At 36.7% G+C, this 61,924-nt stretch overlaps 3 protein-coding genes across 4 annotated transcripts in view; 1 reads left to right on the top strand and 2 right to left on the bottom strand.

Annotated features, from left to right (window-relative positions):
• Window positions 1–3,644: 3,644 nt before the first annotated feature.
• Window positions 3,645–38,806, bottom strand: LOC6043928 (nose resistant to fluoxetine protein 6). The gene is made up of 10 exons (XM_001861476.2): window positions 37,463–38,806; window positions 19,038–19,276; window positions 18,753–18,946; window positions 18,309–18,680; window positions 17,769–18,044; window positions 14,171–14,416; window positions 5,100–5,325; window positions 4,865–5,039; window positions 4,352–4,494; window positions 3,645–4,253 (listed from the first exon to the last, which is right to left on the bottom strand). Exons 1-10 carry the CDS (start codon window positions 37,833–37,835, stop codon window positions 4,065–4,067), a joined length of 2,433 nt encoding a protein of 810 aa, XP_001861511.1. The 5' UTR covers window positions 37,836–38,806; the 3' UTR covers window positions 3,645–4,064.
• Window positions 38,807–50,633: 11,827 nt separating this feature from the next.
• On the bottom strand, window positions 50,634–54,134 carry LOC6043927 (DCN1-like protein 3). 2 transcript variants are annotated; one of them, XM_001861475.2, is made up of 4 exons: window positions 53,982–54,134; window positions 53,209–53,624; window positions 53,015–53,149; window positions 50,634–52,064 (listed from the first exon to the last, which is right to left on the bottom strand). In XM_001861475.2, exons 2-4 carry the CDS (start codon window positions 53,330–53,332, stop codon window positions 51,352–51,354), a joined length of 972 nt encoding a protein of 323 aa, XP_001861510.2. In that variant the 5' UTR covers window positions 53,333–53,624; window positions 53,982–54,134; the 3' UTR covers window positions 50,634–51,351. The 2 variants fall into 2 exon arrangements, with proteins under 2 accessions (XP_001861510.2, XP_038120193.1); XM_038264265.1 differs by lacking the exon at window positions 53,982–54,134 and adding an exon at window positions 53,711–53,731.
• A 7,337-nt stretch (window positions 54,135–61,471) lies between these two features.
• The window catches only part of LOC6043925 (chitotriosidase-1), a 1,444-nt gene continuing 991 nt past the window's right edge, over window positions 61,472–61,924 (top strand). Inside the window, exons 1-3 of the mRNA XM_038265981.1 lie at window positions 61,472–61,606; window positions 61,666–61,845; window positions 61,908–61,924. The exon at window positions 61,908–61,924 is cut by the window's right edge and continues 84 nt beyond it. Of these exons, the coding sequence (XP_038121909.1) occupies window positions 61,528–61,606; window positions 61,666–61,845; window positions 61,908–61,924 (276 nt within the window). The 5' untranslated portion in view covers window positions 61,472–61,527. The remainder of the gene's footprint in view (window positions 61,607–61,665; window positions 61,846–61,907) is intronic.

The raw sequence follows: 61,924 nt of genomic DNA on the forward strand, positions 1-61,924 counted from the left end.
CAATATTTTAATTAAATAAGGATGGTACAAATTTTATTCGAAGTTTTATCCCTCGGCTTTGGTAAAGGTCAAAGGGGGAGGGGAGGCGCCTGAAAGGGTTAAGTTGTTTGTCGTCTTCCAAGTTGTGGTTTAAAAATTCAAAATTAAAAAAAAATCAAAAGTGCTCAACTTGATTTAAAAAACAAAATAAACGCTGCACAATGTATTTAAAAAGTTACAATCTAGTTTACAATCGATTGTAAAAGTTTTTTTAATGAAAATTGTAAATGCAGTGTTGGTATTTTCACGCTCTCGCGAGAAAAAATCCTCTCTCTCGAGTTCTCGCCACGAGCCTCGAGCTGCTGAGAGAAACTCACCGATTGCCCGTGCTCTCCTCCGCTCGCGAACGGGCTTTCTCGCGAGCCAGAATTGCCCGTTCGCGAGAAGTTGAACGTATTAGAAACGAACAAAAAACAGCACAGCGATTGAAGTTACACCTGTATACCATCACCTGGTTCGCATTATAAGCCTGATAAACAAATTGCAACAGCTTGGGACGAACGGCTAGCACGAAGCGCTCGCGAGCGCTCGCGGCGAGAGCGAGAATGCAATCGAAAATGCGAGCGCGAACGAGAAGAGAAAAGTACTACAAGTTCTCTCCCTCCCTCGCGAGCGAGAAATGCTTTCCTTCTTCTCGCTCGAATTCCAACACTGTGTAAATGTATGAAAATTGTATGATTTTTGGAAAATTGTTGAAAGGAAAGGGGAATATAACTTGAAATTAAATTTGCAATGGCCTTATTTTTTGCGTTGAGTATTGAGAAGAGCGTTTAATACCCTCCCAGGACTCTACGGTTTTCCCATGAAAATAAATCTTGTTGCAATTTATTATTTTATTCATCAAACTTTATGTGTTATCTGCGTTTTTTTTTTTTCCTTTTTGGATCATTCTAATCGTGTAAGAAAAAGTATTTACCGTAAACCGGGGTGACTTTGATAGGATTTCAATTTGTTTTTGGAATATTTTTGAACAGGTAAGGTTTTTCTCAAGATTATTATTTTTAAAACATGTACTGGGGTAGGCCACACAAAGTTCATGCACTATTTCAGAAAAAAAAGTTTTTTCAATAATGTTTAGAAAAGTAGTTACGTTAAAAAATTTTAGTTTTAATTCCGGGGTGACTTTGACAGTCATAGTTTTTCTTGTTAAAATCATATTTAAGATGTTCAAACTTTATTTGTACGCTAAATGTACCATCACTAAAGTAGCTGATATAGTTTTAAGAAAAAAAAATCAATGTTTATATTTAGTTAACTAAGTGTATAAGCTTTTTAGCAAAATACATATAAATTTAAGGTAAAATTGTTAAAAAGCCGGAATTTTGCCTGAAATTTGTTAAAACTTGTTTTGTTTATAAAATTATCGATTTATATTGCATTATATACTGAATTTCAAGCACGAATCACAGATTTTCACATTTTACATGAAATTTGTTCAACTGAAGTTGCCTATAAAGTTGGTGATTTTTTTAAATTGTGTTTCAAAAACAAAATATTATATATTATTTACAATTTTTTTTTAACCTTCTCCTAGTGGAAAATTGTCCAAAGAATCCGAAAATGCATTCCGTTTTCCGATTGAAAATCATGTTCATTGAGAAAATCATGACACTTTGAGAAGTTTAAAATAACGACTTTCATCAACATTTTCTTAACTATACTTAACTAACTTTTTAAACTTGTCAAAATTTTATGAAAAGTTCTAGTTGAGGTACTTCGAACACTTCTCTACCACGGTCAGTATGTTTCTAAACCATTCCTTACGTATTTTAACTGTACTCTTCATTTTGCGTAAAAATCGCAAACCTATCAAAGTCACCCCGGCTATCAAAGTCACCCCGTTTTACGGTATGTACAAATAATGCTTAAAACTTAATTCTTCTTTCACGACTGCTTTAATAGGGCGCTCTAATATCAAATTCCTAAAAGTAAGGGTTTCAAAAAAATATGCAAAATTGGGTTATTTTTGGATTTTTTTTTTAAATTTTGAAAACACAATTTGCGCAAAAAGATAAGGGACCATCCATAAACCATGTGGACACTTTAAAGGGGAGGGGGGTGGTATGGCGATTATCCACGATTTATACAAAAATGTTTTTTTTTTTGTATGGACAGGGGGGGGTTTGATATTTCCAAAAAAGTGGTCCCTAAGAAAACATTCAAAACTACTAGTTTTTTTACTTTCCCAGTTTCCAAAATTTCGTCGACTAAAACATCAGAGAATTTTCATAAGTTCCATTCTTCAGCAAAAAGCTTTAATCAACATTGCTTATAGACAAAAATAGAAAAAATCAAACTCGTGAAAAATCGACATTATCTAAAAAATAAAATAAAATTAGACCATTTTTTTGTAATTGAATACTGAAAATAGCGAAGAGTAAACAAATACTTATTATTTCAATATTCAAAATAGATCATATATTTCAATTATGCATATGAAAATTATATTTCTTTTTTTTTTCTTTCCTAAAACCTTTTTTTTTCTCAATAAATCATAAATTGGCACAAAAAATCATTTTATCTGTCTCATACTAGCGCGAATGATGACATTGGTATGCACCAAAACATAATTTGAAAAGCTCACGGTGCTTGAATATTTATTTTGTTTTACAAAATGTTGAATTTACTTTAGAACTTTTTCGCAGGTACCAAATCTATTCCTTTTCATGATAAAGATTTTGGAATATTTTTACAGCACTTTTGTAATGACAGCCTCATTTATGATCGAATATTTAATAAAAAAATGGGGTTTTTATGAACTTGGAATAAATTGGTATATTTTTCTAAAAATTCGAAAAGACCCCTTTTTAAAGCATGGGTAACTACGCAGGTAAGTGATAAGATAGTGTGAAGTGAGAAGATAGAAGATATAAGATTGAAGATAGAAGAAAGCGATTTTTCGATAAGAGGATTATATTATTGTACAACAGGTAAAAAAGACTCAATATTGCGTAGAATAGATGATTCCAAGAATGAAAATACTTGGTGGGACAATTATGCGTTGAAGTACAGCAATGGGACAAACAGACTTGGTGTTGTTTTTAATAAGTTTCCGAACAAAGTATTAGATTTTATGTGTTTTTTCTAAAAGTATATGTAAAAACAAACTAAAAAATGACAAATAGACAAAATCGACCAAAAATGACATGGGACAATTATGCGTAGAACGGCGGGAAAGCATGCAATAGTAATGATTTTTAAGTAATGTTTTTAAGAAATCAGATCCCTTCAATGTGACTTAATCATAACTCCACATCTCAGCGGTACAAACCTTCCGTAACTGGGCCGCACCAAAACAATCGAACTCATCACGAAGTTTTATTACATAAAAATCTGTACACAACATCCATGCTCACGCGCAAATCCCTTGTCGTCTTCACCCTACCTTCTTTACTTGTTTCCTTCTCCGAACTGCAGTCACTCACCTTGCGCCACTTGTCCGAATCAACCCCAACACAACAGCTGACTCTTCGTTGTTCGCCGCCATCCGTCATCAAATTAGCAGCACCAATTGAGCCATCAAAATTTGGCACGTCGTTTTGTGCGAATTTATGGGCACGTGGAGACGCATGGTATTTCTTGGTGGAATCAGTGAAAATTCGTGCTTTTGCTTTGTTTCTCCAGACGAATTTCGACTTTTATTTCGATTTTCTTAACACACCATTGTTTGTAGGTGTTTTAATTTTCCGCGTGTGCTTCATACCCAGTGCTGGTTTTAATTTTTGATTCTTCTTTTTACAATTTCCAGGAACATTCGCACGTCTTCCACTAAACTAGTTAAATTAGCCTTAACAGCTAATCTGGTGCTACTCGGTATAATAAATAATACTACAAAGTTCTTAAGCGATAGTTTACAAGTTAAAATCTTTGCCAAGTTATGTTGCTGTTCCTTCCCTCCGCTAAAACCCCTTCTTTCTAAAACAGAAATATGTACCTAGAGAATAGTCGTTTATCACATTATCAAAAAGGGACACGTTTTCCTTCCCGAGCAGGAAACCCCGAAAGTGCGATTCGCCGGGCCTTCTTCAGTCAACCTTCTTGGCCGGGGTCTCACCGGAAGACACTGCCGTGGTCATCGTCGTCGTCGTCGTTGGGAGCTTCTTCTTCAGCTTTAGAATTTCGCTCGAAATCCGGCAGTACGGAATCTCGAACAGCACCGTAAAGGTGACCGCGGCCACGTACGACAGCACCGTCACCCCGAGGGCCATCACCATCTAATCGAGGTGAGAAAGAAGAAAGTTCGGTAACTGTTTGAGGAACCCAATTCGGGTGATTAGCAGCGGGTCGCTAAGTGATGGCCGCCGTAACTTACCGCCAGGACGGGATCCGCCGAGATGCTGCCATCGGAGCCGCCGAAAATGGCCGTGATGATCAGCGGGTTTAGCAGGTAGATGCCGTACGTCAGCTTGTTGATGTGGATGAAGAACCGGGACGAGAGGAACCGGATTATGTTGTCTGATGAAATAATATAATACAATTAAGTTTGATTTTCAAAAAAATTCAAGATAGAAGCATATCAAAATTGCAAGAGGTATTCAACCAGGTCGTGGGAAAATTTTAATAATGTTTAAACTGATTTAAAAGTGCATTAAAAACACATAAGAAGTCTTCCCATTACATTTAAATATGAGGAGTTGAACCAGCCGTCAAATAAAAAAAAATTAAATAAGAAACACAAATCCTGATTGTTGACATTTTTTCGGCTCAAAATGTGATAACAGATATCACATTTCTCGTAATATTTGCATTATTGGTTTCAAGTCCGCTAATCATTTTGCAATTCGATGTGCAAAAAGTTGTCTTCAATATAAAATTATTAACTCACTCGTGTAGCCAGTGGCAGTGGCAACAATGGTCCAGCACGTTGCCCAAGCCACAAACAACCGGACCAACACCATCACGATGGAAGCCAGCGGGAACGGGAAGTTCCGCTTGATGGTACAGTGCATGCTAACCGTCATCGCCACGCAGGCCAGCACCCAGTACTTGCGGTATTGTTCCTGGAAAAGTTGAAAATTTGTTTAAAATACGAATAATCAATAAAAATCTCGATAGAATACCTTTGTGACGTCCAGTTTGCCCCGGGTGGCCGCCAGGAGCCAGCCAAAGTACACTCCCACTATGTACGGGGACATCCGGGCCCACGGGGCAATGTACAGATGGCTGGCGGTGTTGTACAGCACGTCGTACGATGGCACAAAGTGGTGCATCAGCGTGATGGTCAGGTTGAATACGAGCGTCGCCACAGCGGCCGCCTGGTAGACCCACTTGCCCAGTTTGGCGTTCCTGAATAAAAAAAAAATGAAAAAGATTTGTTAACACATTCTTTGACGCAGTCCACCACAGATTTAGGTAATATTTTATCTACAACGGATTATTGACTTTTTCTCTTCGATCAAATCTTCAGGTGAACCAAGCATTCAAATTAACGCTGAAAATTAGTTTTCAGTACTATATTTTTGGCATTGCCATTATAGTGAAGGCAAAAAACCCAAAAATGTCTAACGGCAAATCGTGTAACAGCATGTTTGAACTCCTTTGAAGACAACACGAAAAATTTTTTTTTTCGCAAAAAAAATCCGTCGATACATATTTTTATATTTTGAAAACTAATGATTGGAAAGCAACTCAACGCGTGTAAAACGCATTTCAAAACTCTTTTTTATCCAAATCTTGAAATGTAGGCTTGTTATTTAATTTTTATAAATTGTTTTGCCCCCCTCCTCTTCCCTCGACTTAGGTCAGATCCGGGGGACATATACTTCAAAAAATATTTGCAACGGCCTTATTGTGAACTTATTGGGTACTCAAATAATCGGGACGATTTATTTTTCAAGTTATTTGTAAGGACATGTAGATTGCCTCCGTGAAATTTTATGCGATTTTTGTCCAAATTTTATGAGGGGGAGATGGGCATTGGAATGTTAAGTAGCCAAAAATCAGCCCTGGTTAAATGTTGTTAATCAAAATTTCATTTTTTTTTTTAGATACAAAATAACATTTGCAAGCGAAAATGTCTCAACTATTTTGTGATGATGTATTTTCATGTTATGGAATTTGTAGGTGATTGTTTACTATTTTTGGCCATTTAAAAATACTTTAATCAATTTAAGTACCACTACACATATACAGTTGAAAAGCTGAGAAAATTTTCTACATTTTATAATTATTTAACATCGCTGATTGAATTGCTTAAATGAAACCTTCTGAAGTTTTTTTATAATAGTTTTCTCAGTTTTTTTCAACTTGCGTTATATTGAAAACTCGTTTTTCATTGTGAAAAAAATCAAAAAGATGTGAAATTTTCCGTAAAAAATTATATGGAACATTAGTAACTTTTTGAAAAGGCCAACCGCACATTTTTGACAAAATTTAAAATTTTGAAAAAAATTGCAATAAAAACAAAACAAAAATTTCACATAATTTTCATTTTATTTTCATTGAAAGACAAAAGTTTCCGAGATATGGAAAGTTGATAACCTAGAGGAAAATAAATTAAACTGAGAATAACTAATTTTTCACAAAATTGTAGCTTTAATAGGTTATATCTCAGTATCCAGCAGTTTTTCATGAATAAAGTTAACAACTTTAGCTGAGCAAAAAACCGTACACTTCGTCGATATGACCTCATAGTATAACAAAAGGTGTTAAGGAATTATTCAGATCAATAGGAATTTGGGACTAAAAACCTAATAAAATTAAGTCATATTTAAAGCTAGCAAATTTCATTTCGTTATCAGAGTTCTTAAAACTTGCACTTTTAATAACATTCACAAAAGAAACCGTGAATTGCAGAAATCAAATCTTTATATTTTTTTTTTTTTTTTTGTTAAGCGTTCGAAAATTCACGAAATGTCAAGTATGTTTTTACGAATAATATCGTTCGTGAAAACAGAAATGTATGGAATTTCAAATTTCCACAGGGTTTCAAAACGTTTAGAAAACATTGGATCTTTTAGTAGTAAAATATGTTTTGTAAGTAATTCGAAAAGAACAATTCTAGATACCAAATAAACTTTGAACTAAGGCAAATTCGGAAACTATAAAAAAGTCCTTTTGAAATCAAACTTACAGTTAAATTAAAATTTCCAAGACGCAAAAGCTTTGACTGATTAAAAAACAATTTATATTGTTTTTGTCATCATTAAAATTCTGTACAAATCCATATTACATGAAAAAACCGTACAAAAATCCGGCCTGTTAAAAATCCACGAAGAGGAACGCTAATCAGTATTGTAAGGAAAAATCCGTATAGCTGGAAGCCTAATTCATGGGCTTGAAAAAAATCGATTGCAACACTTTTGATTGCAAATTTGTTGTTGACTGCGCATGCAACAAAAGTTGAAAAAAAATAATATTTTAGAACTGCCCAGTTTTTTTTCTATTCAAAAAATTATATCTGTGATTTCAAAAATTGCACCATTATAAACTTTATTGCAAAAGATGACTTTTATAGTTCCTTACAACATACAAAAAATCGAAAATTTAATAAATACGTACAACACATTCACATGCCCATTTTGTATGACCAGCTCGGAAAATATTCCGGAATCTTGTATAGAAACGTTTCTTAATCCACCATTAGGTGGTTGGTGCCTTCCTCACATTAACAATTTAATTCAATTCCGAAGTTTGCATAGTTTCCAAATCTAGTTCCAGCTCCGAACAAGACTTGATGAAAATAAGTTTATGAGTAAAAAAAAATCTTATTCAGACTTTACCAGAAAACATGCAGACTATCATTTGAAGCAATGTGGCAACCGGGCGTTTCACATCTGGCGGGACTCTCGCACGTAAACAAAAAAACCCGGCCTTTTGAGGTTATGCAAAAATCACCCTTTTTGTATCTACAAAAAAAAACTTTTTCATGGCATAACTTTAAAAATACTTCACTAAACAGAATAAAATTTAAAAGGGTCTTAGGGGACCCCAAAACGAACAGAATAAGGCGGATCATGCCAAAATCGGTTCAGCCAGTTCTGAGAAAATCGTGTGCAAAAAAAATCATGTCTACACACATCCCCACAGACATTTGTTTTGAATTTGATTCGGAGTCGATAGGTATACGTGAAGGTATATCTAGGAGGTGTATTTAAGAAGTTCATTTTTCGAGTGATTTTATAGCAATGATTCAAAATGGCTTCTTTTGACAAGGAATAAGTTTCTTCTGAACAATAAATATTAAATTAAAAACTAAAAAATAACGTTTAAATTTTAGAGAATTACACTCATATTTCAACTAAAATGAAAAATCTAGAGTTTTTTTTTTCAAAAAAGGTTCCATAAGCCATTGTTTGTCATATCTTATTCAAAAAAAAACTCTAGAAATGTAAACAAAATCTCCAATCCTTTTCTTATATTACTTTTCATAAGATTCCACCCTAATGGGTTTAATCATCTACCTATGATAGTGTGTACAATACAGTTAAACCTCGCATATGCACCTCATATGGGGGTTTCTTATGCGAAGCACGCATATGCGAGGTACAGGGCTTATGGGATTTTGGCTATATGGGAGACATGGGCTATATTTTTATAAAAAATCAACTAAACTATACAAATTTATAGTGTTTTGGAATCGTTATGAAGTCAGCTTTACAGCTACACCAAATCAACATGGTTTACGATGTTCTAGGTCATCCGAAACTTCGTCAAGTTAAGGCCTATGTGTTCAACGCCGTACAAGTATGAAGTAGGCGATTTGACTGTGGTTTTCGACCACAGGTCATATCCGGATAACCTCAGGGAGGTTCAGGGACTAGTCTACCGATATGTGGTGATGTTCTGGGTCTTCTGTGGAGTCCCTGAAGGTACGTCCGATGGGTCTACCGCCGTAACACGGCAGAGGTCGGTGGTTTTTGACCTCAGATCATATCCAGATAGCCTCAGGGAGGTTCAGGGACTAGTCTACCGATATTTGGAAATGTTCTGGGTCTTCTGTGGAGTCCCGGGAGCTACGCCTGAAAGGTCTACCGTCGTAACAAGGCAGAGGTCGATGGTTTTTGACCTCAGATCATATCCGGATAGCCTCAGGGAGGTTCAGGGACTAGTCTACCGATATGTGGTGATGTTCTGGGTCTTCTGTAGAGTCCCGGGAGCTGCGTCCGATGGGTCTACTTACGTAACACGGCAGAGGTCGGTGGTTTTTGACCTCAGATCATATCCGGATAGCCTCAGGGAGGTTCAGGGACTAGTCTACCGATATGTGGTGATGTTCTGGGTCTTCTGTAGAGTCCCGGGAGCTGCGTCCGATGGGTCTACTTACGTAACACGGCAGAGGTCGGTGGTTTTTGACCTCAGATCATATCCGGATAGCCTCAGGGAGGTTCAGGGACTAGTCTACCGATATGTGGTGATGTTCTGGGTCTTCTGTAGAGTCCCGGGAGCTGCGTCCGATGGGTCTACTTACGTAACACGGCAGAGGTCGGTGGTTTTTGACCTCAGATCATATCCGGATAGCCTCAGGGAGGTTCAGGGACTAGTCTACCGATATGTGGTGATGTTCTAGGTTTTCTGTAGAGTCCCGGGAGTAACGGCCGTGAGGCTATTCGGATATGATCTGAGATCAAAAACCACAGACCTATATCTTGTTACGGCGGTAGACCCATCGGCCGTAACTCCCGGAGCTTACAAAAGACCTATCACATCGGTAGACTAGCCTCTGAACCTCCCTGAGGCTATCCGGATATGATCTGAGGTCAAAAACCTCCGACCTCTATCTTGTTACGGTGGTAGACCCGTCTGTCGTAACTCCCGGGACTCTATAGAAGACCCAGAACATCACCACATATCGGTAGACTAGTCCCTGAACCTCCCTGAGGCTATCTGAATATGATCTGAGGTCGAAAACCTCCGACCTCTATCTTGTTACGGTGGTAAACCCATCGGCCGTAACTCCCGGGACTCCACAGGAGACCCAAAACATCAAAACATATCGGTAGACTAGTCCCTGAACTTCCCTGAGGCTATCTGGATATTATCAAAGGTCAAAAACCATCGACCTCTGCTTTGTTACGGCGGTAGACCCGTCGGCCGTAACTCCCGGGACTCTATAGAAGACCCAGAACATCACCACATATCGGTAGACTAGTCCCTGAACCTCCCTGAGGCTATCTGAATATGATCTGAGGTCGAAAACCTCCGACCTCTATCTTGTTACGGTGGTAGACCCATCGGCCGTAACTCCCGGGACTCTATAGAAGACCCAGAACATCACCACATATCGGTAGACTAGTCCCTGAACCTCCCTGAGTCTATCTGGATATAATCTAAGGCCAAAATCCATCGACCTCTGCCTTCTTACGGCGGTAGACCCGTCGGCCGTAACTCCCGGGACTCTATAGAAGACCCAGAACATCACCACATATCGGTAGACTAGTCCTTGAACCTCCCTGAGTCTATCTTGATATAATCTAAGGCCAAAAACCATCGACCTCTGCCTTCTAACGGCGGTAGACCCTTCAGACGTAACTCTCGGGACTCCACAGAAGACCCAGAACATTTCCACATATCGGTATACTAGTCCCAGAACATCCCTAAGGCTATCTGGATATGATCTGAGGTCAAAAAACACCGACCTCTGCCGTGTTACGGCGGTAGACCCATCGGACGTACCTCCCGGGACTCTACACAAGACCCAGAACATCACCACATACCGGTAAGCTAGTCCCTGAACCTCCCTGAGGCTATCCGGATATGATCTGAGGTCTAAAACTACCGACCTCTGCCGTGTTACGGCGGTAGACCCATCGGACGTACCTCCCGGGACTCTACAGAAGACCCAGAACATCACCACATATCGGTAGACTAGTCCCTGAACCTTCCTGAGGCTATCCGGATATGATCTGTAGTCAAAAACCACAGTCAAATCGCCTAACTCATACTTGTACGGCGTTGAACACATAGGCTTTAACTTGACGAAGTTTCGGATGATCTAGAACATCGTAAACCATGTTAATTTGGTGTAGCTGTATAGCTGACTTCATAACGATTCCAAAATACTATAAATTTGTATAGTTTAGTTGATTTTTTATAAAAATATAGTCCATGTCTCCCATATAGCCAAAATCCCATAAGCCCTGTACCTCGCATATGCAACTCTTGCGACAAAACCGAATCAGGTGGAATGACTCGTATATGGGTCATTCCATCTCAACTGTGCACGAAAAAGTGCAAATTTGAAAATTACCCTCTCCGATCCTGCTCAAATTTGGCAGAGCTGTTGATACTATCAAAACATGTAAGAATCCCGAATTTCATCCAAATCGGACCACCCCCTCCATTTTTGTACCTCCCCAAAAAATCGACTTTTTGGCGATTTTTGACCAAACCTCCTAGTTTCAAACGGCGATAGCTCAGGAACCCCAAATCTTAGAGGGTCGGTCTTAGACTCAATTTTGAAGGAAATTGGGCGTAGAATCCATTTCAGTGATCAAAATGTTGATTAATTTATTGTTTCTACCTGTATTGCGCAATTGAAAACTTTAAACGGCCGTATCTCAAAACACCCCAACTTATTTTTTTTATTTGACCTCACCATCGTATTCCCCGGCCAATTTTACATAAGAATCACTTATCGACAGAAATGAATATGTTTTGTTCCAGAGATATCGAATTTTTATGTTTTGTGTTTTCGAGATTACCTACATTAGCTTCATTCGCCGCATCTGCTAGAAGCACACAGGCGGGCTGATCAATAACTGCTACCTGGTGTTCTGGGAGATAGTAAATTTAATTTATCTTTTTTATAATTTTACGCAAATATTTATTCAAATGGCTAATAGGGGAAATTCACGTATGTTTGGCAGGTTAAGTCAAAAAGCCGTAATTGCCAATGGTAAACAAAGCCTATTTTGCATCGGTATCCGACCTACTTACGAAAAAACAAATTTCAAAAATGCTTAAGATTGTCAACTCGTCTCTCAAGTGCCCCAAACTGAAAAAAATGAAATTTTGTTACAATTGGGAGAAAAACAAATATTAGTGTCGGAGGTCACGGTGGCTCTTACGGCTTTTTGAAAACTCACCCGAGATTTTCACTATTTAAACAACAAATTTTGCAAAACTTTTGATAGAAACTTGCTTGTTCACTTCTTTCTTATTGAGCTATTTATCACTCGATTTCAGTTGAAAACGCTTTTAATCAGCTGTAATTGAATGCCAAAGCGCTGATATGGCAACATTAGAAGAACGCTGGAATTAGATACTGTTCCCCTACCTTGATCAATCTATTTTTGTGAAAAAAATATTTATTGGGTTATTTTGAATGCACCGTTTATTTACGTGTTGCTAACCGTTTTAGAGAACCTCCGAGGCCATGACTAGGGCCTTTATCATGGGCGGTAGCAAAATAGTACCATTCAGCAAAAACCCCAAAACCTGCTTTATTATTATTATTATTATAGTTTATTATTGACACTTTACCATAATTTGGCAAATCTCATTTATGGGTTAAAAGATTGATCATATTAAATCAATTTTTATATTGTGAGCCAGCTCCATTTGATTAAAAGATGATTTTTTGATTTTGATTTTGATCAAGGTACATTTTATTTTAAAAAAAATCCTTTATACGTGAGGACAGCAGCCGTATTGTGTTCCAAGAATCCAAGAATGACAGAAAAAAAACACTGTTGTTCGGACGATGTCGAAATCATCGCAACAAAATTTGGGGAATTAGCCGCTTTGCAGCAGATCAAACTTTGTGATTTTCTTACATTTTTCAGTTTTATACTTTACAGAAATCCTTTTCCTACTCCTTGTGATCGTCCTTCACTAGAGTACAACAAATCAACAAATTTTATTCATTTTAATTCATATTTTTAACTCAATAATGTATCGTGCACTTATTGTTCAGTGTTACTAACAAGATTAATTGCATTTTGCATCGGAATCCAATTCTGCCCTTTACTGTGTGTCGTTATTGCTCTGTCCTGTGGGTTAGCACAGAAATTCACTTCATTCATTGTTTTTAACAGATAAACATTCGCGATTAAACTCCAGTTTCCTACAGTGTTATACAGTTAATTTTTGCCCAATTTGATAAAGATTATTTATGATGAAATATTATTTCAATATGACCAGGTAGCAGTTATTGATCAGCCCGCCTGTGTGCTTCTAGCAGATGCGGCGAATGAAGCTAATGTAGGTAATCTCGAAAACACAAAACTTTAAATTTCGATATCTCTGGAACAAAACATATTCATTTCTGTCGATAAGTGATTCTTATGTAAAATTGGCCAGGGAACACGATGGTGAGGTCAAATAAAAAAAATAAGTTGAGGTGTTTTGAGATACGGCCGTTTAAAGTTTTCAATTGCGCAATACAGGTAGAAAAAATAAATTAATTTAAATTTTGATCACGGAAATGGATTCTACGTCCAATTTCCTTCAAAATTGAGTCTAAGACCGACCCTCTAAGATTTGTGGTTCCTGAGTTATCGTCGTTTGAAACTAGGAGGTTTGGTCAAAAATTGTCAAAAAGTCGATTTTTTGGGGAGGTACAAAAATGGAGGGGGTGGTCCGATTTGGATGAAATTCGGGATTCTTGCATGTTTTGATAGTATCAACAGCCCTGCCAAATTTGAGCAGGATCGGAGAGGGTAATTTTCAAATGCTGTTCCGCTTCAGATGGAATGACCCATATGCAAAGTTGCATATGCGAGGCGCTCTTATACGAGGTTTAACTGTAGTCCTTTTGTTAAGGATAATTAATTCAAACCCCCAAATATAGAAATGGAAACTTAAAATACTTTAAAAGTACATAACGATCTTATTCAGACCGTAAAGTGGAACTATTCAAGCAAAACATATGGTGTCTAGCTGAAATAGCAAAGAAACAGAAGGCAAGAAAGAAAAGATAGACAAAAAAAACAAAAAAAAAACGCCGAAACCAAAAGCAATGTCATGATTACGACCTTAGCACAGAAAGAAAGAGAGAAAGAAAGATGACGAAACACCGGCCCCAAACCAAGGCAGGAGGAGGACGTGGGGTTGGTGGTGGATGCTGTTTTAAGGGGGGGCGCTCGAATGAATGAAGGAGGTCTCTCCAACTGGTGGTGGTGTTAAAGTGGGTAACGAGAGTGAAATTTTGAAGGAAAGATGGCCCGAACCGGAACGGAACAAAACATACTTTGCGTAGACGAAGAGCAGCGCGGTCGAGATGATGTAATACTGCATCTCGCAGGCCAATGACCAGGTCCAGTTGAGGCAGAGCTCGTCGACGTTGTAGAGATTTTGGATGTAGAGCACGTTGCGCCACCAGTACCGTTGGCAGGTGAGGTCACTGCGCTCGTGCACGAAGAACTTGGACGTGTCGACGATGTAGCTGGTCATCAGTTCGCCGATCGTCGAGATCAGCAGGTACAGCGGGGACAGCCTGGAAAACAAGAGAGAGACAAGAGAGTGAGAGTAGATTGTAGTTTGCTTGTTTTTTTTTTTTTTTTTTTTGGACGCGCGACCTTCACGACCGGTTGGACGCGATGGTGGAGTGGCGGGTCAACGACATGGTTGGGTGACCAACAAGGTTAAGCCGATGCAGGGCGGTTAGGGGATTCTTCACGCATCTCGGCGTTTAGATAAGAGCTTATCTTGATTGAGTAACAATTTTTTTTGGCACTCGCAAATATGGTAAATCAATTTATTGTGCGTGACGGAATGGTTAAGAGTAGCGGTTGCAAAAATTATTCAATTTTCTGTTCATAAATTTTGGTTATTATAGGATTTGTTGTCAGTGATATGCATTGTTGATTTTAATTGCTTTATATTAAACACAAGTACAAAGAACTCCACTCTGTGTGCAATTGAAAACAGGAAAAAATAAACTTTAAATTACAGTCATATTAATCAGATTTATTGCCAAAATATTCAACCTTCAAGTATAGCCTTTTATTATTGTCATGTAAATCCAAAATCAAATGTAAATGTAAATAAAATAATATGTTAATTTTTGTGTTAAAGATATTCTAACTAAATGCAATTGTTAACCAATGTTAAATAAAATTTAGAAAAATGACAGCGATAATGCATGTTTTATTTGATTGAAACTGGAAAGCCATTTTGTAACTGAACAATTCTCTACAAAATCGGTCTTTTTTCTTAAATTTTAATTTTTGTATTTTTTAATCCGACTGAAACTTTTTTGGTGCCATCGGTATGCCCAAAGACGCCATTTTGCATCATTAGTTTGTCCATATAATTTTCCATACAAATTCGGCAGCTGTTCATACAAAAATGATGTATGAAAATTCAAAAATCTGTATCTTTTGAAGGAATTTTTTGATCGATTTGGTGTCTTCAGCAAAGTTGTAGGTATGGATACGGACTACACTGGAAAAAATGATACACAGTAAAAAAAATTGCTGATTTTTTATTAAACCTCTTATCACTAAAACTTGATTTGCAAAAAAACACTATTTTTATTTTTTTTTATTTTTTGATATGTTTTAGAAAACATAAAATGCCAACTTTTCAGAAATTTCCAGGTTGTGCAAAAAATCTTTGAGCGAGTAATGATTTTTTTAATCAATACTGATTTTTTCAAAAAATCGAAATATTGGTCGCAACAATTTTCAACTTCATTTTTCGATGTAAAATCAAATTTGCAATCAAAAAGTACTTGAGTGAAATTTTGATAAAGTGCATCGTTTTCAAGTTAAATCCATATTTAGGTTACTTTTTAAAAAAAAAGTCGCAGTTTTTCATTTTTTTAAATTAGTGCACATCTTTGCATACTTTGAAAAAAAAATTTTTTTTTGAAAAGCTAAAAAAATTCTCTATATTTTACTTTTTCGGACTTTGTTGATATGACCTTTAATTGCTGAGATATTGCAATGCAAAAGTTTTAAAAACAGGAAAATTGATGTTTTCTAAGTCTCACCCAAACAACCCACCATTTTTCAATTTCGATATCTCAACAACTAATGGTCCGATTTTCAATGTTAAAATATGAAACAATTTCGAAATTTTCCGATCTTTTCGAAAACAATATATTCAAAATTTTAAAATCAAGACTAACATTTTAAAAGGGCGTAATATTGAATGTTTGGCCCTTTTGAAATATTAGTCTTGATTTGAAAATTTTGAAAATATTGTTTTCGAAAAGATCGGAAAATTTCACAAATGTTTCATATTTTAAAATTGAAAATCGGACCATTACTTGCTGAGATATCGAAATTGAAAAATGGTAGGTTGTTTGGGTGAGACTTAGAAAACATCTATTTTCCTGTTTTTAAACCTTTGCATTGCAATATCTCAGCAACTAAAGGTCGTATTTACAAAGTCCCAAGAAGCAAAATATAGAGAATTATCTCAGCTCTTCAAAGATATTTTTTCCAAAAGTGTGCAAACATGTGCACTTATTTAAAAAAATGAAAAACTGCGACTTTTTTCAAAAAAGTCACCTAAATATGGATTTAACTTGAAAACGGTGCACTTCATCAAAATTTCACTTAAGTTCATTTTGATTGCAAATTTGATTTTACATCGAAAAAGGAAGTTGAAAAATTTTTGCGACCTATATTTCGATTTTTTGAAAAAATCAGTATTGATTCAAAAATTCATAACTCGGTCAAAGATTTTTTGCACAACCTGGAAATTTCTGAAAGGTTGGCATTTTATGTCCTCTAAAACATCAAAAATTAAAAAAAGTGTTTTTTTTGCAAATCAAGTTTTAGTGATAAAAAGTTAAATAAAAAATCACCAAATTTTTTTTACTGTGTATCATTTAATTTCCAGTGTAGTCCGTATCCATACCTACAACTTTGCCGAAGACACCAAATCGACCAAAAAATTCCTTCAAAAGAAAGAAATTTTTGAATTTTCATACATCATTTTTGTATGGACAGCTGCCGAATTTGTATGGAAAATTATATGGACAAACTAATGATGCAAAATGGCTTCTTTGGGCATACCGAAGGCACCAAAAAAGTTTCAGTCGGATTAAAAAATACAAAAAAAATCGAATGACCGAAATCCTAGAGGACTGATCACTTTTTAATCTTTGTTTGGCTATATATCATTGGTCTAAGAAAATTAAAGAGATAATATTGAATTAAAAACCCTTTTCCAAGACCCAAGACATACGGGTGAGAGGGAAGAAGAAGAAAATTTTAAAAATTAAAATGACTTGTTGTGCTTCGAATTCCGGACACTGATAAAAGATTATTCGAAATCCGGGCATTCGATTTTGCTTTTAATTTGCACAAATTTGGACTAACATTTGAATGGCCTTCTTTAAGCCTCAAACAATCTGTTAACATCAAAACAATCGATATTTGTATAACAATTTGCTAAGATTTAAGAGAATCAAAACCATACAATTCTTAGTTGTACTGTTAATTTCAACCTAAAAAGCTCATGGGCTTTCGACTTGTCTTAAGGTCAATTCTATGTATTAAAAAAAGTGAAAACATTTAAGTTTGTGAAAGTTATTGGGAAAAGTCACTTTTGGACCATTTTGGTCTAATATTTGAAGTTTACAAAATAAGATTTACAAAATTTCAGGTTTACGAAAACTATGAAGCAATTTTACTAGTGTTTTGCCAAGCCTTGCTAATTCTTAAAGATTTTTTGAAATGCCTCTTCTTCTTATTTTTTATCATGATTTTTCCTAAAAAGAAAGTTTCGGGGCAAAGGTGCGCACTTTAACTTTTATTTCTGATGACCAAAAGCACAAATAGCAACTAGATCTTAAAAGTTGGGAAAATATGTAAAAAACAAATGCAACTTACCTCAAATACCGATGCAGCAGCATCTTTCCGTACAGCTTCGCGTTCTGCCAGCCTCCGTTCGCCTTAATCTCCTGCACCTTGTCCCGATTCCGGACAAAGTTGTACGCCACCAGAAAGCCACTGATGGCGAAGAACACGTCCACCAGCAGCGGCGCATTGCTGACCAGCTGGTAGCGGATCTGCTCGGCGTAGTGGAACATCACGCCCGAGTTGTGGATCGAGAAGAACGTGTACCACTGCATGTGGAAGCACAGTATCAAAAAGCAGGAAATGGACCTAGAGAAACACAAACAATTTGGGTTGCCACCCCGGGGGTTAAGTTACATCACTTGTGTTGTGGTTTTTGAGGGGCTAACATTTGAAAAGGGCGATCGTATGTTCATTAATCAAGAAGCAATCCCTTTTAACTGTTGCCTCCCCTTCACCGTTCAAGAGTCGCCATTAATGGCCACTAGCAGGTAATAGTAGTTAAACCACTGACTGCGGCCAGGAGTCCAAGGGCAAGGGCACGCCGCCGCTACCACTCTTACTACTACTCACTTAATTCCGCAGATCACGGGCAGCGCCTGTGGGCCAATGTCGGTGCGGAACACGCTGGCCAGGTTTTTGCGCACGTTGAAGCTGTCGATGACCTTGTCCGTGAACGAGGACAATTTCACGGCCACAGCTGCCGGCGCCACCACGGTCGCCGGTCTCTTCAAGGTCTCCTTCATCTGGTCGTCGTCGGCGTTGTTGTTGTTGTGAGCGAGGCCGCCGGTGCCATTGGAGGACCTTTCTTCGCCGTTGTTTGGCAATGGGCTGTAGCTGGTGTAGAGTTGCGGCTGTTGCTGCTGCTGCTTGTCTTTGGTTTCAGCTTTTTGTTCACGCGATTGCGCCAAAAACACCATCAGTGCCGTGATGGCGAGGGAAAGCCTGGATGGGTTTTGCAGTTATTGAAACAATTTTCTTTCGTATAATTTAATGTTTTCAACGTGTACGACTCACCCAATGATAAACACACTCGGCTTAAACCAAAAGTTATCCCCCAGCTGCAGATCCTTCACCTGCAGCACATTCGGCTGAAACTCGAAGATATCCTGCGCCTGTACGATCCCCTCGTCAAAGTACCGCTCGGTCAAATTGAACAGCTCCCCATTCGAGCAGGACCGTGGCACGCAAACTCCAATGTGCAGGACGTTCTGTACCGATGGGACACCCATGACACTAACTCAGAATGTCCTCAAGAGACCGGGCCAAAAACAAAATCGAAAAAGGAAACAGCTCACTTACCTCACTCTGGAACTTCATCTCGATCTGCCACGCGGACTGGTGCCGGGCGTAGACCATCCGGTAGCCGACGTCGAACGGGGCCATCGCGGCCACCAGGTTCGGCTTCATGACACGCCGGTACCGGTCCGATACGGTGATGGACAGCGGTTCCCGGGCCGCCTCGCAGCCCTTTTCCGAGCCTATCCAGTGGTTGTGGCCCCAGATGAAGCCGGGCTCTTGGACGCCGGAAGCGTCCAGCACTGGAAAGGGGTGAAAGAAAACGGATTAAAACTACGTAACAAACTTACTCAAGAGCAATTCCAGCTCAATACATGAATTTTTCAGATACTTTTTACTCGACCCTCTCTGATTTCAATGAAACTTTGTATACATGTTATCCTAGGCTTATATAAGCACAAGAGAATGACATTTGAAAAGGGCGTTAGTTATTTAAATTGTTTTGTATTTCGTTATTTAAATATTGCTGTATTTCGAAGCCGTAGCATCGTATCAAAAAATAGTAGAAAATTGGACGGACTTTCCGAACAAAAGCACTGAAAGAACGTCATTTTTTTATTCAAAATGTTTTTCTTTTTTCAAAGTGATCAAATTCAAAAAAATCAAACTGCGAAGATAGATTTTCCAGACAGTTTAACATAAAAGTCTCCATATTGACCATTGTCGTAAGTCCAGTCCTTTTGAAGATAAAGCCCGTTCTATATGACAGACTTGATTTTTCAGTGTCGTAAATTTTTTTACCGGAAAATTTGTCCATAAGTTTATCTCATATTCTCTTCCTACATCCTGTTTAAAAAAAAAAAAAAAAAAACTACCACTACAACTTGACTACAACTACTATTTTCGACTATCTTTATCGACTATTGCTTTTCTTAAAAGAAAAAAAAGTATTGGATCAGGACCATCCAGAAATCACGTAGACCCCTATTTTTTGGAAATCTCATCCACTCAATTTTCCAAACAAAAAATAAATCAAATCACCTCAAATGTGTCCACTAGAGTGACAAAAAAATTCAAAGTTTTGGAAAATCTTAAGATTTTTAAAAGTAAAAATAAGTAACTGTGCCAATGTTGCCCCGATCGATTAAAAAATGCATGAGAAAATTTTAAAAAATGTATCAAGATTAAAAAAATATAATTCCACCAAAAGGTGGCGGTAAATATATCGGACCATGGTCAAGTGTGAGATTCTTATGTTAAATTTTAAGACAATTAACTTCACAAAACGATCCGAGTTAGTCCTGACGAGCTAATAGCGGTTTCAAGAAGATATTTTTGTATGAAAAGATTTTTACCACCAACATTACCGATCGATAGCGACCCTTGAATCTTAACCAAATTTTGCGTAAGGAATCGAGTCAGAAGGCATCCCTGATATCGATTTTTTTGGCACCTTAAATTCCACGTGATTTATGGGTGGCCCATAATGGAATCAGGAAAAAAAATTATATATTTTTTTAAATATTTTATTTAAGGACAAGCCTTACCCGACAAACTTCGTTCTGCCATTTTTTCGTTTGTTGACGTTTTTAGCTCTTTTGCTTTTTCAGCCTCCTGTGATCAATATTTCATTTTACGTACCCATACAATCGGCAGATTTTCCATTGGCAGATTTTCCGGAATCGGTTCCAGAGTGGCCAAAGTTGTAACTTTTTGGAGTAAGAACCTTCATTGGACTTATACGAACCCAACCCCAGAAGGTGATGTCTTAAGTACTCCAAGAATTCAAGATAACGGTTATAAATTTAGAGAAAAACACAGAAGTCTGTCCTGCTCGTCCCTAATGTCAATATCAACTGACATGAGTGGGATAGACTCTTTGTTAACACTTCGACATTGGCCCATTTACATTGTTTTGCTTGATTTAGTGATTTTTAAGGATATTAACTAGGGTTAGTGAATTTTCACGATTTCGCGGACAGCGTGAAATTCGTGATATTTGAAGATTCCCACGAAATCCCGTGAAACTTATAAATTTTCTCAAATCAATTCATTAAAAAAATAACATAATCAATATTTCATTCTTAAAAGGATTTTTAAGTAAATTTCATTAGATTTCAATTGAAAAATGTGAAAAGAACCATTTGAAAAATTGTTAGCAAAATCTACATTAACATGAAATTGATAGAACATTTACTAATAAGTGAATGCTACAAAAACTTAAATGATGTTAATAAAAATCAGTCAAAGAAAAAAATATTCTCGCAATTTTTTTTTTATAAACTCTGCTTTTTTCAACCGAAACTTGTTAATATTGATTGAACAATTGCATTGTGATATTTTTGTTTAAAGATTGCACAGATTTATTTTTTAATTTTATTGGTTTTTTTGAAAAATCAATTAAAAGCAAACATTCTTGTAAAAGTTACATTCAGTGAAAAAATCGTCTCCGGTTAATGATTTAACGGAGGAGCAAAAAATAGATTGAAAAATTAAAATTCATCAGTGTTAAGAAAAATATTAAGAATATAGATTGGTATTTACTTGATACTCTAAAAAATATTTTATCAATTTTACTAAGGAAACTTTCTTAATTTAGAAATATTTTCATTAGCCGTAATAACAATTTAATCATTATTTAATTAGAGTTTTGAAACATAGAATTTTAAAGAAATAAAAAAAAACTCATGCTTGGTTATTCAACATTAAATTAATATTTATTAGTTAGTTTTTTTTGTTATCTTAAAAGTCACCTTTAGGACAATTTCACCTGTTTAATTTTCACGATATTTAAATGTTTGGGTGAATGGCTCCAGTGGAAATAAAAAAAAAAGTTTGTTTTTTGTTCAAATTTTGAATAAAATGAAAAGATGAAAATTCTAAAAGTATTTTAAACGGGGCAAAATGTCACAATAAAAGTTAATTGTTAGATTGTTTTTTTTTAATATGGCTTTGATGTGAAATTCAATAACATGTAAAGGATAAAATAGTAGCAAATCAGCAAAAACTATTTAGCTATATTATTCAAACATTAAAAAAGCAGCTCAATAAATGACAATACGCATGCCCTACATTTTAGTTTCAACATAGATCTAGAGCCCATCCATAAACCAAGTGGTTTTTTTAAAATTACTATAAGTTTTTTTTGGGTCACGTTGAACGTTAAGATTTTTTAAGTTTATTGAAAACATTATATAATAGTTTAAGTTTAGCATAAGATTTTGATAGTTATTTTAACATTTTTCACTTTCCGAGAAATTTCCGTGAAATTTGGTGTTTTGAAATTAAGTTCCCCGTGAAATTTGCAATTTTTGAGCGTGAAAAATCACTAAGCCTAGATACTAACAATTTGACAAGAAAAGGGTCGCATAACTCGAATTTGATGTTTCAGTATATTAATTAAATTCTTATTTGATTGTTTAGAGACCATCTATAAACCAAGTGGACACTGTCGACCTTTTCTGATCAAACTCAAATTTTGCGAATACAAGAATCCCAAATTTCAGCGAAATCGGACCACCCCATCTTATTTCGCTTAAAACTTCGTTATGTCAAGAGGAACTTATTTGTACAACAAGTAAAAAAAAGTTTCGTAAGTAAAATCGTCTGAAAATGTACTGAGCAATTCTCTGAGATTTTTTGATTTGTTGTTTTTAAATATTTTTTAATCCGGCTGAAACTTTTTTGGTGCCTTCGGTATGCCCAAAGAAGCCATTTTACATCATTAGATTGTCCATAAAATTTTCCATACAAATTTGGCAGCTATCAAAATTTATATATGAAAATTCAAGAATCTGTATCTTTTAAAAGAATTAATTGATCGATTTGGTATCTATGGCAAAGTTGTTGGATAAGGACTACACTGAGAAAAAATGATACAAAGTTAATTTTTTTTGGTGATTTTTAATTTCACTTTTTGTCACTGAAACTTGATTTGCAAAAAACACTATTTTTATTTTTTAATTTTTTGGTACGTTTTTCAGAATGTGCAAACAATTTTTGACCGAGTTTTGAATGTTTAAATCAATGAGGATTTTTTTCAAAAAATCGAAATATTGGTCGCAATTTTTTTTAAATTGCATATGTTGAGGTATGATTTATAATAAAACTAAGGTAAATTTATATGAAAATAAATGAACTGTAATCAGATAACACTGTAATAGTTCAATAACAAATTATTTGGGAGCAAAGCATTTTTAAACTGAACCAATCCAACAATCATTTGCATTGCAACACATCAAACATATTCATTTGAGATGATTCACGCACATCGCTACTAATTTGCATCCAAGTGAGATTCACACTTTTATCGACATTAATTCTCTTTCGGGAAATCCCAGATATTTCTCATCTATGTTAATCTGTCCCCAAAAACACATTTTATTCGTCGGGGACGAACAAGATTGACTATCGAACGTACTGTCAGATGCAGAACTTTGATTTTTCCAAGATTCGTCATCCCTGCAGGGGTTGCTTTGTTTGATGGTCGATGACAGGCTGACTATTAAACCAAACGCAAAGTTCTGCGTTCTAAGGATAATCGTGTTTAAGGCTTGAGCGTCCGGTTTGGCGCATAGATTGAAATTGCGATCATAACAAGGATCATGACTTATTTCCTCTTCTGTCTGTCTCAGCTTGAGACCGGACTTTGAACTCCTCGAATTTTTCGCAAACATGTTTCCTCTGCCAAGAATAACTTTTTTTTTTTTAAATAAATTTACATATGTAAGTTAGGAACCACTTCACAAAAAGTGACGAAAATATCTGCGAATTCCTTAAATATTCAAGTATAAAATTAAAGTTATAATAAAGTGAAAAACTCTCCATATGTCAATGTTGTTCCCCTATTATTGGCATGGCAACAACTCAAAAAACTTCTTTTCAAATTTATCACGCACATCGCAATTAATTTACATCCATACGAGATTCACACTTTAACCGACGGGAACAGAATCCCCTTTTTTGGGAAATCCAATATATTTCTCATCTATGCTAATCTGTCCCCAAAGCCACACTTCGAATCGCACGAATCTATGCGTCGTGGGCATTTGAAAGTGTCCGGCTTAACGGAAATATGCAAATTGCGATCATAACTTATTACCTCGTCTGTCTGTCTCAGCCCAAGTCCGGATTATGAACCCCTCGAATTATTCACACGCATGTTTCCTCTGCCAAGAAATTACATAACCTTGCTCCGTTAGATTCGTCAACATCTTCACGTGTTTCGAGGGGGGTGACCAAAACTGAACGAAAACAACCGTAAAACCAGTTTAGTGGTGCAGCCGGGCCAATAAAATTTTGGACAAATCTACTCAAGAAAAAAAAACGAAGCCAAAAAGCTGCCCCGAAGGCCTTGAAACCTTCGGCGATCGGAGCGGTAGGTGGGCCCCGGCAAGGCAACTCGGAATGGTCCCACAATGGAAAAGAAACGTAGAATGAAAAACAAACAAACCTCAAAAACCGCATGCAAACTCATTGAAGGCAATTGATTTGATTGAATTAGGGAGAGTGTGAATGAGTGCATGAGAGTAAAAACACGCGGGATTTGAGCCCGGTCATAGTCAAAGTTACGGTCAGAAGTCAGACCATTGACGGTCTAGGCGAAAACAATTTGTGACGCCGCGCGGTCGTCGGGTGTTTGGATGGCCAGCAACAGGTTAGACTAGTCGTCATCGGATGCCGTCGTCGTCGCCGCTTCAATAACGAGCCCCTCACGATGACGTTGTATTTCGCTGCTGGAGTTACCGTTGAAGGAAGTGATTTGGGGTTTTATTGCAGGTTTCGTTTATTTCTGGGGAAATTATAATTTGTGCAGTTATTTTCCTCAAACTATCCCCCATCTATAAGTAATTTTGAAGGTTATTTTGTAACTTTTTTTCCTACTTTTCTCTAAGCTGTTGAATGGTAGTCCACATCTCAAATTAAGGGGTTACATACATGTAGAAAATCACAAAATTTCATACTACAGAAAATTTATTAAATCTACTCAAAAGGTGAATTTCAATCACTCCTGAAAGTTTCATGAAGATATTTCATGATTTAACTGAGTAAGAGACGATTTAAGCTCAAAATTTTGCCATGCGCAAGGCAAACTGTCTAACTTTCTGAGCGTTTTTCTCTAAACATCGAGTTGATTTACCGGTGCCACGATATCTCAAGATGGGACAGCCCAAATTGGTTGAATTTAAAAAAAATACAAAAATCAAAAACTGTCGATTTTTCATATGAAAAACAAAAAAAACATATTTTTTTTAAATAAACTTTTTTGAAAATCGGCCTTCTTCATGCACACGGAACCGGTTAAATGAGTCTTCACCAAAATTTGGTCGAAGCAATGTTGAGATATCAAGGCATCCGTTTTTTTTAAACTGCTAACTTCAAATAGCTATATCTCAGCAATGATACAACTAAATGTCTTCAAATTTGTTTTGTAAATAGATGAAAATGTATATTTAAATGCCCAGAAAACAGATTTTGAAAAAAGTTGAAGTGTGTGTTCAAACCAACCTCTGCCATTTTTGACGATTTTCATGTATGTAACCCCTTAAATGAAATGAAAAATAATAATTTATGCAGTGAGATAAAATATTAAAACATTTTAAAATTCAGATCCATATATCTAAATCTCCACCGGGGTAACTATTGTCCCTGGTCACGAATCCGAGCTCCTTTTTTCGATATCTGACGGAGGAGCGTAAAAAAAAAAGTTTCACAAATTCTGTCATGGTTCGTTACTTGAAAGTGCAAAATTAAGGGAGGGGGGATGAATTTTAAGAGCGAGTCCACGAACAGGGCATACCCCTTTGTATGGGACGTCGTTTGGACCTCACCAATCTGCCTGAAATTTTCAGGGGTAGTTTGTACATCAGGGATGCCAGATACACAGATTTGTCTGTGTTTCACAGACATTTGAGCTCGTGTCAGACATTTTTTGAGGTACACAGACTTTTTAAAAAGTTCATTAAATTGTTATTTTGTTAAAATATCAATCGAAACTTATTTCGTTAGTATTCAAATGCTTAAAAACACAATTTATGATAGATTTCTATGACTGTAAATTGATTTATTTGAATTTTAGACAAAGACACAGACATACACAGACTTTTTCACAGACATTTTTAAAAATCATGTGGCATCCCTGTTGTACATATAAAACTAGCATCTGGCCAAAATATGAGCATTCTAGGTCAACGGGAAGTGGGGCAAATCGGGACACAAAGTTGAAGGTTCAAAAACGTCAAAAATCTTAAAAAGGCTGTAACTTTGGCAAAACTCAATTTTATTTCAAAATTCAACATGGGTAATTCTCTACCAACTCACACGAAATCGGGAAAAGTTGCCCCAACCCCTCTTCGATTTGCGTGAAACTTTGTCCTAAGGGGTAACTTTTGTCCCTGATCACGAATCCGAGGTCCGTTTTTTGATATCTCGTGACGGAGGGGCGGTACGACCCCTTCCATTTTTGAACATGCAAAAAAGAGGTGTTTTTCAATAATTTGCAGCCTGAAACGGTGATGAGATAGAAATTTGGTGTCAAAGGGACTTTTATGTAAAATTAGACGCCCGATTTGATGGCGTACTCAGAATTCCGAAAAACGTATTTTCATCGAAAAAACACTAAAAAAGTTTTAAAAATTCTCCCATTTTCCGTTACTCGACTGTAAAAAATTTTGGAACATGTTATTTTATGGGAAATTTAATGTACTTTTCGAATCTACATTGACCCAGAAGGGTCATTTTTTCATCTAGAACAAAATTTTTCATTTTAAAATTTCGTGTTTTTTCTAACTTTGCAGGGTTATTTTTTAGAGTGTAACAATGTTCTACAAAGTTGTAGAGCAGACAATTACAAAAATTTTGATATATAGACATAAAAGGTTTGCTTATAAACATCACGAATTATCGCGATTTTACGAAAAAAAGTTTTGAAAAAGTTACTTTTTGCGTTTCTCTTTGTTTCGTCGTCCGTGTCTGTCGCGGGTGACCATGAATGGCCATGATCGATGACGACCAACTTTTTCAAAACTTTTTTTCGTAAAATCGCGATAACTCGTGATGTTTATAAGCAAACCCCTTATGTCTATATATCAAAATTTTTGTAATTATCTGCTCTACAACTTTGTAGAACATTGTTACACTCTAAAAAATAACCCTGCAAAGTTAGAAAAAACACGAAATTTTAAAATGAAAAATTTTGTTCTAAATGAAAAAATGACCCTTCTGGGTCAATGTAGATTCGAAAAATACATTAAATTTCCCATAAAATAACATGTTCCAAAAATTTTTACAGTCGAGTAACGGAAAATGGGAGAATTTTTAAAACTTTTTTAGTGTTTTTTTCGATGAAAAATACGTTTTTTCGGAATTCTGAGTACGCCGTCAAATCGGGCGTCTAATTTTACATAAAAGTCCCTTTGACACCAAATTTCTATCTCATCACCGTTTCAGGCTGCAAATTATTGAAAAACACCTCTTTTTTCACATGTTCAAAAATGGAAGGGGTCGTACCGCCCCTCCGTCACGAGATATCAAAAAACGGACCTCGGATTCGTGATCAGGGATAAAAGTTACCCCATAGGACAAAGTTTCACGCAAATCGAAGAGGGGTCGGGGCAACTGCTGTGTGAGTTGGCGGAGAATTACCCACATGCATCTGAAAGAGCTTGAAAAATTCAACAAAATGCAGGGAGAAGCATCCCGATTGGTTAAATCTAAAGGGAGTTATTGGCATTTTAGTGAAAAAATAGCATAATTTTCGAACTCAAATAAAAAAGTGTTCCATCCAGATATCAACTCGGTTCGACCTGCAGCTTGTAGGGGACATCTGGGACTACCACTGAGTTTGAGAACGCTTTGGGTAAGGCAGTTTAACATATTAAATAGACACTTTTACTTTTAGTAAATTTTTTAGTTGTAAATTTTTGCTCGCGGGACCCCTCAGATCCAATTTTCTGGCGAAAATTTTATCATATTCGTATTCCTGAGACAATTTCACAGAAGAATCATGCATAAAAATGTTTATTTTCACCAATTTTAACCCTTTAAAAAAAATTACCGGTGAATGGGATCTAAGGGGTCCCCCGAGCAAAAATTTACAACTAAAAAATTCACTAAAAGTAAAAGTGTCTATTTAATATGTTAAACTCCCTTTCCCAAAGCGTTCTCAGTCTCAGATGGTAGTCCTATTTGTATGCTCATTTCATCTTGCATTTTGAATTTTGAAATTAAATTGAGTTTTGCCAAAGCCTTTTTAAGATTTTTGACGTTTTTGAACCTTCAAACTTTGTGCCCCGATTTGCCCCACTTCCTGTTGACCTAGAGTGCTCATATTTTGGCCAGATGCTAGTTTTATATGTTCAAACAACCCCTGAAAATTTCCGGCAGATTGGTGATGTCGATGCGAGATGGGTATGCTTTGCTCGTGGACTCGCTCAACTTTTCGAATCTACAATAACCCAGTAGAGAATAATTGTCTACCAAAACCGAAAATGAATTTTATATGTATTTTTTTGATTTGGCTCAAACTTTGTTGAGGCCTTCTCTATGACCATTATTGTGCCCAGAATATGGGACTTTTTCTCAAAACCTCGCTGCACAAGCTGATTATTGTTCCTTGAGCTATTTTAGAACTCTGGGCCAAATATGAGCAAAATCGGTCAACATTTACCCATTGGTACTCAAAGGTGAAGTTTGAATGGTAAAAATTGAAAAAAATGTATGGAAAACTCTACTTTATTACGGTTTGGTCTGCACGGTGCACTACTTTCATCCAAATATTCCCAAAAGTGAGATTCCTATTAAAAATTCAATGCTCTCCAACTTTAAAGAAAAAAAGTTGAATTTTAGGAGGTTGAAAATTTAGTAAGTTGAATATTACCTCTTTTTTGAGTAATATTGCATGAAAATGTGTAAAAATGTGAACCTGATGAATATTCATCAAAAACTGATGAATATTCACCAATTCCTGATCTAATTATACACATTTTTTTTAACGCAAAATCTGTCACCATTTCCTGATGAATATTACCTTATTTTTTTTCTGTGCTTGTAGAACAGACAATAGCTGTAAAACTTCATCCTGAAAAGTTATTAGCGTTTGAAAATAGCCACTTTTGCATGAAAAATATTTTTTTAATTGCTTTAGGCTCGGGTATCAATGCAAAATTTCACAGAAAAAAAAGTTGAATTTTCGAATGTTGAAAATTTGGTAGGTTGAATATTACCTCATTATTTGTGTAATATTACATAAAAAAAATATGTAAAAATGTGAACCTGATGAATATTCATCATTTTCTGGGGTAAAATTTATCATTTGTTTTGCCACAAAATCTGTCACCATTTCCTGATGAATATTACCATCATTTTTTTCTGTGTTGCACAGAAGCATAAAAACCCAAAAAAAACATTTTCCGCTTGTGGAGCAGGGGGTCATTTTTTCTGGGCACCCTAATGACCATCCATACAAGTCTCCATACAATTTTGACAGCTGTCCATTAAAAAATGGTACGTGCATATTCGAAAATAAGTAACTTTTGAATGGATCTTCTGATCAATTTGGTGTCTTGGGCAAAGTTGTAGATATTGTTTAGGAATATTCAGAAAAAATAGGTACACGAAAAAACATTATTACAAAATTCTATATAAAAAAGTTTTTTTTAGTTTTTTAAATTATTTTCATTTAAATCAAATCAAAGATTTTTTGCCCGTTCTGGAAACTTGGCATAAAACATATAAGTAAAAAATGTTTTTGTTGCAAATCGGGCTTTAGTGACAAAAAGTGTGATTAAAATTGATCATTTTTTTTGTATATCATTTTTTTCAGTGTAGTTCTAATCCATACCTACAACTTCGCCCAAGACACCAAACATTTTGATAATGAAAAAAAAAATATATAAAAAGAAATGGGTTATTCCAAGCAACGATTAGGCCGTTGCAAATATTTTTCAAAGTTTATGTCGCCGACCCTCCCCCTCCCACTTTAAATCGGTTCGAAAAACCAAGGGGCAAAACATTTTATTTGATTTTTTCAAAAAACTTCTAAATTTTTAAGGAAATAGAAGTTTAACGAACTGAAAACAATTAGAAAAAATTTTTCCTGCGTTTTAAATCATATTAGCATGTCTGGAATCGATAAAAAATATTTGATTTTTTTTGTGGAATTCCAATGTACAGGACCGTAAAAAGTTTTTTTTCGGCGAAAAAAAATCTCTTCAGTACTTAGATATTTTGAAAACTAATGATTGCAAAACAACTGTACAGGTGTAAAATTCACTTTAAAACACTTTTTTAATTCAAATGTTGAGACCATGGCTTGTTATTTCATTTTTTTTTTATTTTTTTAGTTTCGAGACAAACATATGTTACAAATCACCTCTATGCTACGGTACACCCAGAACCACTCTACGCGCGCGTTATATGTCACGTATGCTACACTAGGAACAAAAATGCCCGAAAAATAGAAAGTGACCAAACAACTCCGAAAAACACTCCTCCCTACAGGTTGCATAGCGCCGAGTTATCACTTTTGACTCCAACCGGCTGGTTGCTGGTCAGATTGGTTTTACTCTCAGCAGTAATCCACCTAAAATTTGTCCCTCTATGGTCAACGGCAATTCGAAAGGGATAGATATAACGGTTAAAGCTATAGGAATTGGTGGATGCATAACTATAAAATCGGATATCCCACGCCAATGTGGGTGCATCTCGTCATCATTGGAATTTTGATACTTTAGCGACTCAAACACAATCCAGTGATGTTTTCAAATATTCAAAACAGATTTAAGAACCATAAACAAATAAGGCATAATAGAGTTGAGACAGTTCATGGACGCGACATTTGCCGCACTATGCAATGCAGTCTCCTTGGCTGTGATCGATTAATCATTATGTACCAGAGAATAAAACCGGAAACAAGACATGCCTTCAAGGTAGCTTCTGCATTCTCGTTCCTCAACCTCAATCTCAAATCAGTAAAAACTCTGCTAACTGTAGTTGGATTGTAGTATCGATACTGATTAAATAAATTTAAATTGTCACTTACGTCATTTCGTATGACTTCCACCGCGTGAACTCTCGCAGTAGGCCATGTAGGCCACCTTGATATCAATTCCGCGTGCAGACCCTTGCGTTGCCCCTTCCTGTCCAGTCGTGTTTCATCGGCCTACTACGTTGCGTTGATTTTTTTTTGCACAAATTCGTCTACGGCTTGTCATATTTCGCTTCATTAAATTTCGGCCTGTCCAAATACGGTGCAAGCCTAGTTCGACCCCGGGACCACTTCGAACAATGCAGCCAGGCATCTTTCGTCGCCAACACGTCAACGGCGGCAATATGTTAATTCATGGTCCACTAATTGGGCAGCGAATTCAAACCATTCGATTGTCATTCGAAATGACGGCCGGGAAACCTAATATGTTCATAAGGTTTTTTTTATTCTGCCGGTTGTCGAGATGGGAGGAACCCCGCGTTTAACACACATTGACGTGTTGGACCGTTTTGACTTGTCACGGCTGTGAGGTCAATCAGTGGAACGATTAATTTGACAGGATTTGAAAATGTGCGAACGGTGCAGTTTAAACTTCAAGGTGGTTCCGCAGGAAATGAAAGTATTTTTTTAAGGAAATAAGCTAAACTTCAAATATATTGTCCATGTTCTTTGAGTAAGGATACGAGGATTAAGGTGTATAGCTGCTCAGCCTTGACTTTTTGTAGTCCACCGATGTCCACCTGAGATGTTTGATAGAACTTTTATTGAAAATAAACACATTGGAAGTATGGCAACCCATTCTAATGTTGTTGGAATTTTTGCAACTTTTTTTAGCTGAATTATGAAAATTGTGATTAACATAAATTGTTGAAACCACATTTATTTACAATGTAATCATATTTTTGGCGAACTTTTCGAATAAATAAAAAAATTGAAAAAAAAACTGGCAACACTGTTCTGAGGTATCTTGATAAAATTCTTAGTTTAAAAAAGCTATAATTATTTTTAATACATGTGAATATTTAATTACATGTACAATTTGGATTATTTTGCATGATTAATTATTCAGTTGATTGATTCAGTTTGAAAAATGATTGAACTATGCGCTCTTAATAAATATTAAAAAAAACATTGACACAGTAAATAAGAGAAATATTGTATTAAGTTAAAGTAATTTATTTTTATTTCAGAGAACTAATCGCATAGTACTCCTATTAAAAATCATTTGCTAAAAACCATTCCACATTTTACCAAATTTTAGTGCTACCAAAGTTTTTTTTAAGTTTTTTGCCATCTCTTTTCGACACTATTTCGATACATAATCAACATATTTGAGGGATTTCAAGAGTTTGAAATATTATTTTAAGCAGGATTTCATGAGATTTTGAAATTTGAAAATTATTCCAAGCTATTTGAAGTAAGGGCAAATATTGATAAAATTAAGAGGTGATATAGGTACAACCAATTCAATTCATACTTAGAAACAGAAATGTGCCAACCATTTTTTTTCAGGATCTTTTCCAAGTTTATTTTAACAGTTTTCATGGGTTAAATCTGAAAAAATTAAGCAAAACACACAAAACTATAGAATATAAATTCAGTCAAAGTAGTCCGTATTTTTTTGTTTGGTTTTAAGTGGTCTAAAACATTGCAATTTTCAACGAGTTTTGCAAAAACCACTATTCAAAAAAAAATCATGACTTCGCGTCATTTCCACCGCTTTTAGCTGTCTTGGACCCTTTGCTGTTTGAAGTTCTCGGGACTGCTATTTTGAAGTTCTCGGACCAAAGCGCCTAGGTCGGAAAATATTTTTTTTCTTCAGATTTCCAGAAAAATTTTACGTAGCAAACTCGAAAACGGGGTTTTGAGGTATGATTTTATTTTAAGACGAAACTAAGGTAAAAAAATTTTTTTTTTTGAGTCCAATTAAAAAAATAAAAAATAAATCAATAAAAAAACTTCAAAATAGCAAATAATTTGTAAAAATCAAGAGAACTATTCAAAAATAACTTTGAGTTGAAAAAATAAATAGATTATGTTTAGACGTTTTCGATTTTTCATGCTTTTCTTGTCCAACATGAAAAAACGTAGAACATGTTTGAAAAATATGGATTTTTTCGATTATCATGCGAACAGCATCTAATTCCAGCGTTGTCATATCAGCACTTTCACATTCAATTACAGTTCATTAAAAGCGTTTTCAAATTAAGTGATAAATATCTCAATAAGAAAAGAGCAAGCAAGTTTCTGTCAAAAGTTTCGCAAAAATTAGTTGTTAAAATAGTGAAAATCGCCAAATTGGATGAAGTTAGGAGTGAGTGCTTAACCTGCCAAACATACGAGATTTTCCCCTGACTTATTTGTTTCGGCAGATAAAATCAAGCATTATTTTTGTAAAGATATTTGAGAAATCCTTAAATTTTTATTAACATTTTGCAGCGTTTTTTTTATTGAAAAGACCAAATAAGTTTTGAAGATACTAAAATGCCTGTGACAAAAATCAGGGTGCAAAAGCTCTGGTTGTCCGTTAAAAAAATACTCTAAAAATGCAAATATAAAAAAAAAACAAGTATCATAAAAAAACAAAAGGTATCCGCTTATTTTTTCATTAAAACTGAAAATTCAGTACGTTAACCAATCCTTGTCCGAGGAGTCTTGCCTCACATCTGCCGTCTGAATCCGTTACCTTCGTGATTGACGCCACCGTCGGTCAATTGCAGTTCGTCGTCCAAAGGAACCCTTGATTGCGCACCGCCGTCGCGACGCCGCCTACTGCCATTGACAAAGGGAGAATTGTTGACCCACACACGCGACGGCGGCCGGTGCAGAGTGCATTAAAGCTCAGCTCAGGTGGATGTGTGAAATAAGTCCCAACGCCAACTACGACGGACGGTCGGACGAACTCCCAAGGTGTCCAAAGTGCAGGTGTGAGTTGCACAAATCTCCATGGTGAGGCCCGGTACCGTGTCTGACTGTCTGTGAACGTCAGTTATTTGTGAGGAAAGGGGGAGGGAAAACAAAACAAAAATTCTGACCCAATCGTTCAATTTACCGCGCGAGCAAAGTCGGGGAGAGCTTTCAATCAATTCAAACTTTGAACCGCGACCACGACGTGAAGACCGTCGCCGCCGCCGCGGTGGCTTCGAGAAGCAGCATGAAGAAAGAAGCCGACTTTTTCGTAATCTCGAGCCTTGGTCCATTGTTGGAGGTCGGTCGGTGGCTGGAAATGGCAACTAGCAGTCAGCAGCAGAAGTTCAATATTTTCAAAGCGGCGTAATAGAACATGGTTGAGCAGCTCAAAGTCAACAGCAGACAACAGTTGAGCATAATTTTTAATTAGCCTATTGTTCGGAAGAAGCCTGGTCCATTAGACCTAACGAGAAGGTGTGGCGAAATTGATGATCGATCATCGAGCCGGTTAGCCAATGTTTGACAATGACTCAAGGATTGCCCATGGGGAGTAATTTTTCAAGTTCGATGCAAATTTCCGCGACTTTGATCAATCTGTTGAGATAGGGGACTTATGATCGCATGATTCAAACAAGCAAACTCTTTCGATGGATATTTAATTTATTCAAAAAATACATTCACTCTGCATGATTATTCAAATGATTGATGTCATACGCATTAGAAGACAGTTTTTCACGATTCCACACAACAAATGTCACTATAATTCTTTGTTTCCATTTTAAAGCAGATAAGATGAACAAAATCAACCAATTTGACTAAAACAATTAAAAAACGATTAGTGTGAGTTTATCAAAAAGTACACATGGCAAATCGGAACCAGCGAAGCATGTAATGTATAGCATGATCTAAATGATGCTATGCTATGGTCCGTTAATTCTTCGTCATGCCAATATGACATTTAGTTGAGAATTGTGAACAACAAATTATGAATTATGAATCAAAGACATATATTTTTTTTTTTTTCAAAAATGACTATTTTTGAGGCAATTTGGCCACTAATATGTTTATTTTCTGTATCACTGGCGTAAAGGTCAGAACTTTGCACATGTTTTGGTACACATAACATTAAAGTTTTGAGCATTGTGGAGCTCGATACAGGGCTTCAAAGTTTGGCATTTTTTCTAAATTGGATCCAGCAGAAATGGTGGGCTTCATACCTCGAGACATTTTTTTCTATTTAAAATAGAAGGGGGCATTTTTTGAAACTTTATTTTTAGATAGATTAATAAGGCCATTGTAAATTGTATATCAAATTACCTTCCACCCCACACTCTTCCTCCCTTTCCTTCTACTACATAAACATTTCTTCAAAAAATTAAGAAGCAGTCAAAATAACAAATTATATTCCCATTGAAAAATGTGTAAAATCTATTGTTACTAATAAAGAAAACATTTTTTAACGCTTATTTAAGCGTTAATTAACAATGATTTTTTTTATGATTGGTCTTATTATTAATTTTAAGATCACAGCTTTTGGATAGATACAAAATGTGAAAAAATATTTTTGCAGATTTTTTAAATTGCAAAACTGGTAAAACAATTTTGTATTATTTTTATTATTGCAAACCTTGATTTTCAACGCATGAAAATCTAGAATTGATTTTTGATTAGGTATCTATTTCCATTAAAGTTTTGCAGTTTAAGGATCTACTACACGCGAAAAAAATTTTCTACGATTTTTTACGAAAATTGTCATAACTCTGATTAGAAAACAGTTAGAGTACCACTTGCTGTATTAGGTCCCGTAGAGAAATGTTTTTTTTTTTGCTTTTTGAAGAAACTATTGAAATAATCTCCTTAAAAATATATGTTTTTGCCCCTGAATTTCCGAACCGATTTGTAAAGGCGACATAAAGTGATTTTTTTTTGCAGCGGTCTATATTTTTACTTTGAAATCGATGAATTAAAATAAATCAATTTACAAATATATTGAGAACGCCCCACGTTCACTCTGAAAAACAGATAGCAAACAACATTTTTTTAAAAAATAAATCAATTTTAGCAATGCATTCAACTATTAAAAACAAAATATGCATTTATTAGGTTGCTTCGACACTTTTTTATACCTTTTTTGTAAGCATTTGTGGTTATATAAAAATCAGAGTCCCAAAATATAGTCAAATATTTTTTCTTCTTGTTTTTTATTTTTGGATTGCAACCTTTAAAAACTTTATTTTATTTTGAGTTTATTTATATTTATTTTCAAATTGAAACACAAAAGAATGATCACACAACTGCAAGTAGTTAAACATGAAAAAAAGTTAACACACAAAATACACACATTAACTAATATAAACTTTTAAGTTAATTAAAAAAATATTTGTAAACATCTGGACAAGCGCATTAGTCAAACTTTGATAAATAAAATAAATTGTAAAAAGAATGAAAATAAGATAAAATATAATTGCAAAAAATTGATTTGATTCAACATTTAAAAACTTAGCGTGTTACTCAAGCTCTCTTAAATAGTTCTTTTGACATTAGCAGCAAATATGTTAATTTAAAAATATGGTTCTTATACCTGGGAGAATCTTCCATAATTTCATTAAAAACATAAATGGAAATAAATTTTTAATAATAAAAATCATCAAAAGGCAGTTTTTGTTCTCAATTGTTCGTTATGAATATAAAGTAATGAAATACCTATAAAACTCAAAGTCTTTTGTTTTTGTTTTTTTAATAATCCGTTGCAAATATTTTGCAATGTTTATGTTGCCCCCTCTTAAAAGTCAGCTTGAATAATCAGATGACAATATTTTTTAAAGAAAAACTTCACAATTTTAATGAACTTAAAGTTTAATCAACCGAAAACCAGTTAAAATACATTTCCTGCGTTTATAATCATATTTAGCATGTTTGAACTCCATTGAAGACATTTTAAATTTTCATAAAATACCAGTTTTAAAACCTTAGTTTTAAAACTAAGGATTGGAAAGCAACTGGACGCGGGTAAAATTAAAATAACTTTTTTCATCTAAATGTTGAAACCTAGGCTTGTAATTATAAATTTTATGTTTCCTCCCCCTCCCTCGACTTCAGCCAGAGCCGAGGGACATAAACTTTAAAAAAATATTTGCAACGGCCTAAGGCCAGAGAGGGCAAAAAAAATAAGTAACAATATAATATAACAATGCATAACAATTAAGTCGGTTTGCAATCATTAGTTTTCAAAAACTCTTACTTTGAACAAAACATGAAATAAAATTTGTTTGCGGTACTATAAATCTAAAATTCACAAAATTTGAAATATCTATAAATAGACTCAAACATGTTGAAAATGATTACACACGCAAGGGAATGCATTTTAACTAGTTTTCAGCTGATTGCACTTAAATTTCGATTTTCATTAAATTAAAATTGTCCCAACTCCCCTTTTTTCTACCCTTTTTAAAGAGAGGTGGACATAAAAGTTTAAAATGTTTAATGAAATTATATTCACCTTTTGTTATTGCTTCATCATTTTAGTTTTAACAGTATCATCTAAACTAAGCAGTACAATAAAACGCATTACACCTTCTCAAAATCCACCAACCTTTCAGCGCCCAAATCTCCTTCTGCTGAATCCCTTCGTAGATCTGCTGCAGCTCGTCGTAGCACAGTTCCGACAGCTCACCCGGCTCGGCGATCGAAATCAACCCGTAGATGACCGAGGTGTGCTGGAGGATCTCCTTACTGCGCAACGCCCTGGTCCCACCCAGAATCATCCCAGCCCCATTTTGAACACCCTTGGTCTTCTTCTGATGGCCACAGAACTTGCCCCCGCAGCCGGTTTCATTCCGGGGTGGCGTCGGCTGTGGGGCCAACCGACGGTAATTGGTTCCGTTGACGGAGGTCGCCGCTGCTACTGTCGTAGCTACTACGACCAGGACGATAACCGTCACGATCGCCAGCCTGGTTGAGACCATGATTGCACTTGCTTCTTTCTTCAGCAGCCGCTTGTTTCTTCACCAATTGATCCAAAACCACCGTCGACGTTCACCTACTTTTCGCGCGTTGATCTTCTTTCGATGCACTCTCTTGCACTCTCCGATGCAGCACAGATGAATCACACACTCACACTCACTGTTGGCAACGCATAATCCGTCGCTCAGTTGCACATTTTCACTGGCACAAGCTTGGGAAACACCCTCGTGGCCACCACTTCTTGAACCGATATGTGGACCAGCCGGAACAGGCTTCTTTCATTGAGTAATACACCTTCTTTTTTTTTTGGGAGATATTGTTTCACCTCTCTTTATCGCGGTTCACCTTCATCTGCTCTTTCTCTCATTTGCAGACTTGGCCGACCGAATTTCGGCTCACTTCCTTACGTAATATTTATTATCACCTCCCCTCTCGTCGGTCCAGACCAGGCCAAGAAATGACCCACTGCGGACTGCCTGTCTCGGTTCAGCTGTACGGACACGCGATTTCAAAAAATGAAACAAAAAAAAACACACCAAAGAAAATTCCGCGTCGTCGTTTAGCCTTCTTTTCACTCTCCTCACGCGACAAGATCTACAACCACGCTACGGGCCGCGCGTAATCTCTCGGGGTATTACTGATCGTACCAAATCACTCTCACTATCCAGCGACTACTTCTTTGCCACGAAGAAGACCACACCGACGATCCTGTCCCGCCAACGGCAATCGATCAATTAAGGTGCAACCGACGGCGGACGGTCGATTATGAAGAGGTGTTCGAGCTCAGATTGATGTGTTTCGGATGAGACACGCCAACCACAGACCACGAGTTACGTCGACCAGCTGCGAACGCGATCACCAACGGACTGACTCGGGTCGGGTCGAGCACTCCAGCGTCAAGCCCGCCTAGCATTGGCCTAGCCGGGGACACACAACAAAAACACTACCGAAATGACTGTGGACGCGGAGCGAATGCACGACACCGTGGCCCGGGCCCGAAAAAAAGCTCCCCCAAAAATAAGACTATGCTGCGCTTGGTGAACCAACAACGCGCGGGAGAAGATCAAGTTTGCGCGCACGCGCGCACGCAAGATCGTAGTAGCTGCGCAAAAGCTCCCTCTCTCGCTCTCTGTTTGGCGTGCGGCGAGAGCGCGCAAAGTTTCGCTCTCGATCGAGCGCACATGTGTTGGCCAGTAGATCAAAGAGCGCTGTGGGATTTTGGACAGTCTGATTTTCTTTCACGGTTTATGCTTAGGGAAGAGAACGTGAGCGGAAATGTGCCGGCTACTAAGATGATACATGTTCTCTTTGGGATTTTACTGTATGCTCTGTGTGAGAGGAATTCTGAAAGAAGAGAGAATGAGAGAGAGACAATTCTGGTGGTTTCAGTTGAATTTGAACTGATGGAAAAGTATGGTACTTTACTAACTAGTTATGTTTTTAATTTGCTGTTTGTAATCCAATCTTTTTTAGGTGATTAGTAATACGTTACGCTAGTTATTAAGGCATGTTTTGCGAAATTATCAAAAACATAAAAGAAAAAAAAAATGATTAGTTCTGTTAAAAGTTGCTCAAAAAGACTTATTTAGTCTATGGTACAATATCATTAGGTATTTTTTCTGGCCGTCTAATCCCCACCCCCCCTTAATTAAGATCGCAGTTGGTTTAAAATTGTACTACAATGCAAGCAATGTCCATACTCAATCACACGGTTTTTTTATTGTTCGTTGATGTCAACAACTTCAGAAAATCGAATCATGGAAAAAATGTACCTCTTATTTTCTTACTTTCAACATCATGTTCATGTTTTGCTACCCCATTTTAGTAAATTTTTAGATGTTGAGTGCCTGTCACATTACCAAATGAATTTTCTCAATAGTTCACCACCGTCGTTTTGACCACTCTCTTGAATTTTAAAATTCCAAATCCCCTGAGCAAAAAAAAAAACATTTATTTTTATGAATCAAAATGGTGGCTCCAAAAAATTGCCCAAAAAATAGAAATTTTTCAAAATAAGTGAATACATTTCAGTAAGCACCTTATAATCGTCGTGTCAATTCATTCAAAAAACTTTTAAACAGAAAAAGCATTGGCGTCACAAATGTTCCGATAAGATCGTACAAATACCGTCGGGTCAGGCGTTGTCCTTAGCTAAAGTGTTCAGAAATTTCGGCCATGGTTATTGGGGGATTCAGCACTCATCGGTATTGTGCGTCATTTGTTGAAAATGGCTTTCAAATATTTAACCAGATTTTGATTGAGTTTAAGTTTTTTTTTGTTCTATAATTGATAATTTCAGATATCCTTCTGTCAAAAGCGTTCGAAAAAATCTATGAATCGGATTGCATATCAGTTGTCCATAAAATATTAACTTTCAAAGTTTTCCAGTTTGATTGGAAAAAGGGAAAATACACCTTACATATTATACAAATCAATTAAGGCTAGTGAAAATGTTAGTTTTTGTTTCACACCTTCTTCAAAATTTGCCCAAAATATCTAAACTTGATTGATAGTGTGTCTAATCTGCATTGATTTATTTGAAGTTTGTTAAAGTAAGAAATTACTTTCACTAATAATAAAATGTTTTGTGAGTTGAGTTGTGCGTTTTTGAATATGAAACAAAATAATTTCTAAAGCAAAAAAAAGACAAATATACACATGATAAACCTTTAAACCCATAATACAAACGACACCATTTGTGTCTTGCACCACATTCTGGCGCAATTTGCGCCAAATTACGTTGAATGATCTTTTACAGACCAGGTTGTAGGAGGTCAAAAAACTGCATTCACCCAGCCAAGCAAGAACAACAACCCCCGCCCGGTGGAACCGGTCTTGTATCGGACCGCAACATTTCGGTAAAAATTTTGGCGCATTTTGGACCACAACAAAAAAAAACAACGACCCCAGAAACTAGGAGTACGAAGCCAAATCCAACGTATAGGCTCACGAGTGGGAACGGTGATTGTGACCCTGAAATTAAGACGCGAGTAAACAGAAATATCAATAAAGTAGAAAATAAACTAGCAATGAAAAACTGTAAATCTGTCAAGCACGCACAGGTGAGCAGTCTCAACTGAAATCGAATTGAGTCCCAAATTTGCAGGACCTTGAATTGGATTGCAAGATGAATAAAAAAACTAACTTAATCCTCCTATGTGGTTGGAGCCTTCCTCACAACAATTACTGTACACAAGTTTCATCTATTTTTTAGATCCGGCTTCAATAAAGTACATCAATATCACTTAAGTGGCCATATCACGAGACAGGGTTGCCAAATCTTCATTTTTTTAGACTCGCTGGAAAGGTATTTTGATAACCTAACCAACAATGGGTCGGATGGTAGATCCGGACATAGTTTACATACATTTAAGTGAGATCCGGCTTCAAAAAAATACATCAATATCACTTAAGTGGCCATATCACGAGACAGGGTTGCCAGATCTTCAATGTTTTAGACTCGTTGGAAAGGTATTTTGATAACCTAACCAACAATGGGTCGGATGGTAGATCCGGACATAGTTTACATACATTTAAGTGAGATCCGGCTTCAAAAAAATACATCAATATCACTTAAGGGGCCATATCACGAGACAGGGTTGCCAGATCTTCAATGTTTTAGACTCGTTGGAAAGGTATTTTGATAACCTAACCAACAATGGGTCGGATGGTAGATCCGGACATAGTTTACATACATTTAAGTGAGATCCGGCTTCAAAAAAATACATCAATATCACTTAAGTGGCCATATCACGAGACAGGGTTGCCAGATCTTCAATGTTTTAGACTCGTTGGAAAGGTATTTTGATAACCTAACCAACAATGGGTCGGATGGTAGATCCGGACATAGTTTACCTACATTTAAGTGAGATCCGGCTTCAAAAAAATACATCAATATCACTTAAGGGGCCATATCACGAGACAGGGTTGCCAAATCTTCATTTTTTTAGACTCGCTGGAAAGGTATTTTGATAACCTAACCAACAATGGGTCGGATGGTAGATCCGGACATAGTTTACATACATTTAAGTGAGATCCGGCTTCAAAAAAATACATCAATATCACTTAAGTGGCCATATCACGAGACAGGGTTGCCAAATCTTCATTTTTTTAGACTCGCTGGAAATTTATTTTGATAACCTAACCAACGTTGGGTCGGATAGTGGAGTCGGACATAGTTTACATACATTTAAGTGAGATCCGGCTTCAAAAAAGTATATCAATATCACTTAAGTGGCCATATCACGAGACAGGGTTGCCAGATCTTCAATGTTTTGGACTCGTTGGAAAGGTCTTTTGATAACCTAACCAACGATGGGTCGGATGATGGACCCGGACATAGTTTACATACAGTAAAGTGAGATCCAAATATATGTGAAAACATATTTTTATACTTAACTTTTGAACTACTTATCGAAACTTCAATCTGTATAAAACTCGATCTATGGGACCCTAAACCAAGTCGAATGCAACAAGTTCGGGTCAAATCGGTTCAGCCAGTGCCGAGAAACATGAGCTAGTTTGTTGGTCACATACATACATACACACACACATACACACACACATACACACACACATACACACACACATACACACAGACATTTGTTCAGTTTTCGATTCTGAGTCGATATGTATACATGAAGGTGGGTCTACGACGTTTTTATACGAAGTTCATTTTTAGAGCAGGATTATAGCCTTACCTCAGTGAGGAAGGCAAAAAAACAATCTCAGATTTCGGTACTTTGGGGTATTTTGGCAACCATTGAACAAAAAATAAGTACCCAAATCGAAAGCTACGTTAAGCCTGCTTGGATCCAACATTTTGGCATTGTGTTTTTTTTTTTCTTCTACGTGTGATTTGAACGCACGATCCCACTACAGTAGGCGGCGAACTTTGGCCGCGGCACGAAAGGTGAGAGATTGAATGCATTTGGCTGTGTTTTTTCGTGGTAAACACGTGACTCGCGGTGGTGGTGATCGTGATGGTCAGAGATATTGCCGCCGGATAAGGGTCGATCCGTTTGTGAATGGTGTGTGTGTGTGTGTGATCGTGTGTTTACATTAATGGCCAAGGTTAGCGAGTGGCCGTGACGGCAGGACCGGACCGGCAGAGTGCCGCTGTGAATGGATCTTTTTGTAATTTCGATCTCCCAAAATCGGCGCGTAATGCACCGTAGCCTTCTACGATTGGTGAGAACGCACGCTCTCTCTCTCGTTTAAGGCTGAAACAATAAAATTTGAATAAAGTTTAAATGATGGTTGATTCATTTTGCCTTCAGATAAATTGAAACTATAAAAAAGGACGATGATGAATGAATTTCATTTATTTAATCTCAGTTGGCTTTTTGCAGCAAAGGACAACGAACAATGACTAATCTTGCGAAAGCTTTGTGACCGAGAGCTAGCAATTTACAAATTATTTAAATTTACCTTCATCATTTCCATCCTGGAACTTCCCGAACAAACTGGTATGACGTCTTTTGGAACTATCAAACCTTCAACTTGCGGTGGAAAAGATAATCGCCGTACATGCTGACGCATTTGAAGCTTTAAAATTAATAACAGTTCACGGTGAGTTCAATCTAGTACGGATGCTTTCTCCTTTGGTTACGTCAATCGGTTTGAACAAATAGGGACACAAAATAGTCTCCTTTAAAAAACCATAGGGAAATTTGCAAGCCTTGCATTAAACGTCTACAACCAAACCCCGCCTTAAGACGGGCTTCAATTGAAAAAATCACCAAAAAATCATTTTTCAACCAATTTTCGATCTTTAAAAAGCATTGGAAAGAAGAACTCTTAAAATTTTCGATAATTCATGGGTTGGAAGTTTTACTTGTTTTATGTAACTTTGCCAATGAATTTAAAAATGATTTTTTTTAGGAATTAACTTTGGCTGTGTTTTTACTAACATTTCCTATATTTTTAGAAAAAAGAAGTGCGCAGTCATTTTTGTAGTGTTCCAGACTATGCCTCTACGCATTTTTTTATAACTTAAATGATAATGGTGCCATTTTATAGCAGAAAATGTGAAAAACAAGCAAACATTGAAAAGTGTCTGTAAAAACATGAAAAATTTAGATAGGCAAATTGTAATGATAGGAGGTGGTAGAATAGGCCAAATACTACCAAAAACTAATATAAACTAAACAAGATAAAAGCAAATTAAATTACTAAAAATGAAACATGAACGTAGAACAAAAGTTGCTTAAAATGACCTCCTGAACATGGTAAAAATAATACTTTTTGTAGAGAAGTAAACAAATAAAAAGCTCCTTTTTAACTGACCGATTTAGCTAAAATTGACCATCAACGCATGAAAAAATGCAAATGAAACTGACAATTTTTCCTGCACTTCCGGAAAAACGAAACGGCCTACTTTTCCCTAGCAAAAATAACTGAATGGAAAATTGATACCTTTCAATGCCAGAGCTGAATCAGTGCTAAAAAGTAGAACTTTTCAACACTAGTATCGAAAAGTAAAATTTTACCGGTGAATTGAGTGTTTGACATAAAATTCCATTCAAGAAGCGTTTTTCGGAATTGTTAAAAAATGTTGTATGTAACTCGTTGCAAAACTTGATTTTTGCAGAACTTCTTTTTGCAACTTGTTGCATAAACTACTATTTAAATAGCTTTTAATTGATTGCATGCACTTTTTTCATTGACATTATGAATGCTTTTGAAAAAAGCCCTTTGTTTCTCAAGGCTCAAGCTTTCAACAAAAAATGACTTTCTTGAAGATTTTAAATTAGTTGTTGATGAAATTAAAATTAGTTAACAAAAGTTATTTGAAAATCATAACAAAAATGCATCTTTTTTTTGGTGAAGTTCTCATTCATACCGAGAATATTAATCGATGAAAAATCCTCTAATAGATGAGGGATTTCTGGATACCATTTTTGTATGGACAGTTGAACATTTTTATGGAAAATTATAAATAAATAAAAATATTTAAATTTGAAAAAGGCTCTGTTTGTGAAAAACTGCTCAACCTTCAAATATCAAAAACTCTAAAACTAAATGAAAAAAAAAATAGAAAAATATCTCAAATATCCTGCAACACAAAAAGTGAAAACAAAATGTAATGTTGTTTTTTTCAAATTATTGATATACCCCCCTAAGGAAATCAACAATTTCAAGCAAAACAATGCAAATGGTTGGCCCAGCCGAAGTGTAAACAAAGAGTTTGTCCTACTCGTTCCCAATGTAAGCATCTACTGACATAAGCAAGATAGAATCTTTGTTTAAACTTCGGCTTTGGCCCATTCACATTGTTTTGTTTGATTTGCTCGAATATTTTCTAAGGGTCCATAACCAAATTTGTTTTTTTTTTTTATTTTGCTAAATATGACCTAAACTTTGGAAAAAATGTTGAAATAATGAACATGATTTAAAAGCCGTCAACCAATGTGTACTGATTTTATTCAGCTTTTGATAATATATCATATTTGAAACAACAATACTAAAATTTTAAAATAAGCCAATGGGTAATTCTCCGCCAACTCACACAGCAGTTGCCCCGACCCCTCTTCGATTTGCGTGAAACTTTGTCCTAAGGGGTAACTTTTGCCCCTGATCACGAATCCGAGGTCCGTTTTTTGATATCTCGTGACGGAGGGGCGGTACGACCCCTTGCATTTTTGAACATGCGAATAAAGATATGTTTTTCAATAATTCGCAGCCTGAAACGGTGATGAGATAGAAATTTGGTGTCAAAGGGACTTTTATGTAAAATTAGACGCCCGATTTGATGGCGTACTCAGAATTCCGAAAAAATGTATTTTTCATCGAAAAAAACACTAACAATGTTTTAAAAAAAATCCCATTTTCCGTTACTCGACTGTAAAAATTTTTGGAACATGTCATTTTATGGGAAATTTAAATCACTTTTCGAATCTACATTGACCCAGAAGGGTCATTTTTTCATTTAGAACAAAAATTTTCATTTTAAAATTTCGTGTTTTTTCTAACTTTGCAAGGTTATTTTTTAGAGTGTAACAATGTTCTACAAAGTTGTAGAGCAGACAATTAAAAAGTTGGTCGTCATCGATCATGGCCGTTCATGGTCACCCGCGAGAGACACGGACGACAAAACAAAGAGAAACGCAAAAAGTAACTTTTTCAAAACTTTTTTTCGTAAAATCGCGAAAACTCGTGATGTTTATGAGCAAACCCCTTATGTTTATATATCAAAATTTTTGTAATTGTCTTCTCTACAACTTTGTAGAACATTGTTACACTCTAAAAAATAACCCTGCAAAGTTACACGAAATTTTAAAATGAAAAATTTTGTTCTAAATGAAAAAATGACCCTTCTGGGACAATGTAGATTCGAAAAGTACATTAAATTTCCCATAAAATGACATGTTCCAAAAGTTTTTTACAGTCGAGTAACGGAAAATGGGAGAATTTTTTAAACATTTTTAGTGTTTTTTTCGATGAAAAATACGTTTTTTCGGAATTCTGAGTACGCCATCAAATTGGGCGTCTAATTTTCCATAAAAGTCCTTTTGACACCAAATTTCTATCTCATCACCGTTTCAGACTGCAAATTATTGAAAAACACCTCTTTTTTCGCATGTTCAAAAATGGAAGGGGTCGTACCGCCCCTCCGTCACGAGATATCAAAAAACGGACCTCGGATTCGTGATCAGGGACAAAAGTTACCCTTTTGGACAAAGTTTCACGCTAATCGAAGAGGGGTCAGGGCAACTTTTCCCGATTTCGTGTGAGTTGGTAGAGAATTACCCCAATATCAAAATATCACAATAAGTTATTTACTATCACAAAAAACATATCTCACCAATACCAAATTGACTTACCAAATTTTCTTGTAATAATTTTTGATAACAGAATGAATTATTTTTCGGTCAAATCTCTGTTTTTGTTCTTGTGCTGAACTCCTGACAATAACAGAACATGATTTTTTTAGTTATTTCCACCTGCTTGGGTTGTATACGATTGAGCGGAATTTCCCATATTTCGTTTTTTCAGCTTTCAGATTTTAGCTATTTTTAATTATCATCAATAATCTTGTTATAGAATGATTTATGCAAATAATTACTGATCTAGTTACTTACAAAAGGGTAATTCTCTACCAACTCACACGAAATCGGGAAAAGTTGCCCCGACCCCTCTTCAATTTGCGTGAAACTTTGTCCTAAGGGGTAATTTTTGTCCCTGATCACGAATCCGAGGTCCGTTTTTGATATCTCGTGACGGAGGGGCGGTACGACCCCTTCCATTTATGAACATGCGAAAAAAGAGGTGTTTTTCAATAATTTGCAGCCTGAAACGGTGATGAGATAAAAATTTGGTGTCAAAGGGACTTTTATGTAAAATTAGACGCCCGATTTGATGGCGTACTCAGAATTCCGAAAAAACGTATTTTTCATCGAAAAAAACACTAAAAATGTTTAAAAAATTCTCCCATTTTCCGTTACTTGATTGTAAAAATTTTTGGAACATGTCATTTTATGGGAAATTTAATGTACTTTTCAAATCTACATTGACTCAGAAGGGTCATTTTTCATTTAGAACAATTTTTTTCATTTTCTGAAAATTCTGAGTACGCCGTCAAATCGGGCGTCTAATTTTACACAAAAGTCCCTTTGACACCAAATTTCTATCTCATCACCGTTTCAGGCTGCGAATTATTGAAATTCATCTCTTTATTCGCATGTTCAAAAATGCAAGGGGTCGTACTGCCCCTCCGTCACGAGATATCAAAAAACGGACCTCGGATTCGTGATCAGGGACAAAAGTTACCTCTTAGGACAAAGTTTCACGCAAATCGAAGAGGGGTCGGGCAACTGCTGTGTGAGTTGGCGGAGAATTACCCAAAAGAATTTGCCTCACCATCACCATTCGCTGAATCCAGGGGCATGAATGTTAAAGAATGATTCACAACTTGCCCGGGAACAGTCCAATAATTATCCTCAAAGTGTGTCGAACTCGCAAAATTATTCCCCTTTCGTTTCGAACCGTGCAATTCTATTGAGTGACAGACAAAATTGGCGAAAAATATATTTGGCAAATTAATCCTCGTTCCAGTAATGGCCGTATCATGTGAGCCCAGAATGGGCACTTTGCGTCACTGGAACAACCACTTAAGTCAATCCAGACAGCTTATGGTGTGAGAAGTTTAAACAACAAAAACATGTGCTGCGATACAATTATTGAAATTTGCCCATCGCAAACTTCCTCGTGGTCTGGATTTGGGGAATTTTGTTAAAATGTGTTTGCTCATTTAAGATATGGATTTGCCTGGCACAAACTTGTTTTCGATTTTTTACCTGGTTCATGATGATTTAGCACAAAACAACCAACAGGGGTAGTGTAGATTTCACCCAAAATCGATGCGCAACCAGCCAATCAAGCTCGTTAAAAGCGTGCGAATTTGAACGGCTACCATTGTGGCAAATATTAATGTCTTTAAAATGCTGGGAAGCACCGAAGTTGCAAATCACAGCAAGCCGGTCAGGTAGGTCGGTTGCGTTGCGTTGTTCCGATGAAGAAATCCGCGCATTTTAGCAACGACTGCTGCGATTCGACTTGGTTTAAGGGAGGTGACCACGACGAACACGCGCACGTGCAAGCTTAAAAGTTGAGCCTTTTTTATTCGTAGCAAGTTCAAGGGTGGACGGATGGAAAAACCGGCTGAAAATTGATTTGTATTATTTTCGTCAAATTAAGTGGTGGTGAATCGGTTTTGGTTGAATGTTTTTCGGAAGTTTTCATTTTCATGGTTATTAAATTAGTTCTGATCTCAAGATTAAACGGTTGTTATTCGCTTGAAGGGATTTATTTAAGCAAATTCATTTCCTGCGGAAATTGATATGTTAATTGAAAAACACCCAAATTTGCAAGTTTCAACACGTATCCTCTAGATTTAATGAGTGTTTAAGAAACTGTATACAAAAGGCAGCAAGGTGAAGGAAAAGCTGATTGCTGAAATCAGAATAAATGTTTCGATTTCAAAACAAATATGTTTTATTTTTATAATCTGCTCGATTTTTCTAGCTTCCCTATGACCAACGAAGGCATTTTACAAAATGGTATGAAAATAATTGAAAATCTGTATATTTAGATGAGAGTATAAACTCGATTTTATGTCTTCAGCAAAGTTGTAGGTGATTGAGAGAACGACCCAGAAAAAAGGGTAACGCTCTTGAAATTTAGGCATTTTTTGGTTAACTTTTTTCTCAAATTGTGAAATTCTTGTGAAGTTTTTGGAAACGTCATGATTTTTTCATGATCATGAAAAAAAAGATGCCGGGCTCGAAGTCGAAACTAAAAGCAAGGTTGTTGAGGAGTTCCGATTGAAGAGTTCCGATTTACGTTATTTAAATTATAAAATTGAAATTATTAAATTATTATTAATTAAATTAATTAAAATTAAATTTGTATTTTTTGATTTGGCTAAAATTTTATGGGGGCCTTCCCTACGACCAAATAAGCTATTTTGTGATATTGGTTCTCCCATACAAGTCTCCATTCGATTTTCACAGCTGTTCTTACAAAAATGGTAAGTAAATTTTCGAAATTCTGTAACTTTTAAGTGAATTTTCTGATCAGTTTAGTGTCTCCGGCAACGTTATAGGTATTGTTGAGGAGCATTGAAAAAAAAATAGACACAAGGATTTTTTTTTGCAGATTTTTAAATATTTTTTCAAATTTTAATACTGATTAAAAAAAATTTCACAATATTTTTTTCGAAAAGATCTGCAATTTCACGAATGTTTTATGTTTCAACATTGAAATTTGTACCATTAGTTGCTGAGATATCGACATTATAACATGGTAGGTTATTTGGGTGAGTCTTAGAAAACTGCAATTTTCCTGTTTCTTTTTCCATAAGCCGCTGTATCTCAGCAACCAGAGGTCCAATCTTCAATATCTTTTAGACAATTTTATAGCATACTTTAAAAAATAATAGTAGTTTATGCAACAAGTTGCAAAAAGAGGATTTTTTCAGCACGAGTCAATCAAGTTTTGCAATTCCAAAAAACACACACTGAGTGAAATTGTATGTAAAATTTTCATGTATTTTGTCAATAAATCGTTTAAATCAAAAAAATGTTGAAAAGTGTAACTTTTCGAAACAAGTGCTGAAAAGTTCAACTTTTCAGCACCCATTTGAGTGCTGAAAAGAAGAACTTTTCAGCATTATTTTGAAAAGTGTTGCTATTCGATTCTGTTATTTTTGGTACAGAAAAGTAGGCTATTTCGTCGGTCAAGAATGACAGGAAAAGTAAGTAGTTTCACGACGGAATTGCAAAAATATATTTTCAGATCACAAATGTTCACTATTATTCAAAATCGGAAAACTGCATATATTGTTCTAAAACCAAACGAAAGCCCTTTATCAAAAAATGTTTTAAGTACTTTTCGATTGCAAATTCAATTTACGTAAAAAATAGGTTTATTTTTTTTATTTCGATTTTTGCCGAAATCAATATTTTTCAATAATACATAACCGGCAGATTTTGTTATGGCTCAAAAATTGCGGGTTTTGACCCCTTAGGCCGTTGCACATATTTTTCAAAATTTATGTCGCTTCTTTGGTCATAGGAAAGGTCCCCACAAAGTTTGAGCAAAACAAAAAAATACAAAAAATGGTCGAAATCGGCCGAATCCGTAGAGAATTACTAATAGTTTTTGTGAGATTATTTTGATGAGAAATAGACAACATCGTACACGTTTATAATTTTTTGTTTTATTTTTCCATTTTTTCTAGATTTATCTTAAATAGAGTTTCACTAGTGGTTTAAATTTAGCCTAGAATTTCTTTACGATTTTTTTTTTGTTTTCATCGATCAGTTTTTTTTTCTTCTTCTTCTTCCAAACAAGACATTTAACACACACCGTTCAAAAATAAGCAGCTTTTCTTTTTGTTAAGTGTTTTTCTTTACTTCCGAAACATATTTGAGCTAAACTGTGTTGGGAAAAACGTTGTTTTAAGTCGCAATTTTGGCGCGTCTCATCACCCCGAGGGGATAGCATAAACACCTTGTACATAAATTCCGTGTTTCGCTTCCCATCGACTGTGGCCTGATGATCAGTTGACTGATATGAAATTCAAGAGGGGAGGGGGTTTGACGAAATTCGCGCGTTTGCGTTCAATCTTTTTTTTCTTTGTGAGGGGTTTATGGTCAAACCATTAGTTTTTTTTTTGCGATGTTTTTGTTTCTTTCTTTATTCGTAACGGGGGGATTACACCAAAATTAATTCTGATATCTAGTTATACGAGAGTGTAAAAAAAACACAAATTCTATGTTAAGAGTAATCATAGGGTCTTACAAAGTAAAAATTCGTTATAGTAACAAATATGTGTGTGTGTGTTTTTTGCTGAAATATTCGCACGTCGTTCGACGACGTTCAGAGATGTCGGATGATGCGACTTAAGTTCAGAGTTGCAAAATGGGTATGAAAAAAGGAATAAATAAAATAATAGGACGCGTCGGGTCGTGTTCGCTTAAAACGGAGCACTGTTTCTGCTGCACCAGCAGAATACTATGAGTTGTAGTCATTGTTGTTGTCGTCCTCGTCGGGGCCACCTCCGTCGCCAGTGCCGTCTGACTTGCTGCTGTTGGCCGCCATCGCCGCGGCCGCCACGGCCTTCATCCGTTCCTGTTCGTACTCGACAAAGTCGTCGAATAAGCTTGGCCACGCCTCGGTGTCGTCGTACTGTGTAATATCACAGGTTTCCACAAAGTTCAGAAACATGTTCCAGGTGTCCTTCGGAACGCCCCGGATGTTCTGGTGCTGCTCGAGAAAGTTCAACCACCGGGGCAGAATGTCGGGCGTGTGCACCGTAAACACCAGGCGCCACAGACTGACGGCCATGTCCAGCGAGAGAATCCGGTGGCCCGGTTCCAGCCCAAACCGGAACGTAAACCGGTACAGCTGCTTAAAGTCCTCCGACTCGTCGCTGGTGGCACTCAGCTTGTCGATGATCTGCCGCAGCCGCGTCTTGATGTCCTCGATGCTGGCCGCGTTCATCTGCTGCAGGCCCTGGATGAACTCCGACTTGGTGAACTGGCACATCTGGGACGCGTCCAGGCGCCACGCCAGCACCAGGATCGCAAAGTCGTCCGGCTTATAACCTAGATCACAGCAGAGCCGCTCGATGCCCTCGGACAGGATCGCGTCCTCCTGGCTGTCCTTGTACTCCTCGAACAGTTTGTTCAGATCGTTGTCCGAGATTTGCGTCGCGAGATCTTTGCCTAATTCAAAGGAAAAGAAGGAAGGAAGTTATTGAATTTGTGATCTAATAATAATTTTAGGTAAGCAATCGAATCTTTGGAGATTTGAACTAAGCAAAATCAATATCAGATTTGTTTGATATTTTATGGCCAATTCCTTACTGCTCTTTAAATGGCGTAATTATGACTGAGGGGTAAATTTGACTACAAAAAACAAAAACAAATTTTGATTAAATCAGTCGACTCTCTGGCTTCGATTAAACTTTCTATAATTTGATACCTCCCGCTCTCGATGGTCCCTTCAATATCGACAACGAGAGAGTCCAATGTACTTACATTAAAATATTAAAAATTTCTCGCTTTCCAAACCAAAAAAAATGAAGCTGAATCCAACCTCATTATTTAAAGGTTGTGTTGACCCAGAGCCTCTGACCATAATTTTCAAACACGAACAAAAGCTGATAACCCGGGCAGACGGTAGTAACAAAATTCATGCCATTTCAGGAACAAAAACTGTTAAAATAACAGAAAGTGTTATGAAATCTTCTTCAAAAATTCTTTTTTGCATAAGGGTTTAATAACAATTTATGTTATCATAACAAAATTTGTTATTGATCTAATGTTGGTTAAAAGCCAAAACTACTGTGGAAATACTTTTTTGTTATGAAAGAATACCTCTAACTGTTATTGGGATGGTCAGATTAGTTGTTAAAATAACAAAAAATAATAACAAAGATTTGTTCGAAGAATAACTCAAAATGTTGTTAGTCTGTTATTACAATAACAATCCAATAACAAAAACTTGATAACGACGAATAACAAATCTTGTTATAAATAGCATAAAATGTTATTGGCTTAGTATTTTCAAACATCGAAAAATGTTATTCCCATGTTATCTACGTCTGCTCGGGATCTTCAGAATCATGGTGGTTAAACAATCAGATTTTCTTTTGTTTCACTCAAACTGTTACCTGTTACTGTGGACCCATCTGGCAGTGCTCCCAGGTTTCCGTTAAGTAGAGTTTTCTTAAAACTGCCACCGCTCTTTCGGTCCGAACCGAGAGAGATCATCCGAATAGGACTCGCTGCCAGCAGGTCATCGGTTTCTAAAATAAAAAGAAACAATAAATTCCGCACATCTATGACAAAATAAAACCAAACTTACCGTGAACCGCCACGTCCGGATCTATTACGGCGGCATCCGGACCGCTTACCGCTCCACCACAAACTCCAACGTTGCCGGCGGTCGGATTCGGTGGTGCCTTGAAGCACGTCAGACAGCTTCCCATCGTCGTCACGGTGGACCTCGTTCCGTTAAAATACTAATCTTCCCGCAACTCCCACACCCAGCTCCGGAACCTCGGTTCCCTATTATCTTCCCAGTCTACACAGCCCGGAAGATTCGATACTCATCCTTTTAGATCCTTTCAATACTCCACCGACCCAACCGGACGCAACGCCTCAAGGTGTCACTGGTTTGCGTTCCGGGGACATTTTGGTCGTTGTCGCCGGGCAATTGGCACTCCGGGAACAGTTATAAGCTGCTGGTTGTTGTTGTTGTCTTTGTTGTGCTTACGGTACCTGAAACAAGCGTAGCTTTGTTGTTATTTTTGCAATCTCAAGAATGAGTCATGGTAGGTTTTCCCACGGGAAACACCCTTCCCAACCATTTCCGGAATGTTAACAGAACAATAACCACAGCATAATTCAAACCGAGCAATCGAAGCAGCCGTAGAAAATTAAAATAATTATAATTCTCTTTTCACGGCATACTTGGACATGAAAATACATGCATCAAACCAGTTTGACAGATGTTTCGTGAAGTGGTTTGTCGCCAAAACCCGAATCTTTCGATATAATCCCCCCAAAATTTGGCAACTTCATCGTAATCAACTGCACTAGCTTAATTACGGTACATTTTAGATAAATATTCAATACCTTTTCAAGCGAAATTAAAAAAAAATAACTCCAGTCCAGCTTCCGCAAAATCAACCTCTTCTTCCTTTCAGGCGCACTCGTTTCGTCTTTTTCGGGGGTTTTTCTTCACTTCTCCTTCGGCGATGATGATGACAGACAGCAGACTTAAGGGTATACCTCGCAATGATGACAGCACTGAACTGTCAGTCTGGCAACCAGTTTTTAGGTACGCTTAAAGATGGCAGCGAATATGTGTGTGGGGAGTTGAACCAAGGGACTGGCAACTGGGCTGATTGAGTAGGTAGACATCGTACTACTGGCAACACGTCAAATAAACACTAAATTCAACCTGCAATAAAATCGAATAATTTAAGGTCGTAGATGGTGTCTTCCATTTTTGGGGAAATGACTGACAATGATGGTTCTGAACTCAGAGTCCAGAAATAGTAAATTGCAATGAAAAAAATAATCACTAAATGTAAAATGCTTCAATAAACAAAAATGGCCGCCAAATTTGCCGATTAGGAATGATTCCTTTCAGAGCATTAATTTTATCGAACTAAATTCCTAAAATTTATAAAAAAAATTAAATCAAATTATTCGCTCTACAGCATTGCCTTGGCGTTCTCGATTGTGAGATTCCTACTCGAAACTAGGTGTCCGAAGGTTTGGTTGTTGAGGCAACTGCAAACTTCTTTTTACACCTTAGATTCCATCCACCCCGGGATTCGAACTGACGACCTTTGGATTGTTAGTCCAACTGCCTACCAGCGACTCCACCGAGGCAGGACCCAGGGAGACGACTCCTACACCTGGATTTAGCTAACGACCTAACCATCCAGGTTAGACCGGGGCCAACATTTACTTCCCCATCTGACGGAAGGAAATTTATAAGCTGATCAATTTAAGTTCCAATCAGAACGATCAATTTACGAAATGTTATTGCTTATTGCGAGATAAATCACTTTTCTCCTTCGCTGTGATTGACAGGAGGTTACAGCCGCCGAGCTACCGCTATGAAAAAATCAGCAGGTTGAACTGAAATTCAGCGATGATTTGGCTGTCAACCTGATTTGTTTTGAATATTTTCCAAAAAGTCAGCAGAAAACTCAAGGCAACCTCTGACAACAGCCAAAAATTTGTTCTGCGGCTGTCATGCGGCCATTCTTCTGCGGTCATATCAGCGCGCGTGAACTCTAATTATGAACGCCCGCGATAATATTGTGAATTTGTTTAAAATTAATTTATTTATGCTGAAAAATAAAACTTAAGCAATACTACGTGGACAAAAAACGAATGATAATATAGAAGTTGCAAAATCCAAAGCTATGGGAACTTAAAATTCCTTAGCTTCCTTTACAGCTACAGTTGACTCTCTGGTTTTCAATATCCAAGGGACCGTCGAGGAAGGGAATCATCAGTTTACAGAATGATGCAAAATGAAGACTCGATTGAAAATATTGTTTTCTTGGTACCCGGCTAAGGGAAAGAATCATGGCAACGTCCAGTAAACAAAAACAAACTAATGTCCAACACCCTTCAAAGCTTCGTTTCGCAACGAAAAATGTCTATGCAAGCCATGAGATAGTGACAGATCGACAGCCAGAGAGTCGACTGTATAATCGTTTCAATTTTCTTTGTCATCATATTATCAAGCTGATACATTTTTATTCATTTTTGCCTTCCTCACCTCAATGAGGAAAGGCTATAAAATCACTCGAAAAATGAACTTCTTTATTAGACCTCGTAGACCCACCTTCACGTATACCTATCGACTCAGAATCAAATTCTAAACAAATGTCTGTGCGTGTGTCTGGATGTGAGTCCGTGCACCGAAAAATATGCACACGATTATCTCCGGATTGGCTAAACCGATTTCAACCGATTTGGTCTCATTCGATCCGTCTTGGGGTCCCACAAGACCCTAGTTAATATTATGAAGTTTAGTAAAGTACTTCAAAAGTTATGCTAAAAAAACGACTTCGAATAAAGTCCGGAAGATTGTAAAAAGGGTGGTTTTTGTATGAAAACCCATCATGCTATACATTTTTAAAAAGGTATTTAAAAGACCTTTCCAACGAGCCCAAAACGTTGAAGATCTGACAATCCTATCAAAAGTTATAAGCACTTAAGTGTTATTCATGCACTTATCGAAGGCCGGATCTCAAATATTTTGATTAAAACGTTGTCCGGATCCACCATGCAACCCTAGGGGTCGGACAGATCGGTCAATACATTATCAACGCATTAAAATAATTGGTCAGTATATCGACATTTCGTCAATATATTAACGAAATCCCACCATGCTTATAGGAACCTTGGTGAGTTGAAATGTCATATTCAAATCAAAACAAAACAAATTTTAACGGTTTCGGTTACAGTCAGGAGGGCGTTCCATGGAATAAGTGGCCTGGGCGCCGTTTCGGCGCTGTTCTACATAGTAAGTGACGACTGGCTTTCATCCCCAAATCGGTTCCAAATCGAGGGACATAGTCTCGTTACGGTGAACCAGATCAACCAACTGCCGGATGCGGATGCGGAGTCGAGATTATGGACGTGTTTGAGCGGGTTCGAGTGAGCGGAGGCCTGTGGAAGTTGGACGTGCAGATTTCGGTCCGGTCGGATCGAGTGCTTTTGAAGAAGCGGGACAGGAGCGAGGAAGGGTTGAACTAAGGCGATTGAGGAGGTTAGTAAGCTGGATGGTTTAACATCAAAAAATTCAATCGACTTCCTCCCTCAGATTCTTTTTCGGTTCTAAACAACCTCGGTGAGCTTCGCTCGTTCAAGCGCATCCGCTACGATCGCTAGTACCAGATTCAATACCAACGAAGCCACGGGCGGCGGCGGTCGGAAGATTCCGGGAACCAACAACAAGATTTACATTCTTGCGGCACTTGTACGGTGGTTGCGGAACGCGGAGGTGGTAAATCCATTTCGTCTCAGTTGCTGCACTTCAACCAGACCTACAAACGGTTCGCGGGATACATGCCGACGAAGAATTCAAACTCTTTGTTTTATTTTTTTTTTGTACAGTTGTTGTAAATATAGTTGTGTTTCCGCTTTTTATTGATAAACCACCGAAAAAGGGAGAGGAGGGTTTCGTTTCGTCCTGTAGCAGGCCCTGGACACCCTTACGACGAAGGGCCTCAACTCGTCCACCGTAGTCACGCAAGAAGTCGTGATGGATGAACTCCCGGGGTTTTTGTTTTCTAAAACGATCTTCTTGATGGTATTCTTCTGACTTAGGAGGGATGGCCTTCTACAGATTGTGAGCCTTTTTTATGTGTTGTTCTGTGCAACCGGCGTGCTGTAGACGGTTCCGCAGAAGCCACAGCATAAGTCCTGAGATGCTGAAAAAACACCTTGTGCTCCAAAGGCAAATGATGGCCTCCTTCAGAGGAGCAAACGGACACAAACCATCTGAAAGCTAGCTAGCTAAAAAGTGGTTTTTGGCTTCCGTGCACATTTCCGTGAACGTCCTCGGGCACCACACCGTTCCGGATGGTTTCACCAAGTCTCCGTCCCCGTTGTTCCTCGTCGGGCGGCTCAGACAGAAGGGTCATACGAAGGAATCGTCGATTCTGGATATGAACCATGTTAAACTCCGTTTTGCGCAAACTTTTTTGAAAATGATGTTGTGATGATGTTTAAAAGATGTCAAATTTAACCGAGATTAATAATACACGGTGGGAACGCTAGCTCAACTATTCGTCGATCTATTGACGAAAATATCAAACCCGCCGTCAATAGATTAACGAATAATAAAACTATCGACTCTGTCCAACCCCTAGATGCAACCTGTCTTTGTATAGGTAATCAAAAGACCTTTCCAATGAGCCTTAAACGTTGAAGATCTGACAACCCTATCAAAAGTTATAACCAGTTAAGTATTATTTATACACTAAAAAGGCCGGATCTCAGATATTTTGATAAAAATAAGTCTTATTTATACTGTTTTTTGAGGCTCTGTAGTGTATTAACTTTATGAATGTAAGGAAGGCACCACCCACCTGAAGGTGGATTAAGCAACGTTTTTTCTGTTAGGTTAATTTTTATTACTGTCATTAGGGTTGACATTGGGTCTGGAAAGTGGAATTTGTATTACAAATTTGTTAGATGCTTAACATATTTTTTACGTTGGCAGAGGGAATGAGTCAAACTTATTAACGGTGCACATCAACCAAAGCTTTTGCTCTCAGATTATTTTTATAGGCATTTTAGTATCTTCAAAACTACCGGAACTATCGAATAATTTTTTATTCATCTCCTAAGCTACTATTTCCTAAAAGAATTGCAACAACATTTGTCAATTTTTTATAATCAAATTATTTTAGGATTGAATCCGTAAGTTCGACAATTTTGGAATAATTTCCTTGGTTGTTATATACCTACCTGAAATATTTAAAAAAAAAATAAATAAATAAAATAATTCTTGCCTAAATCCTCATTTTATTAATTTTGATACTTTGATTTGTTTACATATGTTAGAAACAATGTTGAGTTGCATACAGTGAAGATTTTGAATGACATTCTTCTTCTAATAAAAACATTTAAAATTTAATTCTAAGAAATCTCAGTTGAAATTTTGTTGTATCGTCAGCAGGGTATGCCACGATCTGGAGGATGAAATTTTGTGTTATAAATTTTCCGTAATTTTTATGACCCAATCTCTCTCAGCAGATCCAATGACATGTTTGTCTTTTTTAAAGAGAAAAGCTGATTTTTTGCGGGTTGATTTAAAATTAAAAATTAATTGTCAAATGTATAAAGAATAGGAAAATCTTTCCGAGAAACAAAACAATAATGTCTACCAGATTACTCAAAATTTGCTTATCTTCCTTCCCATCTAAACGGGACCAAAATAATTAAGACACATTTTGTTCACAGATAAACATAATTTATTTATTCAGCCTTTCACCTCACAAAAACTCACGCAGTAGCATCAGCTTTACTCTTGCACAAAGTATCGCACTCGCTCATAATTCGCAGCCTAAATCACACTCAAGCACTCAAAACCAGTCCAACTCCGCCGGTGGCGCTCACGCAACCTTCCTGGCCGGCACCGGAGCTGGCTTCTTCTCCGAGGCGGCCGCCTTCTGGTTCAAATCGTCAAAGCTGCTCAGCTCCTTCACCAGCACATCCGGCTGACTCCGATAGCCCGGGTACAGATCCCGGATGGCCTTCTGGATCTCCAGGTTCAGCTGGTCCTGGGAAATTCCCGTCGGGACGACGATCTCGCGCTGTTCAAACTGACGACCTTGGTTGTCGGTGACGGTCAACGGCGTAGCGAGGACACAAACCACGCTCAGAGCCACACAGAGCGCAATAGGGAACGATGCCATGGCTTCTGCTGGGACGGTTTCAACGGTTAGACTAGTGGCTGGACGGGTCGTTCGGGACGGTTTTATACCGGCCTGCAAAAAAAGAGTGCCAAAAAGAAGGTTTCGCACGGCAGTTATATAACACGAGCGGCTGATCTTCTCTCGCTCAGGGTGGAGAACGACATAAAAATCGGTGCAAATAAGGTGCAACCGGCTCGTTTTGGGGGGTCCCAGAGGTGGGTGTGACCAAGTGGTCACAGCTGAAATGTCATCGGGAAATTACCATTTTGCTGGTTGGCTTAAACCGCAGTCGGTTGTGGTGACAAAGTGATGATACTGACCACCTAAAAGGGTGCTGGAGATTTCTTATGAAGAAGTAATTGGGACTTCTGTTACCTCTTGAATTCAGCAAATAATAGAATAACCTTGTGGTTAGGTTGAGCGTTTCAAAAGAATGCATTACTCTTTGTTTAAATATAAAAAAATTATAAGGCATATTTGGATCAACAAAAAAACTTTTACAAAACAACCAAAGACTTTTGTCAGTAGAACGATTTCCCGGGAAACGGGAAATTTTCCATAAATTCCTGGGATATTTCAAATTTATTGAAAATTGTTCTGATATTTGGCTCTGACTAATATTTTGTAACTAAACAGTAGAGAACAGTTAGATTGAAGGTTCAAATAAATGCTAAGATCAATTAATAGGTAAACTGCATGTTAAAACATCATACAACTACAAGTAAATGTCTTTTTCTAATTTCATAAGCTCAAATCGTAAAAAAAAAAAATGAAAAACTGATCTTTGGTATTATTGTTGGGAAGTATGTTTTGATCAAAGTTTTTGGACAGTGAGCAAAATGATTTTTTTTGTTTGTAGCAAAATACATGATTTAAATTATACCAAAAATTGATATCCTTCCACAATCAGTCTTTGATGTTTCTTTTACTTCAAGTTATAATTTCATTTAAAAAAACAAAATATTAAATAAATTCAAGTAATTCTTCTTCTAAAATCCAATTTTAAATATCTAATGAAACCAATTCAATGTATATCTCATTTGATTATGGCAAAAATCCGAAAAAAAACATCTTATTTTTTTCTTTAAAATCTTTTATTAAATTAAATAATACCAATTGTTATTTAAAAAGCTTACCTAAATGGTAATAGTTTATTTTCATGAGACTAAATCAATTTCATGATGCTTCAGAAATAAATATTATAAGAAATAAATATTGATATCAAATCAAGATCATCTGATAATTCGATTAATGCTTGAAAAACATTCTAAAGCACATTCCGTAGTTTAGATTCATTTTTCTTGTTCGAAAAACTTTGCTCTATGTAAACATTAGATCTAGTTGTTTTTTCTCAAGCCCAGGAATCGATTACTTAATTTTATTTAAAAAAACAAGTGAAATGAAATTTGAAAAAAAAAATACTGTTGGATTAAAAACAGAGAAATAAAACGAAAAGATATCATTTAAAAGCGATTTTAACATAATTCCCAACATTGAAAAAGTTGTCCCCGGTGAGGAGACCGGTTTTTGTCGGTTTTGTTGAGGGAGGATGCATTCGACTGAATTATTATGCTTGGAGATCGCGATGAGAAGGCACAAAAGTCGTTTCACTTTCTTGTGATCTGTTTCGCCCCGTCGTTCTTTTTTTTTTTGCTTGCGAATTTGGAAGATTTACTTTTTGGAGATTTGCCGATGGTCGAGTGAGACAGGGCAGAGGGATTGACGAGGAAAGTGGTGGGATCGATTGTTAAGTTTTTGTCATTCCATGAAATGCATAATTTATGTTGGAAATTATGTTTTTGGTGGAAACAATTTGATGTTCAGATGGATTGTTCACCTCAATCAATGTGTTATAAATCTTTATTTATTGTTTTTTTATAAGTAATAAAAAACTTGTTTAATTACGAACATTTTCAAGGTCATTCAAATGCGATTGAACTTGTCAGAATGTCCATGATTCACTGTTTTTTATTTGGTTCAAAATCATTTTAAGAAATATTTAATGTCACAGAAATGTAAAAAAAAATCACAATTGGTAACATCAAATTTGACCACGACTGTCAATTGCAATCAACTTTGAAAAACAGATCTGTTAGCGAAACACATGTTGATAAGAAAAATGTTATCTTCTGAACATGAAGATGTAACCACTGCAACGGTAGAAAATTTCAGAACTTTTAGTAGTTATAAGGCATCAGTAAACGAATGATCTATCACTTGAGAAAATGCAATCCATATTGTTTTTAATAAGTTTGGTTATATTGCACAAAATTCTCATTGTAGAAAGTCAAGCATGCAAGCAAAGTAAGTCCTTTGAATTCATGTGACTGAAAATCAGCGTTAAATTTTCCACCAATTCCCAGAACCCTACAACGTGGTCTGCTACCTAGCCAGCTGGTCCGTGTACCGCGAGGGGCGGGGATCGTTCAACGTTAGCTACGTCATCCCCACGTACTGCACCCACCTGGTGTACACCTTTGCCGGACTTGGGCTGAACGGAGGGCTGGACTCGCTGGACCACTACAACGATATCAACGTCAACAGTTTGCATCGCCAATTGGGTTTGGTTGAGGTTATGTATTTAATTTGCTGTAATCGATTACAGAGGGATACGAGCGGATT

The sequence above is a fragment of the Culex quinquefasciatus genome, chromosome 3, assembly GCF_015732765.1.
Source record: "Culex quinquefasciatus strain JHB chromosome 3, VPISU_Cqui_1.0_pri_paternal, whole genome shotgun sequence".
NCBI lineage: Eukaryota > Metazoa > Arthropoda > Insecta > Diptera > Culicidae > Culex > Culex quinquefasciatus.

Excerpts from the sequence above, each read along its gene's own strand:
- LOC6043928 (XM_001861476.2), bottom strand. The coding sequence starts at position 37,835 with ATGGTCTCAACCAGGCTGGCGATCGTGACGGTTATCGTCCTGGTCGTA. Across the intron at positions 19,277-37,462 it reads GGAGATTTGGGCGCTGAAAG|TGCTGGACGCTTCCGGCGTC; the intron begins GTTGGTGGATTT and ends ACCCCTTTCCAG. Across the intron at positions 14,417-17,768 it reads CTGCTGCATCGGTATTTGAG|GCTGTCCCCGCTGTACCTGC; the intron begins GTAAGTTGCATT and ends CTTGTTTTCCAG.
- LOC6043927 (XM_001861475.2), bottom strand. The coding sequence starts at position 53,332 with ATGGGAAGCTGTCTGACGTGCTTCAAGGCACCACCGAATCCGACCGCC. Across the intron at positions 53,150-53,208 it reads TCCGGACGTGGCGGTTCACG|AAACCGATGACCTGCTGGCA; the intron begins GTAAGTTTGGTT and ends TTTTTATTTTAG. Across the intron at positions 52,065-53,014 it reads AGATGGGTCCACAGTAACAG|GCAAAGATCTCGCGACGCAA; the intron begins GTAACAGTTTGA and ends CCTTTGAATTAG.